Here is a 60,948-nt window from a genome sequence, read left to right as displayed (position 1 = left end):
ATAAGTCTATTTGAGACTTGACCGTGAAAGGAACAAGATAAAATGAACCAGGTTTTCTTTACTAAGGGACAAGAAAGAGACATATAGTTACTGAAAGCCATGGACAGTTTATACGCACCCCACTTACCATTCAGCCAAAAAGTAAACTTTCATCATTAACCCTTTGCATGCTGGGACATTTGTCGTCTGCATAAATGTCGTCTGCTGAATTTCTAAATTAGCATTTTCTTCGATTTTTTTCAAAGAATACAATCAGAATAGCAAACAGTTTGTATCCTGATGAGACGCCACATTATGTGGCGTCTCATCTGGATCCAAACTGTTTGGAAAGGCCTTCAAAATTCGGTTCCAGCACTGAAAGAGTTAAAAAAGATGAAAATATGATATGGAAAAAAGGAGGTTATTACACACGCTTTTTTCCCATCGTTGTAAAGCAGCCAATGACTGGTTCTATTCAGGAAACAGACTCAAGAGCATGTAATTTTACACGAGAACTGGCAATATAAAAAATAAGATGCGCTCTGGAAAAACAGGGCTTAATGCATGTACGAAGTGTTATCCCAGTTAGCCTTTGCAGTCCCCAGTAGGGACAACACTTGACGTGTTTTCATAGAATTTCTTGTTTCAAGGTAGTCACTGGTTTTAGCATATTACTAAGGCAATAAAGAGCAGAAGTGGTTTGTACCATAAATAAATACTCAAAACACACTTTTATAGGTGGTTAGAAATAGTCAGGTTCACTCACAACTGTTGACACATTGGAAGTCATTATCCACCTCATTTAACCAACAAAATAACTCACAAAGTCACAAATATTTTCTGATTTTTATTTTCTCAACTATTCTTACATAACATAACATCACTTTATTAAACTCAAGTTACAATTGCAACACATACAAACATGACATGTTTAGGTAAGATCTACCTAGAACAAGATATGTCTTCATCCGAAGACATATGCCCTCAAAAAATGCTTTTTCGAAACCTAAACGCACATTTTGACACCTAAACGCGGACCCTAAGTTCAAAGTCAAGGTCAAAGGAGTCAAAATGTGTGTGTGTATGAAAAGACCTTGTCCATATACACATGCATGCCAAATATGAAAGTTACATCTGAAGCGACATAGAAGTTATGAGCATTTTTCGAAACCTAAACGCAGAAGTGTGATGGACAGACAGACCGACAGACGGACAGACAGTGCAACTCCTATATGCCACCCTACCGAGAGCATAAAAATAACTAACATACATTTTCTTAGGTAATAATTATTTAGGGATTTGAAAAGGGGGATGGGTGTCCAGTTGATTATTTGACCTAGTTATTAGACTTTTACCTGGGCCTAGTACATTTTAAATGAATAGTAACCTCAAATATTGAAACAGAGTATAGGTTATTAGCAAGCGCGTGGGAAAGTGATTGACGGGTGAAGTAGACATGGTCACGTGATTTAATAAGGTCAGTGTAACAGACGTGAAAGTTTTGTTGACCTGTACGATTCGTGCTCATTTAACTTTGGTCAATTTTGGAGTTTTTTTTTTTTAAAGCATGTTGAATAATCTAGTGATTTTCACCGGATATATCTGTGAACATTCGTAAAGGATTAACCAGAGGCACCACGTTTGGACCTGTACATGGGGTGAGTATAGTAGTCTCATGTATTGGATAATTTGTCAACTCAATAAATAGATCCCTTACATATTAAATAAAAAAATCGTTTCTATAAAAGATGGCCCATGCCTTAAGTTTAACTGAACAGTCAGCAATTTTCATGCGAACAACTTTAACACTTAAGTTCGTTGAAAGCTACAGCCAGATTTACTAAGTAATAAAACATAAACAAGAGGGCCGAGATTGCCCTATATCGCTCACATGACAATCATCGTTGAGTTACCGGATATAAACAATGGGCAATTTTTTTAAACGTCAAGCAACATCATGCAAAATTGACATATTTATGATCAAACAGTTATCTAGTCAACACAATTAACAGATTCCTAACATATCAAGCAAAAATTGTGTCTTTAAAAGATGGCCCATGCACTGAGACTCAATGCAAAGTCAGCAATTTTCATTCAAGCGAATTTAACACTTAAGTTCGTTTTAAACAACAGACTTACTTATCAATATAACATTTCCAAGAGGGCCAAGATTGTCATAGGTCGCTCACATGACAATCACTGTTCACTCAGTATATATTTATTGAACCAGTGACCTTGTTTTTTGCCCCAGATGACCCATGTTAAAACTTGTCCTACATATCATTCAGACAAACATTCTGACAAGGTTTGGTGAGGATACAATCACAATTGACAACTTCAGTAGGTTTGATGAAGATACAATCAAAATTTGACAACTACAGTGTAAATAAGGTTTTACTAAGATACCAATATTAATCTAGATTTTCTTCTGACCCAGCTTTGCTTAAACAGAGCTAAACATTTGGCCTCTTGTGTTTACAGCATAAAGTTTGACGACGCACCACGAAGACTGATCCTAGGAACTCATTGAAAATAATGTGATACGCGATGCTCAGTTTGGTTTCAAATCACAAATAGTATTAATTAGAACAGATAAGATTTTTGTATTAAACACTCATGATTGAAAACTCGCAAAATTATACCGCTGTTTTTATTTGCTTTCAATGTGTGTAATAAGAACATTTATTGAATTTCAACTTTCTAGAAAACAACACACAAAGCCAGTAACAGGATTCCAACCCAAGACATCCAGATCTGCAGGCGAGTACTCTACCACTGCATCATGGAGGACTAGTTGCTAAACACAATTAAGATAACAAAATACTACTCACAAAACATACACAAAATGTAAACAAACATGACACTAAAGTTGACAGCTTATTATCAACAATGTTAATTTTCTCTTTTTTTTAAGCACCTTGAGGTTCTCGTTTTGGCTCTATACATATTTAAGTATGTGCAAAGCATTGCCAAATCATTAATTTAAATAACACAAATTACTCTTCTTTGAGGTGTATGGCTTCTTTCTGTACATTTATTACTTGGATACTGGATTTCCTTATTTCAACATGTTCTTTGTCTCCATCTCCTTGTATGACATTTTAACTTTCCTCAATGTATATGGTTACAGTGTCTTGTTCTGGATATACTGTGCTTTCACAATCACTGTCACTTTCCTCTGATGGTATGTAATCGGCATCATCGTCAATCTTCTACAAGGTCGTCGTTTTCTATTTGTTGCTCTTCAGTATCCCTTCAAAATATAAACAATGAACTTGTAATGTTTAGGATAGAAAATCTACCAATATTCTGACAAAAGCCTTTATATCAGTATTAGATAAGTGCCACTATAATGACACCTGTCTGCTTTTTTTAATTTACATACCTATGTGCATGTGTGTGTGAATTTCTTAATAACTTATCTTTTGAGGACTTCAGCAATGTATCTCTATCTACACACTGAAACCGATGTGAGGACTTGAACTATTAATCTTTTTTTACACATGTCAAGAACATTCAACCTAATTGAGGAACAATGTATGTTCATAAAACACAGTTAACAGGTTGAATATGTTACATGGAACCTACACATAGTTTGATGATTGTAGGTGGCAGCGTTAAGTGTTTTGTGCAAAAGCCAATATGATCTGCATTTATGAAACTTTCAAACATTTGCAGAACCATAGTAAAATTGAAACAAGAGATGTGTTTGTCAGAAACACAATGCCCCCTAATGCGCCGCTTTGAATTATTTTTTTACCATGAAAGATGACCTTGACCTTCCACTACTCAAAATGTGCAGCTCTATGAGATACACATTCATGCCAAATATCAAGTTGCTATCATCAATATTGCAAAAGTTATGACCAAGGTTAAAGTTTTGGGACACACACACTGATTGACTGACTGACTGACATGACTGACTGACTGACACAGTGACAGACAGACAGGCCAAAAACAATCAACCCCCGATCTTTCGATCCGAGGGCATATAAAAACAATGTACATACTATTTGTTGTGAGCATCCTCGCCTACGGTCTTTAGGGTACTAATAGTGGTCATGGAAAGAGAAGACAGGCTCTCAGTGTAATTGGCAGGACACAGTTTGTGTATGTTTGATCTATGAATACTTATTGTAACCTTAACATTTAATATAGGGCATAGCTATTGCACGCAACACATCATCTGATGTGAGGTTATATGTATGTACAGTTATTCCAGATTTGGATACTAAACCTTGAAGTTATGGCATGGACAATTATTGATTTCATAACCCTGATTGTGACTTAGACCTTAAATACCCGGGTCGGCATTTCGTCTGATGTTGGGTTATATGTTTGTCTGGTTATTTTAGATTTGGATCATTAACTTTGAAGTTATGGTATGGACTCAATTTGTGTATGTTTGACCTGTAACATAGCGACATGGCTTTTGGACGCAACACATCTTCAGATGTTGGATAAATACATGTGTCAACTTATAGTTATTTAAGATTTGGATTATCAACTTCAAATTATAAAGCTGACACGATTTGTTACATACCTCATGACAGATTGAAGGCACACAAAAAAATATGTCCCTCACCCCACTTTGGTGGGAAGGGCGGGACATAATGAACACCTTACCCATATTTTTTTTTTAATTCTCTTTCAACGAAATGCTGTAGATTAAGGGGGGGGGATCTTTACTACAAAACAGACACAAAATACTCACTACATTCATTCAGTTCTACATAAAAATTGACAACCCAACAAAGAATCAGTGTCAGCCAACAAAGATCTATGACTTTCAATGTGTAGGTTATTACTGACTAAAGTAATCCTACCTCTGAACTCTAGCTGACTCTTTCAGCTGTTTGACTGCTTGCACTTTGTTCCTTCCAGTCTTCATCATAAAACTCTTGTAATCTTTTTGTTGGAACCTGGTAAAAAAGACGTTTTTAGCTTTGTTAAACAGAATTATCCTATTGAAATGCAGGAGAGTTACAAGTGTTTATGTTTGGAAAGTAAGACGCTAGACCATTATGAAGGCTAAATGAGTGGCATGTTTAAACTAATTTACATGTTAATGCTATGTTCATGAAATTTTAGTTTCTCATTAATCCTGTATGAATACAGTGATTTTATCACTTACTGCACTGCTCATAATTTTATGTGACTGAAGATTAGATTTGAAACAAGCCATGAACAAGGATGCCGTTCAGACCCGGGTCCCCTTTGTCAGAACTAGAGGTTTGTCACAGGAGTGACGAAAAATCCACGACACCAGGACACAGGATTGTATGAATCATCAGAGAGAAAAGTGACTTTTTGGGCAAAGAAACTAATAATTAATAAAACAGTTTTTAAATAATTTAAGAAAATCATATGAGACTGTCTGTCATGAGAAATTTATCTATGACTTTAACCTTGAGCTGGCATAACTAAAGCATGGGTTCTGCGCATAGCATTGCTGATGTCAATATTTGTTTTACGTTTTAAGAAAATCGTTCACAAATACTTTGATATTAGATGATTTATAAAATTGCCTAAGTTTTAAGAAAATCATTTAAGGGATATAAGATTTATTAAGGGTCACAGTGGATACGGACTGACAGAAATCTGTCATTTGACCTTTAACAATGACCTTGACCTTTAGCTGGCAAAACTACTGTATGGGCACTGCAAATAGCCTTGCTGATATATAGATTTATGTAAAGTTTTAAGAAAGTCATTAAAGGGTAATAGAAGTTATAGAGCAGACACGAAATATTGTTGTCTAACCAACACAATGGTGGCATACAGTTTGCACATCACCATGTTGAGACGGACATTTGGGCAAATTTTGATGAAAATCCTTCAAGGGGACTAGCAAAAAGGATTCGAGTATTATATACAAAAGCCCTCTCCCACAGGGTAGCTAGGTAGGGGTATATTAATACTGCAATTATGTAAGAGCTGGTCACAAAAGATTTCAGGACATTAATTCATGACAAACAAGAGCAACGCTACATGTATTCCACTATTCCTACCTTTACTTTTTCCAAAGTAACCTTTTATCTTTATTTTCAAATGAAGGCAACATCACACTGCAAATATAAATATTAAAAAAATGTAAATGTAAAACAGCATTGTGAGAAAAATTAATAGGGGTCATCTGCCAGTATGATCAATGTACCTATGAAGTTTCATGATCCTTGCCGTAAGCATTCTTGAGTTATCCGGAAACCATTTTACTATTTCGAGTCACTGTGACCTTGACCTTTGACCTAGTGACCTGAATATCAATAGGGGTCATCTGCCAGTCATTATCAATAAAACTATGTAGTTTCATGATCCTAGGCGTAAGCATTCTTGAGTTATCATCTGGAAACCATTTTACTGTTTCGAGTCACTGTTACCTTGACCTTTGACCTAGTGACCTGAAAATCAATAGGGGTCATTTGCCAGTCATGGTCAATGTACCTATGAAGTTTCATGATCCTAGGCATAAGCATTCTTGAGTTATCATCCGAAAACAATTTTACTCTTTCGAGTCACTGTGACCTTGACCTTTGACCTAGTGACCTGAAAATAGGGGTCATCTGCCGGTAATGATCAATGTACCTAGGGCTAAGCGTTCTTGAGTTATCATCCGGAAACCATCTGGTGGACGGACCGACCGACGGACAGACGGACCGACCGACCGACATATGCAAAACAATATACCCCTCTTCTTCGAAGGGGGGCATAAAAATTAATGTCTTCTGGTGCATCTGGGGCATCACCAGCCTTTGTCACAACTTCCATGTCCGCTATGAAGTTGAACAAGAGCACCGCATAACGGGCGCCAACGCTCGGCTGCGGGTGCATTTTTGAATACATGAAAGCTTGTCAGAATTTTATTTTAGAGGTCGCAGTGACCTTGACCTTTGACCTAGTGACCCAAAAATGGATTTAACGTGTAGAACTCATCAAGGTGCAGCTACATATGACGTTTCAAAGTTGTTGGTGGCAGCACTTTGATTTTAGAGCCAATGTTCAAAAGGTTAACAAAATGCTTAAGTTTTAGCACCAAGCGGCCAGCGGACGACACGACATGACGACGGACACGACGAGCTGGCTATGACAATACCTCGGGTTTACTCCGAAAACAGCCGAGCTAACAAGAATGATTGCATATGAGAACCAGAGATTTTGTCTCAGCAAATACCTTACCCGGTAGTATGTTTTGTTGTTTGTGAGCATGTCAGAATGTTGCTAGAACTCTAGTTGAGCAGAGTTCTGGGCCACCGTTACCGTCATGTCTTCTAATGGTGAATCATTGGCATCATCTCCTGCATGACAGAATCGAAAGCCATGTTAAATCACAACATCAATCTACATAACTATCCATCTTATTATTGTAATTAGGAAATGATAAATACGACATGCTTGCCAAGAATTGTATGTCAAGTCTGGACTAAATGTATTTTAATAAAATAAGTTTTGAGTTTGATTGATAAGAGTTTTCTGGGGTTATTTATTATTTTCAAAAAACATAATTGTAGGGCAAGTCATCATTTTGATAAAATATATTGTGCATTGAGTCCTCATTTTTATGATTAAGCAATTGTATGTCAAGTCCTCACTTTGATTATAAAATAAGTTTTGTGCTAAGTCCTCATTTTGATTGCTTCGATTTCTTATTGAAAACGTTCTTATTTTGAAAAAATTAATTGCAGGGAAAGTCATCGTTTTGATAAAATGAAGTGTGCATCAAGTCGTTACTTTTATGATAAATCAAATGTATGTCAAGTCCTCACTTTTATAACAAGAGCACTGCATAACGGGTGCCAACGCTCCTCTGTGGGTGCATTTTTGAATAAATGAAAGATTGTCAGAATTTTTTTTTTTAAGAGGTGAAAGTGACCTTGACCTAGTGACCCAAATATGGGTGTGGCGTGTAGAACTCATCAAGGTGCAGCTACATATGAAGTTGTAGGTGGCAGCTGTTTGATTTTAGAGCCAATGTTCAAAACCTTGACAGAATATTAAGGTTTTAGCATGACGCGGACGACACGACACGAAAAGCTGGCTATGACAATACCTCGGGTTTTCTCCGAAAACAGCCAAGCTTAAAATCTCAAATTGACATCTTGATATCATAAAGAAAATTGCATTTAGTTTTATTGTTGAATGTTTGCAAGTGCATACAGAAGATTTTCAGACCAGTTTATGTGTGCGACCATACTTACAGAATTGATGAAACAAAAATACCAAACTTTATTACGAGTTTTTTTGGTATACAAATTTGTAACTTACCCTAGGCTCATAAAAAACAAGTCTATAAGTCCGTCTCTGGGAAAACCTGGCTTAATGCATGCGTCCCAGATCAGTCTATGCAGTCTGCACAGGCTAATTTGGGATGATAACTTGTCTCTTTTCAACAAAAATCCAGTCTAGGCAGAAAATGTTGTCCCTGATAAGCCTATGAGGACTGCTTATTTAAAAATAAATGAAAAATTTAACCTAATGAACTCCCAGGAAGACAGACAGCCCAAATTATTTCAGTACTGTAATTCTTAAATGGAGTGGGGTTTAATAAGCATTTCCAAATGTCTCTCACTCTGGAAAAATGGGGCTTAATGCATGTGTGTTGAATGTTGCCCCCAGATTAGCCTATACAGTCTGCATAGATTAATCCAAACCTACAATTTCTGCCTGAACTGGATTTTTGTTAAGAAAATACCTCATTTAAACTCAAAATTCAATAAAAGTGAAAAACGTTATTGCCGATTAGCCTGTGCTTAGGCTAATATGGGACGACACTTTACACACCTGCATCATGGCCACACGTACCCCGAGTATCTGAGGGTTTGGACAGACAGTTGAGCGGTCGAGCCAGTCAGAGGCAGGGCAGAAAGTCTGCAGGGAGCATGTGGGGCTTGCACCCACACACCAGCTACACTCTTATTCCGGGTCCATACTAAGGCACTGACCGCAGTTGGTTACCATGGTACCACACTTGTAGATTCGGACTAGAAATGGAATAAAAAGTTTAATACCACATTTTAGATAAGGTAACAGTATGTTTTGTTTTGTTACTTTTTTCAAGGCCATCATATCATATAGAGAGAGTAATATCCAGATGTAGAATTGAAATAACCTGTAATAAAAGTTGTTATTCCTAAAGGCTTGCATAATTAGCATTAAATTAATTTCATCTGATCATATCGAGGCCGTGAGACAAGGTTATCGCAGAATAATAACAATAACCCTTGATTGTAGTAAAACAAAAACAAATAAGCTGTCATTAAAATATTAAATGGTGTTATACCCAGTCACATGTCTCTGTTTTATAAATTCGAAAAGGTATCAAACCTCAAGGCTACTTCACCTTTGATATTTTTTGGATTATCCAATGGAACGCTGTTCTTCCCACTCGTCACGGTGAACTGAGCGGTTACTATGGGCAACGTGACGTCAGAGAACTCAAACTGGAGAGCCTCAAACTCGAGGTTGGAGGACGTGATTTTCCATGTGGAGTACTTCACTTCCAAACTGTACGTGAACAGGCAGAGGACATTGTCCATCTGGTCTGGCTGCAAGAAAGCAGGTGAGATTGCACACCAAAATATGGCAAAGAATCTGAAATGAGACTCAAGAATGTTGCTCAAAGTGTGAAATGAGTCTGAACTTTGAAATGTGGATCAAAGTATGAAATGAGACTGGAAAATGTGGTTTAAAGTGTGAAATGAGAGTGTAAAATGTGGCTCAAAGTGTGAAATGAGACTCCAAAAAGTGGCAATCTGTGAAATGAGGCTTTAAAATGTGGCACAAATTTGAAATGCAACTTTTGCATGAGGCACAAAGTAAGAAATGGGACTTTAAAATGTGGCACAAAGAGTGAAATGAGGTTTGAAAATGTGGCAAAAAACAAGTCAAATGAGACTAACATGTGGCTTAAAGTGTGAAATGAGACTTTAAAATTTTGCTATTTTTTAAAAGAAACTTTCAAATGAAGAACAAAGTTTCGACATATTTTAGACATTGTTCCATAAAACAAGGTATTGCACATAATCTTTGCTATATCTTTGTTTGTATTGGAATGTTTGCTCGTTTTTTTTATTGATTTAGTTATATGATGCCTGTCAGTACATCTACTAAAATTTCCTGTGAAGTATTAGCCAACATCAGCAATAAACCAGTAAAATGCATGATTACTAGTCTTGAACAAACAAATATTTATTTCAATCCATGAAGATTTTACATACCTGAATGTCCGCCACACGTACACTGATGCTCTTATTCTGGCCGGAATGTACAACCCCGTCAGTGTTATAGGAGGTAGTCTCCAATTGTGGACACTTGACAGGGGATCGAACTGCAGCTGTAGTCTATAACAAACACTCACTGGTAAAATGGAATGTCACATGTGCTTAACTAGAGTGCTCTTTGCTGATCGCTTCAACTATGTTCTGTAAGCCAACCATCTAAAAGGTTAATAACCTTTTTCGCTTTATTTTAATTGTATTCAACTACACTCCTAAAATCAGGCGTTCCATCACTCATTCATCACACGCACAATCTTCTTTCTGTTTATTGCTCATTCATTGAAAGCCATAAGTATCCCAATGCTGTGGCTATGTGATTAACAAAACTATAATACAATATGATTTCATGCAGCTCCTGTCAGATTATATAAATTTCTACTGCTTTGCATGCCATAAGATTATTTGTTTGATCTACTTTGATCAACATTTCTTTTGGCAACTTACCAGTACATACTGGGCGTAATGTTCTGCATTAAATATGACAGACAAAATATCTTGTTTCACACCCTATCAATCTATTTTTCTACAAATTTATAATTCAGATAGCCCAACAAAGCCAGGTCCATATGCTCCAATCTTTTAGAGGGAGGCTTTAAAGTATATTTCTGATTTTGACATGAGAGTCTCTCTAAATTACCTGATCCGGGCAGGCTGGTGCTGCATCACTGACACGCAGTCCCCGCAACATGGCACCACTTGCAGCCAAACGTACTCTCTGTGCAGCTCGTGCAACTTTAAGTCCAAAAGAAGATCTCTATGACAAGCAGGAAACCAGAATGTGTCAGATAAGGATTGTATAGAAAATTGTGGGCTAATATTATTAGTTAAGCCTTTCCCCATCAGAAGCAAAGTGAAAATGTGCAAACAGCAAACAGCATAAAACCAGAACAGCCTGCAAGCAACTCGCATTTTGTTCCGGTTTCATGCTGTTTGTTGCTAATCAGTATCTAAGGTTTGGAGTCGAAGCCTTAAAAACTTGAATCTATTAAGAAAGGTCTAAAATTCAAATTAACTTTTTAAGCGACTTCAAATACGTGAAAATACGTATCTAAGTGGTAAAAGGTTAAACAGCTTCTTACTGTCAGACCCTGAACAGCATGACATGGGGTCAGATAATCAACAATGGAAAACAGATGAGCTCAAGCCCATTATGAATTTACATCATTTTGTCTCACAGTGCAGGATGAGTAAGTAGCCATGTGACAAATACTTTCTTGAGTATCATTCTTTTTACAGTATCAGCTTAATAGAAGGAGAACAAGAGCACCGCATAATGGGTTCCAACCCTCGGCTGCGAAAGCTTGTCAGAATTTTGTTTGGCTTTTTTAGAGGTCAAAGTAACCTTGACCTTTGACCTAGTGACCCAAAATTGGGTGTGGCGTGTAGAGCTCATCAAGGTGCATCTACATATGAAGTTTCAAAGTTGTAGGTGGAAGCACTTTGATTTTAGAGATGTTAAGGTTTTAGCACGACGCCTACGGCGGACGGCGGACAACTTGACGAGCTGGGAATGACAATACCTCGGGTTATCTCCGAAAACAGCCGAGCTAATAAAATGAGTAGTCTTATTTTGATCAAACAAATTGTGTATCAAGTCCTCACTTTTATGGTAATTCAATTGTATGTCAAGTCCTCAATATGGTAATAAGATAAGCTTTGTGTAATTAAGTCCTCATTTTGGTTGATAAGGTTTTTGAGAAAATTCTTATTTAAAAAAAAAGTTATATTGCAGGACAAGTCTTCATTTTCCCCACTGTCATGCATAGACAGTGCTCATTTTGATTGCTAAGAATTTTTTTGATAAAGTTCTTATTTTGAAAATAGTAATAGTATGGAAAGTCATATTTGATCAAATCAATTGTGTATCAAGTCCTCAATTTTATGGTACATCAATTGTATGTCAAGTCCTCACTTTTATAATACATGTAAAATAAGCTTTTGAGTTGTTGAGAAAACTCTTATTAAAAAGAAATGCAGGACAAATCTTCATTTTCATCAAATTCATGCATGGCACTTTACTAAACACTATGTCTCCCCCATATATTTGACCTTTGACCTTGAAGGATGACCTTGACCTTTCACCACTCAAAATATGCAACTCCTTTAGATACACATGCATGCCAAATATCAAGTTGCTATCTTCAATATTGCAAAAATTATTGCAAAACTTAAACCTTGGTTAAAGTTTTGGGACACACACATACAATGACTGACACAATGCCACAATGACAGGCACTGCAGACAGGCCTAAAACAATATACCGCAGATCTTTCGATCCGGGTTGCATAAAAAATTAGGAATGTGAAACAGCATTGTGAGGACTTCAGCAAAACAAATAAACCCTGTACAACGGTCATGTGTGAGAACTTATTGCTCTCTTGCACGACTTGTTTTTATTCTAATTTTATGAGATCCATCTTCACAGGTGTGATTAAACTAAGACTGTAAAATAACCAATCTCTTGACACAGTGTTCGGTTGACCTTTAATAAAATTATTATACATAGTTTAGGTGCCTTCTTATTAAAACAGTTTTGTGTATAACAAGATATGTCAACTAAGGTGAAATATACCCCAAAGCAGTTTAGAACACAACACCATATGTGCGTGTTTTGGGATCTAACTATGCGTCACGATAATCCAAAACCAATTTGGGTTCAAAGATATTGACCTTAAAACACAATGTGTTTGTGTATGAGTACTGTGAGTAGCAGTCAACTTGAGGACAATGCATATTTTTGTTAAAATGATGTAAGATTAGGCAATGCTTCTCACAAGCCATTTAATGGTCCCTCGCCGAGGCGCTTGAATTTGGAAATCAGAGTCTGCAGTGCGCTTGAAATTTACCGATTAGTGTACTAGTTTTTTTCAGTAATTGAATCTAGCCATTTTTCAGATCAAAGCGAAATTTGTGAATATTTTGAGAGCCAATTTACGATCATCTGTCAATTACTTGAATTTTTTTACGCAACTTAAGCCCACCTAAAGGTGGATCGTTGTTGTATTGGAAAATCAATATTAACCGATGACAGCTCACGCTTTCCAAGAGCAACAGCACTTGTAGGCATTCAATACATCCTCGTGGAAATAGTGCATTTCATGCATAATGTTGTCAAATCATTTATTGGACTCATAAAGCCTCTTAACAAATTATTGTTGAATTATACACAACTACATCATATAAATGTTTTGTTGAATTCTCAAATTAGAATAGTTAAATTTGTAATCCGAAACTCGCTTCCCAATTTTAATGTTAATGCGACATGAATTACTTCTAGCTTCAAATGAACAGTGCTTCATGTATTTCGTATTGTTTCTTTGTCTCAATAAAAAACACGCAAAAACTCTGCAAACCAAATAACGTCATAAGTTAATGTAAAACAATTAGCGTATGCAGGAAATTGCCCTCCCTATCCCACCCCTTATGGCCCCGGGGCGTCTGAAAAATATCCTGTGCAAAGCACTGCTTGGTCAACAAAACATTTTGAGGACTAGAGTCCTCGCACTGACAGTAAGTCCTCACACCATTGGTGTGCACTAAAGTGTGAGTCCTCCACAACTTATGATGGTGGAAGTTCCATCAAAGTTGTTACAAATAATGAATTATGGTATTTTCTTATTTTCTTCACACATAATTAACATCAACACAAAAAATTTCAAATACACACCTTCATCATAAGCCAGGAAATGATACAGGAACTGGTTTTGTCAAGTTCTTTCCCTAATGACTTAACTACACCTCAGCATCATCTGCAAAGTACAAAACAGCTTTCATCAGTCATTTTACACAACACAATAAGCAAATAAACACAGATTTCGAAACCTAAACGCTGACCCTTAGTTCAAGGTCAAGGTCAAAAGAGGTCAAAATTTGTGTACGTAATGAAAGGCCTTGTCCATATACACATGCGTACCAAATATGAAGGTTACATCTGAAGAGACATAGAAGTTATGAGCATTTTTTAAAACCTAAACACAGATTTCGAAACCTAAATGCGGACCCTAAGTTCAAGGTCAAAGAGTCAAAATTTGTGTGCGTATGGAAAGGCCTTGTCCATATACACATGCATACCAAATATGAAGGTTACATCTGAAGCGACATAGAAGTTATGAGCATTTTCAAAACCTAAACGCATATTTTACAAACCTAAACCCGGACCCTAAGTTCAAGGTCAATGTCAAAGGGGTCAAAATTTGTGTGCATATGGAAAGGCCTTGTCAATATACACATGCATACCAAATATGGAGGTTACATCTGAAGCCACATAGAAGTTATGAGCATTAAAAAAAAGAGCTGTCTAGGAACGGCGCGCTCGACTATTCGAGTGCTTGACAGTTTAAAGTATTAAAGTAAGCCATCATGGAGAGGGGGTATAATGTGGGTGTGTGGTCATTTAATAGATAATCTTTTAAAAAATAAGAAAGAAAAAAAAATTGGGGGGGGGGATTATGGGTTGGGGTGTGTGGGATGGTTTGGGTCGAGTCCATTGTGGTATGTCAGGTAAGTGTTGTTTTGTCAAAGTATGAATCAAATGTGAAAATAAATAAAAAAGTTATGGCAATTTAAGCAAAATGTATTAATTTGACCTTGAGAGTCAAGGTCATTTAAAGGTCAAGGTCAAATTCAACTTGCCAGGTACAGTTCCATCATGATAGTAAGAAAGTATTTGAAGTTTGAAAGCAATAGCCTTGATACTTTAAAATTAAAAAGGATCTAAACACAAAATTTAACAAAATATTCAAAGTTACCATATATATATGACCAAGGTTTAAGTTTTGGGGCAGACACAGACACACACATACAATGAGAGTCAGACCAAAAACAATATACCCCCGATCATTCTATCCGGGGGCATAAAAACCTAATTGTAGGGCAAATCATCGTTTTGATAAAATATATCTTGTATAAAGTCCTCACTTTTTTGATAAATCAATTGTATGTCAAGTCCTCACTTTAATAATAAAATAAGTTTTGTGCAAAGTCCTCATTTTGATTGCTAAGATGTTTTTTTGAAAAAGTTCTTATTTTGAAAAAACTCATTGTAGGGAAAGTCATCGTTTTGATCAAATAAAGTGTGCATCAAGTCCTCACTTTTATGATAAATCAAATGTTTGTCGAGTCCTCACTTTTATAATAAAATAAGTTTTGTGTTGAGGCCATATTTTGATTTCCAAGATTTTTTTTGCGAAATTCTTATTTTGATCAAACAAATTGTGTTTCAAGTCCTCACTTTTATGTTAATTCAAGTGCATGTCAAGTCCTTACTTTTATAATAAAATAAGCTTTGTGTAAAGACCCATAAACTTTGAAAATTGGATTAGCACAATTTAAAGTTATGGTAGCACGAACTTTTTGATTTCATTTCATAAACATAAATTAGTTCTATGCTTTTATGCACTATTTTATTACACAAAATATATATATAATAATATCACATGTAGGCCTACATGGACTAGAACATTATGAATGATAAACACTTTATTTAAATATGTATGTTTTTAATATGTGTTATTTTTACAAATTATAAGCAAAATATATTCAGAATAAAAGCTCCATAAAATTCAATTTTCAACTAATTTTGTAGAGGCTCACGCACTGTCGGGAAAATTGTACTGTCTGGTATTTTCGTACAATCTTTTTATACTGTTTTCCTACTCAATTAAATAAGCTGTACAAAAAATCCAGTCCTTGCTAATGTCATTTGTCATAGGAAGCATCTGCTATATCTGGTAAGAACTCAGTTTTCTCTAAAAATAGATTTTTACAAATTGCAAATGAGTAGCTTGACATTCCGCAAGCAGAAAATGATGGTTAAGGTAATGAAACAAAAACCGGAATATTGTCAATCAAATAAAAATTATGAATAATTAAAATGTGTTATTTTGTATGCAAGTGTCTACTAAATAAAAACATAATTTATTCTTTCAAGATTTATTGTTCGTAGTTAAACAACAACATTTTTAATGTGTTGAGTAATTTCAAACCGTGTTATCTTTATCCTGACCCTAAAACTCAATGAAAATGTACTTAATATTAAGTCCCATTCAAACGTGAAATAAAACTAATCAGGTTCTTTTTTCTTTTTTTGTGACCCGCCGAAAATCGGCCCTTTCCCCTCCAATTTTTTGTTCTACTCAGCTGGTAAATTTTCCCCTAGATTTCATTTTCCCCTCCAAAAAAAAATAATTTTTTTTTAACCTTTAAATATATAAGTTAGCCTGATCCAGTGTAGAAAATAGAAAAATATTGCATAATTAAATTTTCTGTTTCCTTGAATTTGTTTTAAAACAGTAAAATATACTTAATTGATTATTTAAGACTTTCCTTATTTTCCCCCAAAATCCGGCGTTTCGTGTGATTTTTTCCCCCAAAATCCGGAGTTTCGCGCGATTTTTTCCCCTAAAAAAAGGCCAGGCCCTTTCCCCAAATCAGATTAAAAAACAACCTGCTTATCAATATATTTCTTTAATCTACAGTACTTTATTATAAATGTATAAAAAATATATGGATAAAAATAAGAATGTCATGTTAGCTGCTAAATCAATAAATGTATTCAGATGGCAGTTTATATAGTAGTTATACTTTAAGTATATTTTGATTTTTGCTCTACTTCAAAACAGCATTTCAGTCACATATAAATGATCGGTCAGCAAACCTACTCACGTTTACCTGGGTAGAATGGTTTACTTGTATTATAAATACTGAGTTACAGATAACTGCTCTTGCATAAACCAATTTTGGACAATCATTTACGGGCATGCATTAAAGCGGGTATATACGATTTTTTATATGTGTTTAATTATAATATATTGATAAAATATGTTACAATAACACAAAATAGGCAAGAAAAATTATACATTAAAGCCGAATTTCATAAAATGCAGCAAAGACAATGTAGCGCCCCGAGCCGATAGTGACGTACATATTTTCCTACAATAACCGAAGCATTCGTCTTTGTATTATAAACCGTTAAACTACGAGGGGTGTTCCAGAAGTTCGTGGATTTTCGCTATAACTTATTAGTTTGCTGGTAAAAGTCAATGAAATTTACATATTATACAAACCAATTATCACATACTTTATATATAAGCTAAAAATGCATGAATTCCATAAAGCGCGTTTGAAACGCGTTGCCATAGAGACCTCACGACATGCGGCGCACGCGTGTATTTTATTATAAGTATGAGCGTTACGCGAATTTAAATTTGGTTTAAATGTCGTTTATAAACAGAATTTACTGCAAATTTCACGTTACAGCGCCTAAGTCCTCCTTACAGCCCAGATTTGGCCCCTATGGACTTCCGCGTCTTCTCGGAAGTTAAATCACAGTTGCGCGGTATTCCCTTTGCAAGTAAACAGGAACTTACAGTTGCAGCAAAGCGAATCGTGTTGTCTTTTGACGCTGACTGGTATAGAGACACTTTTGACAAGTGGATTTCCCGACACATAAAGTGCATTCGCGTTGGAGGTGATTATGTGGAAAAGATTTGGCAGTTGTTAACTTCATAACGTCATTGACGTTGAACAGAAACGTTACACGTGCGTCGGTGTGCGCATTGTGCACATGTTTAAATCTCTGATATATATTTATTGTTTTATGTATTTCCATGATTTTTGGAGAGTAGATTTGGAAAGGACGAAATATTCTTAACATGCTATTTGTTTGTCCATTTATGTTACCAAATGAAAGTTATAGCCAAAATCCACGAACTTCTGGAACACTCCTTGTAAGTTTAGATGCACATCGTACATGTATGGTATACATGCTGGCGAATTCGGCTGTACAGCTTTTTTCAATTTCAGAATTAAATATCTGGCTTATTTCGCATTTTTCGACACATGTTCTTCTTAACTTTTATTTTAATTTATATTGAAATATATATATAATAAGTTTTTACACAGTTTATATAAATTCATAAATATTTGACAAAATCGTATATACCCGCTTTAAGCCTGGGTTTGAAAAAAATCACCTCATAATATGTCATTGATACGTTGGTCATGACTATTGATGTTGATAGCATTTATGGCATATATATATGATATATATAATTTCAATGCACAATTAAGTCTAAATACACTGCCGAAATAGTAATTATTAAATCAATCATGTAAAAAATATCAAATTATCATAGATACCTGAATGTTTTGTTTATATTTGAAAGGTTAATTAAATTCTCAACATTTATATTTCATGTTATTCACAATATTGTTTGACATCCCAAAATACCACATGAGTGGTTCAGTCTACCTGACACAGTCTTATTTCACGTCCAAACTTTATACATTCAATGATATGGCAAATAGGAGAAACAGAACACTTACTTATTTTACATATTTCATCAAAAACAAACTAGTAATGAGCAGATCAAAGCGTTATACAAATACAATTAATTTAACTAAAATAGATCAGGTGTTCGAATATACCCGATACCCCTCTTAGCTGTATGTATGTACTCATAAAAGCTCAGAGCCTTAAAGAAGAACTCACAGGCACTCGGCATTAGTTGATACCCCCCCCCCCCCGCTGCTAAATGAATTAAAAAAACTGAGACACTGAGGATGAGGACTATAGTTTAAGTCCTCGCACTGAAGGTAAGTCATCGCACTGTTTGTGTGCACTAAAGTTTGAGTCCCCACAACGAATGCTGTAGTACAGTACCAAGACAATTTTTCTTTTAGTGTTTAAACATGGTACATGTATATGTCACGATCACCAAACACTAATGCCTGCCACCAGCGCTTCTGCTTTTAAAACAGGTAAGCGTCTGCATTTATTGTATTTATTGAAATATAATGACAAAAAGAAAAATCTGAGACAGTCGTTTGACTCTTATTTGAATCATAGTTAAATAAATGGCGTAGAAACTAACAATTTTTAGTTTAAAAAAAAGTAACATTCTTTTTTCTGGTCCATAATCGGTAGCCAAGGAAGCAAAAACTACGACAATACGTGTTTTACAATCGTTCTATATAAAATCAAAACACACAAAGAAGTGCACAAGCTCTGTACATGCAAGCAACAACTGGCATATAAACAAATTTTCAAATGAATAAGTACATCATAACAAAGATATGACAAAAAAATCCCTGGTGGCACGCATGTGGAGCTGGTGGCACACAGAAGCGATAATATGAAAATGGGTATTAGTTAACATTAATTATGATCTAAATTGAAATTTTAAAAGAATAGAAGTCAATCTGACAGACAAACAGAAAAAATGATCTAAAGTAAAAACAGGAGGGTTGTTTCTAAGAAAAATGTTTCATATTAAAGAAATGTATAATAGCATATACGTTATTTTGCCAGAAAAAACTACAAAAAAATCAACTGTTCTAAGGCTTAAAAAGTAGGTTTCACTAATCTGACCAACCATAATTTTTGTGCCGAGTGCAGACCCTTAACTTTTTTCCATTTTAAAGTAAACAATTATTTGCTATATATTTTTTGTCAACATGATCATATTCTCAAAAACATTATGAATTGTCCAACATCTAAATTTTATACAAGAGCACCGCATAACGGGTGCCACGCTCGGCTGCGAAAGCTTGTCAGATTATTTTTTTTAGAGGTCACAGTGACCTTGACTTTTGACCTAGTGACCCAAAAATGGGTGTGGCGTGTATAACTCACCAAGGTGCATCTACATATGAAGTTTCAAAGTTGTAGGTGGCAGCACTTTGATTTTAGAGCCAATGTTAAGGTTTAAGCACGACGCCTACGTCTGACAAGTTGGCTATGACAATAGCTCGGGTTTTCTCCGAAAACAGCCTCGCTAATAAAAATTATGTTAGATAGACATTTGGAAGATCCAGAACTTCTATTGGTTGTGAAGAAGTTGTTTGATTCCAATGTTAACTAATATGACCAAGACTAATGCTCTTTGCAAACCCTAGTGTAAACAGTTTTTGGGGTCATTCCAAGTCAAGTTTACACAAAAAACTGACTTTTTTAAAAATTATTATTTGTTACAGTTGATTATATTTTCAAAATGTGATGTTGTTGTTATGTTGCAGTTTTTTCAACTTAACTTCTCAATTGAAAAAAAGAATGTTTCATGCATTGTAGACTCGACATTTGGAGGTTTTTTTACCCATTAAATACCTTGTTAAGGAGGGAAATAAACTTTATATTGTACACGAGCTGTCAGAGGACAGCGCACTCTACTATATGTTGATTGGGGTCATTTTAGTAAAAAAGTATGCAAAATATGAAAGCAATATGTCCAGAGACATTGAAAATATTTGAGGTGGTACGCAAACTTAAACATTGTCCAACGCCGGGGTGAGTAGGATAGCTCCACTATATGACAAGCTTGTTGAAAATATCAACATGTAATCACATTATATTTGTCAAACGCATATAAGGCCACAACAAATTGAAGATTTGTTCTATTGATTTTAGCCCCCTTTCCCCCCCCCCCCCGAAAAAATTGAGCGAGCGAGCTAAATATAAATAAATAAATTTTCATTCTATTTTAAAACAAGAGATGTGTTTGTCAGAAGCACAATGCCCCCTATTGCACCGCTTTTAAATAAAATTTCAATATATCATTTGGCAGGTTTAGAAATTATCTCCCTTTTTAAGCTTGTTACTTCCCTTGGATTGTATTTTTTGACTTTTGACCTTGAAAGATGATCTTGACCTTTCACCACTCAAAATGTGCAGCTTCATGAGATACACATTCATGCCAAATATCAAATTGCTGTCTTCAATATTCAACAAGGGCTGTTTGTAAAACATGCATGCCCCCCCCCATATGGGCTGTCAGTTGTAGTGGCAGCCATTGTGTGAATACGTTTTTTGACACTGTGACCTTGACCTTTGACCTAGTGACCTGAAAATCAATAGGGGTCATCTGCGAGTCATAATCAATGTACCTATGAAGTTTTATGATCCTAGGCATAAGCGTTCTTGAGTTATCATCCGGAAACGATTTTACTACTTCGGGTCACCGTGACCTTGACCTTTGACCTGAACATCAATAGGGGTCATCTGCAAGTCATGATCAATGTACCTATGAAGTTTCATGATCCTAGGCCTAAGCGTTCTTGAGTTATCATCCGGAAACCATCTGGTGGACGGACATACGGACGGACAGACAGACCGACACTTACAAAGCAATATACCCCCTCTTCTTTGAAGGGGGGCATAAAAAGTTATTGCAAAAGTTTAACCAAGGTTTAAGTTGGTGACTTACACAATGAATGACAGACAGAAGACTGACAGACAGACAGACCCAAAACAATATGCCCCCGATCTTTCGATCCGGGGACATAAAAAATATATGCACAATATCTGCAAAATACCAATGCAAGATCATTTACTGATAATAACTGAGTTTTAGCTCCTATCCAATATATTAGTTTGTAAAAATAAATAAAACAAGGGACAAAATTGTCACAAAACCAGGTTTTCAACTCAAAGTGTGACCTTGACTTTAGAGATATCAACGCAATTCTTTCGCACGACATACCCTCGGCCTCCAATGATGAACAAATGTGCCAATTGATTTTAAAATCTCACCATGAGCGACATAGTTATGGCCCGGACAAGCTCATTTATGACCATTTTTGACCGTTGAACTCAAAGTGTGACCTTGACCTTGGAGATATTGACGTGATTCTTTGGCGTGACACACCGTCAACTGATGGTGAACAAATGTGCCATATGATTTTAAAATCTCACAATGAACAACATAGTTATGGCCAGGACAAGCTTATTACGCACGCTAGCCCGCCGACATTCGCCAATCTAATAACCAGTTTTCTTCGAAACCCTGGTCAAAAATATAAAATAGCTGTTCTGCTTACTCACACCAGGTAGTGACTACTTAAATTAGTTTTCATTATCAAAGTTTTATACATGTAAGAAACTCAGCTTTTCTTCAATGATGGTTATAGTGTAAATAACATGAAACAATTAATAATACATTAAAATTTAACATTAAGCATAAGCAGTGATTTTTCTTCACATTATATTTTACAGCCTGTACCTTTTTGATTCGGAAAAAAGTGCGATAAACCATAGGGAAAATTAAAACATTATTATAACGATTATAAATAACAGTTATCAGTATACCAATTGTTAATAAGTGCATATATTTAACTGCTTTCTAAAATTCCTATTATAAAACTGCTAGGGAATTAAACTTCTGTTTGACCAATTGAATTTATTTAAAAGTTTGGCTTATTATATTGGAAATTTTAGGGATTTTTTTAATACTTTTTGCCAGCCTGTAAGAGGCTGCAATTTTGGAAAAAAACAACACTAATAGGAAATATCTTGCATTTGTATTAGTTCTAAACATAGTAGGTTATGGTATTATACAATACTCGATGCATTACTTTTGTTAGTTTAGCACTGTTAAAATTAGTAATTTAATGAGAAGTTTAAGTTTTGAAAATTAAAAAAGAAACAACGTAACTTGGTAATGAAAGAAAAAAAAGAAATGGGTAGTAAACGTTTTGTATTTCATATAAAAAAAGTCAATCAAATCCAAGTAAAGTTGTTGAGGTCCAGAAAGTTTCTTCACTTTTGCACTTATGTTAAGTTCATGATTTTGGGGCATAATTGTACACCTTGAACTTAGCCATCAACAGTTTGAACTAGTAGATAGGAGGCGTGTACAATTTATATAAGACGCATTCTTTTTTGTCGACTTCAACGGCCACACTCAGTTGCATGTTATCTTGGCTTTTTTAACGTAATCAATACCAACAAGTTTATTGCAGATTTTTACCAAACATATGCATATGACCGGTGACATTTCACATCCTGCGGCGGCACGTTGCATTTCGACGCGATGCTTCGCATCTGTCCGCCAAGGCAAGCCGCTATATGACGCCGAGTCGATGCGCATCCAGAGCTCCAGATAAGGTTTTGTGAAATTCTTAAATTACTACCAGATTTTCAAAAAGAATTCTTAACTCTGAAATTTTATTCTAAACGTTACTACTAAGTTTTGGATAATAATTCTTATTTTTTCTAAATGACCTCAAATAAATAATAATGGTTATGTTCATGCAAAAAAAATCAAAATAAACATACTAGCAACTTTATTTATACGAGTTCAACAGTGTCTTTTCAGTATTATACAATTTTTTTTCCAATACCTTCATATGCCCAAACTGTGCTCAGATTGCATGCCTTAGATGAATTTTTACATATTTCACATTTAAAACGGGTCTCCCCTTCAATCTTTTCAACGATTATCATTAGCCACGGGACTTGTCCCTTCCACTCGTTCAATGTTTTTTTGTGTGTTTAAGTTTGGACCCATCGTGACGCGTTTTTGTTTAGCTTTTCCGACTGTATCGGCAACTGAACATACAACCGCGTATAAGATCTTTTCTATAATGTCTTTCTAAACATTTAACTTCTGCTCACTTTGCGTACAATATGTTAAAAGCGAGTTTTTGGACGCTTTGCAGTCTTTTAGGACGCTCTCTGGGCACCGCCATTGTTTTTTAACAGATAGACTGTATACGCCGCTTTTATTGGAAAAATGCGCTTTTTAAAACAAACCCGATAACCATTCTATATAAGCACCGCAAAGATCTTTAATACGCGAAAATAACTCAATAAAAATCGATACGAACCGATGTAAAAATAATATTCGTAACGTGATTTTGTAATTCTTAATGGTACGACAAAATTTTAAAATAAATACGTAACTGACTTGTTCGTAATTACGAAAATACGACCTTTATCTGGAGCTCTGGCATCATAAAAAAATCTTTAAAAGATTAGTTAGTCACTAAATTGTAAAAGAGCAATTATAATAATATTAAAAATCATAATTAATTTAATGTAATCTATTACTGCATACTTACTATTTTTCCTGTCGCTACTCATTACCCAATTATCCCGTATATTCCAGTATTAAAGCAAATTCTGGTAAATATTTACAAGAAAAGTGCTCCAGAATTTCAAGAAATACAAATATTTGCCTTTTTTATTAAGTATTTAATGAATGTTGGCATTTGTTTCTATTTAAAGATGTGATGAAATAACGTCCAATCAGGGCGTTTTTTTCCCCCAATGAACACGCGTCAACATTCTGAAGTGATGCTCATGTATTTATACAACACAAAATAAACCCACACTTTTCATGCAACATTCTACATGTCTGCATAATTTTCGAGCACTTTCTTTTTAGATAAAGGATAAGCACGGTTTATTTGAAACTAGAATTTAATTGTTAATGTCGAGTTAGCATTAAAACTCGGAAGCATGTTTCGGATTGCAAATTGAATAATGCTAATTTAAGGATCGAACGAAACATTACAGTTATGCTTAATTAATTCAACAATAATTTGTTAAAGCGCATTATTTGTTGAATATATTTTAGGATATGCTATTATAAAACTTGTCTATAAAGCATCATATAAACATCATATCCGCTTATTAAAACATGAAAATAATAACATGAAAGTAGCGTAATTCTAGGTTTCGACGCTACACAAATGCACATGTAGGTGTATATCTTTGAACTCTATCCGCGTACGTATGCAGAGGATTTATGCCGCGAAAGTACGCGAGGTAAATTCAGACTCAGCGTTATTGCACGGATTGATGTTGAGTGCCTGGGCGATACGCCGCGTGAAAACATGACAAGGCCGCCGAGTACTAATGATTCTGGCTGTGGTGTGACCAAGGATTATGTTTGTTCCGCGTTGGCTGTAATGTAAATAAGTTACTTAAATCATCTGCGATGCAATGACTCATTGTCACGGGGAAAAATTAACATTTCCATTTGTGTCTTTGGCCGACGCGATAAGACAGACCAACGCCGCCATTTTTTTACAATAAACCAATCTAGTAACGCATAGCGTTATAACAGTCTATTTTGTAAGGGGGCAGGGGATATATTTTTATAACACTCATATCCATTTCATCAAAACAGAAAGTGACACAGGAAAGTCTTTTTGTGTCAGTGTCATAACATAGGCAACATACATTGAAAATACACCCAGAGAAAAGGCTGGCTTCTTCACATGTGAAACTATGGTCCTTGATATTTCCCCCCACCAACCTAATTTTTAATAAAAATTGAGAAATTTGACCCATTTGGCACAGAACATTCAAACAGAATGCAATCCTAGTTTTGACTACATTACTCATTTATTTCATCCCTGTGCTGTGTTTATTTACCTAGAAAAGTGTCTCCCATACGTTTAGATTGCTCACAATTTACCTTCCAAGCTGTGATATGTTTCTTCAGCGAGAAATATTGACTTCCGCCAAAAGTGAAATTCAAAATGTACTTGCTAGGGAGCTGTCAACTAGTTTCAATGTTTTTTTTCCAAAATGTTGAGACATTTTTTCTTTAACCTAACACAAGAAATAAATCTTATAAATTCCTAGTTGATTTTTAAAGACCATAAGTTATCCCTACCCTAAAGATATGTAATGTTCACCCCCTTTCACTGACATATCCCCTGCCACCTAAATTAGATATAGGCTACATTAAACTAAATCATTAAATGAATAGGTGCAATGCAAAATTGTTGCTGCTTAAAGGGCGCAAAATAAAAATATTTTTATTTCGTTTTAAAATTTATAGGTGCAGCAAATCTGACTAACATTTAATCAATTTGTTGTGGCCTAAAGCCAGATCAATTTTTGTATTACATTCTCTCATGCGTGGCGCCAGCTCCTCATGCGTGCCACGCATGATTTTGTTATTCATTTGCTATTAGATATTGTCAAACAATTGCAATTTGGTGCATACACGAGGTCAGAACTTTGCAGATCTTATTTGTTAGCATAAGGTTATTGGTTCTGTCCAAAAAAGAATGCAAAACCTGATTTCATAAGCTACCAATCATGAGTAAAAAAAAGTATGTACCTTTTTTAACCGAAAATGTATGGTCTCTACGTTGTATTTTATATGAAAAGGGTCAAACGACTGTCTAAGATCTTTCATCACATGTCATTGAATTATAAATTACATGCGAAATTCAGATACGAACCTGTTTTTAAAACGAAAGCGCGTGATAATTATTCGAGCCACCTGCTGCTAGAACACTATATAGCGTTTTGTGGCGGTTTATGTATTGTTCTTGTGAAACATTTGAAAATATTGTCACAAAGTTCAGAAAATAAGCATAATGAGTCACTGAACAAACGAGATCACATGTTGAGATGATGATGTAAATCAGTTGGTGGAGTACAGATTGTTCCCGGTATTTTCACACGTAAAAAGGTTAGGGGTTCTACTTTCACCAACAATGACGAATAAAAGCAACTTTGAGCAATCCATGTTTAGTATAAAACAGATTATTTCACCATTAACAATTTTTCGAATGCAAACAAAAACATGACATTAAACATCGTGTATCAAAAATATAGCTTGACAATAATAAATGTAAAAAGAAAACTTACAGTATATTCACAACAATCGCTTTAAACTGGCTCACTACGACGAATTTTGGCGACTTTTTTGATATCACTAAAATTGAATAAATATCTTCGACGTATGTTGATTTGCGTTGTTAATGTTTTGCATTAAAATTAGCAACAAACAAAAAACAAAGCGTTGTATATCATACCTTGTTGAAAGATACCCATATTCCACTAGTTAATGGAGCATATTTATTTTCTGCAACACCCACATTGTAATCCATGAAAACAGTTGTTTTAACGACACGTTTTCAGTCTCCGCCATTTTGACTAGAGTGTCCTCGCACTGAAGTTAAGGTCGCGACCTCTGACGTCATGCATATATTACACACTGGACAACTACAAACAAGACGAGGACCATCATTTGCATATATCACATGAAGCGGGGTACCAAACTATAGCGAATGGCCATACAGGCGGGAAAACACGGATACCAGTCGATTTTACACTTTTCAAGGTCACGTGACAGTAGTAAATTGTGCGTAGTATGTGTATGAGTACCATGGATAGCCGATAACTTGAGGACTATGTAGTTTTATGTTTCAAAGATGTAGGACAACAAAACTAACGGAAATAAATGAAAAATTTCTGAGGACTATAGTGCAAGTCCTCGCACTGTCCGCCAGTCCTCACGACTTTGGTGTGCAGTCAAGTTTGAGTCCCCACGTTGATAGCTATACAAACACACACACACACACACACACACACACACACACACACACACACACACACACACACACACACACACACACACACACACACACACACACACACACACACACACACACACACACACACACACACACACACACACACACACACACACACACACACACACACACACACACACACACGCACGCACGCACGCACGAACGCACGCACGCACGCACGCACGCACAAACGCACAAACGCACCCACGCACGCACGCACGCACGCACGCACACACACACACACACACACATTTAAATCTGTCTACAGAAGTAACATTTGTCTATTTTGGCCAGATATGTGTACACATAAAATTCGCTTCATGTTATCACTCAGTAAAAAGCCAAATACAAACAATAATGTACACATGTTTAGAAAAATCATGTTTTACTACAAAAACAATTAAATTAAGCCATGGTAAACATAAACAAACATCAATTGTCTTTTTTCCACAGAAATCAGAAATTAGGAAAATCATGTTAAACCACAATAAACATAATAAGTTAGATCCACAGTTCAGAATACACAAACATGTACACATAGCTCATTTACAGATTATATACCTTTATGATAAGTTAATAAAAATAAATTTCCCCACATAAACAAATGTATATGCAGGGAAATCGTGTTTTATAGCAATAGTTATTTTATGGGAAAAATTCAGAAAGTACGAGACGATTTGAAAGATTTCGAAAAGCATAAACAAAACGTTAGAAATGTGCCCGAGTTTGAAAAATTTAGAGAACTATTTGAAGATGAAGTTAGAAAACTCATAAATAAAATGCAAACAAAGTCCTGTGAAATTGATGTTTTACCGACAAAATTGTTGAAATCATTTTTCGAAGATCTTATCCCTATCATTACCAGACTAGTGAATCTTTCATTGACACAGGGAGTTTTCCCAAAGCAATGGAAACAAGCAATTGTTAGACCTCTGTTGAAAAAAGCCGGCCTGGATTTAGTATTTTCCAACTACAAGCCAGTGAATAACTTACCGTTCCTGTCCAAACTGATAGAACAGGCAGCTTTGTTCATATTGAATGAACATGTAAATGAAACGATCATCTGCCGAAAAACCAATCGGCCTATAGACAAGATCATTCGTGTGAATCGGCTCTCCTAAGACTTGTCAATGATTTATTGGATGCTATGGAACATCAGGAAATGACTGCATTGCTAGCATTAGACCTCAGTGCAGCTTTTGACACAGTGGACCACGACATCCTTTTGGACGTTCATAAGTGTCAATACGGGATCGGTGGAGTTGCATTAGATTTGTTGGACTCATACTTTCGGCCACGGAGCTGCCGTGTAAGTGTGAACCAGACGATGTCTTCGGTGCGTGAACTAGCATGTAGTGTCCCTCAGGGAAGCTGTTTAGGGCCTTGGCTCTTTCTCACGTACGCTGGAACCATATTTGACATTGTCCCCCCTTCCATTTCTGTATACGGCTTTGCCGACGATCACACAGCAAGCAAACGTTTTATACCCAAGCCATAAAGCCATAACTTTAGGCTCAAACCATTCCAGAACTAGAGGAATTCGCTTCGGAGTGTAACGATTTGATGAAGGGTAACAAACTCTAAATGAATTCTTCAAAGACTGAACATATAGTATTTGGAAGTGCCCTACAGCTGAACATGTTAATCATCCAGGAGATTGACATTTGTGGTGACAAAATTGAGAAAGAGAGTACCATCAGATACTTAGGGGCATATTTGGATAATACTTTTAGTTTTAAAAATCACATAAAGATCAAGTGTAGAAACGCAATGTTGAACTTTTTTAAGATCAAAAGTATTCGCAAATACCTGACACAAGATTGCAACCGAAACCCACGTTCTCTCATTAGTGATTTTGCACCTGGACTATTGTAACGACGTTTTGTATGGGATTTCTGACTGTGCTTAAGCAAAACTACAACGAATTCAAAACATGCGTGCTAAGTTAGTTTTGAATCGTAGAAGAGTTGATAGTTCGAAGCAGGCACTCTATGATTTACATTGGCTGCCGATCAAAGCAAGAATTAATTTTAAGATTCTCACGTACATGTTCAATGGTAATACTGAAAATGCGCCAACGTATTTGATTGAACTGTTAACACCAAAAGTACAACGACGTTCCACCAGATCTTCAGAGTCCTGCATCGAGTGTTACACCGTTCCATTCAATAAACGCAAAATATTTAGCGACCGAAGTTTTAGCACAATTTGACCCAAACTGTGGAATAATCTACCATTGAATCTGAAACAAATCTCCTAGATTGACTGTTTTAAAAGAAATTTAAAAACGCACTTCTTTAAATACTATTTCTCATTGTTTTAGCAAAACAATGAACTTTAAAAATAGTGACATCTGTGACATTAAACTAGAAGATTAATATTTATCTGTATTTATATTATTATTCTTTATCTTAATTAGTTTTAAGATGTGATATGAAATTTTTGGTTTTATATAATTCTTATATTTTAATTTGATGAATTTTATTATGTATTTTTTTCATTTTTATATTTTTATTTATAAAGATTATGTACAACGACATTGAATATGTTTAAATGTTGAAATAGGCGTTTCAGCAAATAAACCAGTTTCAGTTTCAGTTTTTCAGTTAATTAAACGAAACGATAAAATATTACCCAATACATTTTGAATTAGAGTTAGCATCTATTACCTTTCATAACGTTTGTAACCGTGACTCATCTGAGCCAAAAGAGCTTAAGTTCTGAATGATGCATAACCATTTGTTCAGGAATCCACAGGATGAAATACTCTGTATTAAATTGCCTTTGTATTTTTTTAATGAACTTTAATTTTCTGGCGCGCTGTTACAAACCACTTATACAGTTTGCTATAACTGTGCAACTGATTTCTTACTTAAAGACGCGTATCGACTTGATTGTTCTATAGCGTGCACTCGTATAAAATCCATGCATAATCATAATGGAACCAAACATTTGTATCAAACAAACAGTAGTTTATGGATAAATAAAAAAAAAGTATACCAAACACATTTAATTTCGATTCACGTATACCGTGCATATCAAACTCACTCAAAAAAAAAAACGCGCATTTCAATGAGAATTTCACAATAGCACAATACCCCAGTAATCAAAAGTGCTCACGCGTACAGCATTAAGTTAGAAATAAAAAAATCTGAAAAATTCCGAGAAATTGTACAATGAAATGCACGTGCTAAAATACGCTTAATAAAAAAAGTTAAATGAAACATTACCGTTCACTTTATTGTAACAAAGCATGTGTAATTATTGTAACACGACACTTAAATGTAATTAAACTTGTTTACTGAAGTTTTGTTTTTAGGCATGTTTAATTAACTGCAGTCCCGATGAAATGACGTCTGATTGAATTGATCGTTGCTTCGTTTCAATGAATCTTGTGCCATTTTTCTAAAATTGACGCCATAGTTTGTTCTAATAAGATGTTGTCATTGATGCGCGTGGATAAATGCACGTTGTAGAAATTTAGCGAGATAAAGATTAAAAAGTTATCTTGCATTAGTTAAAAAAAACTAATGACCGTTTGAGTATAGACTGAATTAGTTTGTTTTTTAATTATACGTTATTTTAGAACAACCAACGTTCAACAGTTAAAGGGATCTTTTCACGCTTTGGTAAATTGACAAAATTGAAAAAAGTTGTTTCAGATTCGCAAATTTTCGTTCTAGTTATGATATTTGTGAGGAAACAGTAATACTGAACATTTACCATGGTCTAATATAGCCATTATATGCATCTTTTGACGATTTTAAAACCTAAAAATTATAAAGCGTTGCAACGCGAAACGATTGAATAATTTGGAGAGTTCTGTTTTTGTCGTTAAATTTTGTGAAACTACGAAGATTGCTTATATAAGGTATAAAATACGTCAAGTATGTGTACTTGGCGGAATAGCTCAGTAGGCTAGAGCGTTTTTACTTCAGGACTCTGGCAGGACTCCAGGGGTCACTGGTTCGAAACCTGATCCGGGCAATGTTCTTTTCCTTTTTTAAATTTTATTCTTGATTTTTTACTGCAGCTTTTACGATCCAATGTTTACATTTATCGATATAAAGCATTTAATGAATAAGTTAAAAAAAATGCCAAAATCTGTGAAAAGGCCCCTTTAATATAAGCATGTTATCTGACAGTTTTTCGATTAACAACGTAATGCACAATTCGCCGTCATGAGTTGAATCGTATAAACTGAGTGGAATGCAGTTAATTACGTGGCGAATGTGGCAAGTTGGGCCCATTCTCCATTTGTCTATTCATCCGTATTATAGCATGGGATGAAGTATACAACAACAAGTCATAGATGAATTCAAGTCTAATTTAATATCCGTTTAAATTTCTGTATGTATAGTTCATTTCTCCAAATACACGGCCGTTAATCACGCCCGGATGTTTCGAAATTTAACGGATAATTTTACATGGTGATTGGGTTTTATATGTTTTTATAACATACTTCGCATTATTATAAACAAATCGGCCAATGTAGAGCGATTCAGCGATTATAAATGCGCCCAAAGATGTACAGAAACATACAATCACAACCCATTTGAAAACGTGAGGACCTTTATAAGTTGTGGCATGGTAGAATTCGTAAAAGCAAATCTATGTCTTTTGCCTGTGTGACGAGCGAAATCCCAGCCAATTATATCGGTCTTTACATAACAACGATTGATTTTAACTTGTACAAGTTAATGCGTGAACAAAAACATCGACTTCTAGCCGATCTAATAGATAAATTTGCATTTATCAAAAAGAGATGGTACCAATGCAAAGGAGGTGGCGCCAATGCATACTTATAGCTATTTTAAAGTGAAATATTTTATGTAATGGTTTCTATTATGTTTGCAGGACTTACATTTTTTTTATTTGATCACTTCAGAACATTTGAGTCGCGTGCATTTTTTATTAGAAAAATGAGTGGTCTAATAATGTCTTGAAATATTTAAACGTTCGTCTTTGTAAGATAAGAACATATAACGTTTATTTTATAACAGTTAACGGAAAACGACCGAGCTTTCTTCATTTTTTGGAGTTGATAGTGGGACAAACAACACATTTGAGCCTAATTAAGATTCGTTGACGTTGGCCTTTTAGTAGATTAAGTATTTGAATTAAGGGACACAAATCATCGTTTCAAGAAGAAGTATTATCTGATATTTATTTTGTGAATTATAGTACTGTATATAAATATTGCTGTCGATGAACTATTTTGATAATATTGAACATTAAGCTATTGATTGTAATGAGTATTACAAATTTTGTATTTCGTAATATATCGTACAACATGTTATACATGTTGGTGACTTCTTATTTGAGATGATCTCATATATATATATATATATATATATATATATATATATATATATATATATATATATATATATATATATATATATATATATATATATATATATATATATATACAAAAACCACGACTTATTTATTATAGAATGTGTTCATGTTCTGTAAAATTTTGGCCTTAGATTGTACGTTGAAAAAATAAGTAAATATAACGAATAACATATCTATCAAATGCACGACATGTTATAATGCCATTGCGATACGACTGTTAATTGATACATCTCTGCATTGGCACCACCACCTATCATTAAAGCCATCTCCTTAGCATTGGCTCCATCTCTTTTGGGAAAATGTAAATTATTTACTACGTCGGCAAGAAGCCAATTATTTTGTGCATGCAGCATCTAATGTATATGTACGCAATCGTTTGATGCCGTTAGCGATTTAATTAGTTGTAAATTTGCTCTTCACCCAGGAAAACCCCATCGAAATGCTTTTTAAAATTCATCCATGCCACAACTTATAAAGGTTCACATGTTTTTAAATGGGTTAATAATGAATATTTCTGTACATTTTTTAATTAACTTATTTTCGCTGAATCGCACTGCATTGCCCAATTTAAAAAAAAACAAAGCGAAATATGTTGAAAAAACAACATATAACATCGAATCACCCTGTAAAATTATCCATGAAATTTCAAAACATCCTAGCCTTACTGCCACCTCGGAAGTTGCATTGACTCATTTATTAATGCATCTCAAAACAGAAGTGGCGCGTGTGATTAACGGCCGTGAAATATATACAGTTCTACATTCACAAATTCATCCGTGATTAAGTAAGATAAATACAGTCTCATGACTACATGATTGGACCTTTCCCCAAGATCTCCGATCAAGTCTTAATCTAAGCGGAGAGTTTCCTATATTACGACAAGACAAGCAAAATTAAGTTGAAAGGTTAATTTGCATACAACAAAAACAGCTCTTATTCAATTTTGATTGGTCAATATTATACGTCTCCGCACGTGCTAGTTGTTGATTGGCTAAATCGCAATTTTACCGATTCAATCACTGTTGGAAATTATGGCAAGCGAAGTGCACATTATTGTCTAAAACCACGGTTTAACTACTCACTATATATTTAGGAATATTTGAACCCGGGTTCAAAGTGCCGTTTGCATATTAATTCCTTAAACCCGGGTTCAAGACTTTGAACCGAGGTTCAAAGTCTCTTAACTCTCTAATTAAGAAACGACCAATGAAATCATGACATTTGCCTTTTACTGGTGGTTTAAGCTCAGCTGATTGGTTGTGTCTGAATTATGTAGATAAGAGATTTATGTCTATTTTAAGACACACAATTAAGTCGCGGCATTAACATTCTTATTGTGGTTTAAGCTCCGCTGATTGGTTGTCTCAGATAACAGATTTGTATCAATTTTTAGATACACTTTGAACCGTGGTTCAAAGTCTTGAACCCGGGTTTAAGGAATTAATGTACAAAGTTGCTTAACTACATAGTTTACTGTTAAACCGTGGTTTAAGACATTAATGTGCACTTCGCTTGCCATAGGAAATAGCCTTAATTGCTTTATCCGTTTGACTCTTGCTGACATGATGTTTTGATATTAAATTAAGAGTAATATACCTGAGGCAAGGCAGACGGTAGTTTCGTAACTAATCATGGTGACATCTTTTATGTATATGCCTTTAGGTAAGTCACGTTCTTGATTTGAAAAGCGATTACCTAGCTGCATTTTGATGTAAACATATTTGAATAATTTTTCTTTCTTATGTTTAAGGAAATTTATTAATCAATATAATTGTTTTTTTATATCGCAAGCCATTCAAATTTATAAAGAGTGTGTCTTAAAACACAGGTAGAGATATGTTGTTGTTTTTCAAATCATTGATACAGCTAATCAGTGTGCACAGGCTAATCTTATTTAATATGCATTTAGCCCCGTTTTCCCTGAAAGCAGCCAATATGTACAGATTTCAATGATTAACACTAGACTGGTTAACGAGCTAACGCTCACAAATAAAAACGAACTTGTTTTGACAAACAATAATTAATATTGCTAAAATGCTAACTTTACCACATTCTGTTATATGTTCGTCCATTGACCAATTATGCATTAGCTCACTTCGTAATTATTGTTGTCTTGTGGAATGTACCCTGCGTTACATATATATGGTTGAGAACAATACATTAGAAACAAGATAAGTATTGATGCAAAGCATCAAAGGGCGTCGGGACTTTCAGTGTAAAAGGCACTCAATGAAGTTACATGGAACGATTTTTGTTCTACTGTAAATATATTGGCCGATTATTTTGAACACAATAGAAAAAGATACTGTTATAACCATTATCTATGATTTTGTGTTATAACCCCCAAATAACCATTATTTATGATGTTGTGTTATAACCCCCAAATAACCATTATCTATGATTTTGTGTTGTAACCCCCAAATATTTCATAGTTCATTTTGTTTACATTAGTTTCCTTTTATTACTGGCATCCGTGTGCAGTTTTCATTAATGGAATAGAACTGCGTAGGTTTTAAAAAATCTGCTTCATCTTGTAAGCGTAATTTCATATTTTTCTCAACATCAAGGGGAGATGATTCTGAACTTATTCTTACGGTGCTCATTTACGATAGGGGTTGAGTACTCATTGATATGAAAACACTGTAAAAGTTTGAAAAAAAATGAATGAAAACTGTAAATTGCATAAAGAAATTGCATTTCACAATACTTTGAAATTCAGTAAAAGATCATAATAGATTTATTGCTCCGATATTCATCATTTTCAATAGGGTTCGAGTAATACTGATATAAAACACTTAACAAGTTTGGAAAGATTCAGACGAAAGTTGTGAAATCTTTTTAACAAGTGAAAATTGTTTATTTTGTCAAATTTAATAGAAACAAATTCTGGACTTATTGTCCCGATGTTTCTCATTTTAAATGAGGTAAAAATGCTCATTGATATGAAGACACTGTAAGTTTGGAAAGAATCTGATGAAAAATGTTGATATAATCACCTAACCAAGCAGTTTTTCACTTTTATTTTTAAATTCAAAGAGACATAATTCTGGACTTATGGTCCGATATTGCTCATATAGAGTTTTGGTTGGGTCCTCATTGATAAAAAACTGTGCAAGTTTGGGAACAATCGGATGAAAATTTTGGACTTCGAACAAGGATTTCACAATTTCTCAATTTCTAAGGAAGATAACTATGGACGTAATGGTCGGAAAATTCTTAAGGGCCCGTACCACCTGGATAGTATCGTGTCGCGCTTCGCGCTCTATATGTGGTTCTTAAAAAAAACTCCGAGGAATGCTTGACTCTAGGGAAACGGGTTGCTGGGACACAGCTCCTCCTTGATAAGTGGCTGCTTCCTTTATCGCAACTCAGTGTTACAATCAATAATACGTGTCGCGCTTCGCGCTCTATATGTGGTAGGGATAGTACTTAGGGCCTATGATAGACAACCATAAAAATACATGGATAATAGATGTGCTGTTTGCATTTATTTGTTAATATTAAAACACGTGTATTTTATATAAGATATTTAAGTGATGTAGGAAATGTTAATTAACGTTGTCACCACGTTGCATCCATTAATTTAAATAAAAATGTCCAATTGTAGTAAATTGGATTTTAAAATGTCTACATAAAATAAAGCTCTATTATATTTATTAACCTGACTGAAAAAATTGTCAGCCGCCGAACTGTTCCGTTCGTGCCGGAACCCGGGATTGAACCGGGGGCCTTTAGATGACTGTTGCGTAAACAACTTCAGTCTAACGCTCTCCCAACTGAGCTATTCCGGCTGACATTCACTTATGTACTGCTATTTGGTGAAGTTGTTATAGCGATCGCTATTATATGTCTATTAATAAACTAATACATTGTACTTTTCGTACCACTACGCCTTCCAATAAACTTGTTTGCTTTGACGATAGGTCGTCAGTCAAATATCGTGCTACATTGATTCTCCACTAAATAAGCAAATTAGAAAAACCACAAAATAAATCTATTTTGATTATGTTTTGTTTTTATACAAAACATCATTTGTTTTAATACAAAAACAGAAAGTTTCGCGTATTTGCCCAGTCCCTGTGATCTTTCCCCTGTGATCAATTGTGGATCAGTTATTAATTATAACAATTAGCTTTGCATTATTGTCAATAAATGTTGCAATAAATGTAATAGGCACAAATGCAGTACTTATTTACACTAATTTACACACAAAAATCACCACTATGCAAAATATTCTTAAAACAAAAATATATACATTGATCCGTAAAATAACTTTTCCTCCCATAAGCGAAAAAAAATGCATTACATACTACTCGCCGCACTCCAGTGCGACGCCAATAAGTATACATATGAAAAAGAAATTGTTCATACATTGTAAACTTTAGGTAGCTTATATCCTAGCGCGTTCGACTGTATAAAATAACTTAAACATAATTTTGAAAACTGAGTTGTGTCTAAGATTATACAACAGCGAACAAATTCGGTGCCTTCAGACCGTAAATGTTTACATTTAAGCCTGCGCTTCTGAGCATCCTGGCGCGTGTTTCCGAAAATCGTTTCCTAAGCCTTATCATTGAATGGTGTAAAAACTGCCACAAATATGACGTATGTTTATGCATAAACAAAATGAGGAAATTCATTTAGAGAATGTTCGATCGAAATGCATACTGTCGATACATTCGCCGATTCGTGTGATGTACTCCACAGGTGGTTAGCGTGTGGCTATGATATTAATTAGTGAAAACATCATTTTGAATGATAAATAATCATATTTTAACGAAAAATCAACTTTTCTGGGAAAAACATTTTACTATCAAATATATATATAACAAGGTATTCAACTCGAAATCGCCCGAAAACGGGGTGCATCGCTTTGAACAGCCATTACTTCATCAATTGAACAGCGATTTTCATGAACCCGGTCTTATTCAACGCAGAAATGAATTTCCTTTTTTGGAAATGTATATATCTTGTTATATTTATACACATGATTGGTTAAATTTCAAGAAATAAAACGATACACAATTCGCTTGACCTACTTGATACCGATCAGACAGAATTCATGAATGAAATCCCCAGCTGTAAAGACACACCTTCGCGTTGGACCAATTAAAACACTCGTGTGTTTGAAATGTCAGTTAGTTGAAATGTATGTGAACAAAGTTTCAAACGGCGCTGGACAGTTAGTTTTTATGCATAATGCAACGGCAAGCACGGTAAGAATGGTTTTTCATACGTTTTATTGAATTATGGTATCGAGGGCCGTGAACTTTGCAGGGAAAATGCCTTTTACTCCGTGAAGATTTCAGTCTTAGATACTGTCTGATCGATGTTTAGTGGGTCATCCGAGTTGTGTATCGTGTTATTCCTTAAAACTTGACCGAGTATTTGTAAAAATATTGCAAGACATGTACATTTCCAGAAAGGAAATTCATTTCTGCGTTGAATAAGACCCAGCTCGTAAAATCGCTTCAAATTGATGAAGTAATGGCTGTTCAAAGCGATGCACCCTGTTTTCGGATGATTTCGAATTGAATACCTTGTTATATATATATATATATATATATATATATATATATATATATATATATATATATATATATATATATATATATATATATATATATATATATATATGTTTGATAGTATTTTTTTTCACAAAAGTTGATTTTTCGTTATAATAAGATTATTTATCATTCAAAATGATGGTTTCACTGGTTAATATCATAGCCACACGCTAACCACCTGGGATGTACTCACTTTTTACAATAAAAGTTACTATTATAGCGTATTACTGTCATTTCATTTAAAACTTATAGCTTTTGGAGAAATAAATAAATAAATTTGAAAACAACTATTTTGAATTAAGCGGTGCTCATCGAATACATGTGCACGCTATTAAATTCAAAAGCTCCGCCAGCTATCGCGTATGAAAACTTTTCTAAGAGAGGTTACAAAAACAGCTCAACGTTTTTGATTATTATTCGTTTTTGTATATTGAGCGTTTTTGATGTCAATATGACATTATTATTGCGAACTTTTGTATTTCATCTTAATTTTGGACTTTTTTTTTTACCAAATATGGTTTTTTAGACAATACAAACATTAACCATATGTAAATAACTTGTTAAGTTATTAATATGTACCATTTATAAGACACTTTTCAGAACGTCGTTAAGTCACATATTTGCAGCGGCTTTGTAGAATAATTTAGACAAGTGTCATTCTTTGTCCTATGTAAACAGAAGGGCACACGTTTGCATTAAACTGCACTTTCAGAATCGAACAACTCAACCCAGTTGGAATTAAACAAAATTCATACGTTATAGATAGATAGGTTTATTCGGCACATACATGTCACCTAGAAACATTTACAATTTACACTGATGCTTAAAACAAATTAACTGAAAACAAACACATATAATGAACACAAACATATCACAGATTTAATTGACTTCATGAGGTTTTAATTTGAGATACATTTACATACATTAATAACATTTACTATTTTCACAAAGGCTTAAAACAATTTAACGTAAAAAACAAGCATTTACATACATTACTAATATTTACACGTTTCACAGAGGCTTAGAACAAATTAACTTAAAAACAAACACATACATTGAGAACAAATTATCACAGATTGCATTGACTTCATGAGCTATATATTTGAGATACATTTACATTAAACTGATAACAATTAGTTTATTGTAGTCAGATATAAGGACATGTACTGCCAGGAAAGCTCTTGAAAGTCTTACGACTTATATCCAAAGATGTCCTTTACATTACTGCTTCTGATAGCAAACAACACTATAATTGCATATTGCTACAAACATATTATTTTAAAGGGTTATAAAATTATCTTATAATAATGTTAGCAAATCTAAAAATCGTGAAATGTATATGCGATTAACAACTTCAGCGAGCACTGGATTATATAAACTCGTCAAAAACCACAAACAGAGGATATCAAAACACTTAGAAAAATAAAAAAACATGACAGTCGGCCACGCTCAACCCTAGAGGTTCTTGTTAAGAAATTCTGGAAGGGCATTCCAAGTTAAAAAACACCATTATAATAAAAAGTTGGAGCTGTTGCTGATTTTATGACAGGAACATAGAAATTACACTTCCTCTATCTTGTGCAGTAGCTATGAACATATGATTTCTTAATAAAGTTTTATTCATGTACACAGGACATTTGTCATAATGTACATTATTTAGACTAAGTTGTTTGACATCATTTAGTTTTAACATTCCTAGTTTGTGAAAATCTGAGCAGGTCCGTGTGGTTCTTGTTGGAATATTTAAAATGAATCGCACAACTTTGTGTTGAGTAATTTGTAATTTAGACTTAAGAGTTTTCCGCAAGTTAGTAAACCAGGCAGAACATGCATAGTCAAATAAGCACTGACATAATGAATTTATTTAATTTAATGATGTAATTAATAACAAAGTTTCAAACGTTTATAAAACTTTATTTACAAATTTTACCAATAAATAAACCTTAGTAATCGGTAATACAATCTACTGTGTTTAAAGCTATGCTTATACCCAAACTGAATTCAAGATTAAAGATTTGTCCAGTTATTGCTGCACTATGACTTAAAAACGGAACACTGAAACGTGTGTCTGGAAAAGCTTTTACGTGGTTATTATATACTTACATATGACAGTGCGGATGTTTAAAGATTACCAACATTTATTTTCGTGTTAGTTTTTTTTATTTTACATCTGAAATAGCTAAATTACATTTACAAACGTGTTAATGATCTAAAAAGTGTATGTTCAATGCAGTTCAAACGTTCATTGTCATTACTCGGTTCGGGTCAATTGGTAAAACAATTTTTAACCACTAGCTTTTAATATACGCTAACATGTGGACGTTAGAAATGCATGTTTGTAGGATAAACATTAATTACAATAAAGGTACATGCTTATTAATAAAATGTATTGCCATTGAGCTGAACGATTGTCTTAGAATAACCTATAAATAAAGCAAATTGTAAAACTAATTTTAAAACGATACATACGAATTCATTTTTAAAAAGAATGCAATCTTATCACCTCGTATAAACGGAAAACAATTCCTCCTCATAGAAAAATCCGTTATTGCGTAACAAATCGAGAAATTGTTCATAATACAAATTATCTGAACCGTTAAAGCCTTTGCTGTAGAAAAAATACGTATCAAGTAGTCAATCTGTTCTAAAACATCATGAATAACTATATAAGAAACCGAAATATCACCATTTGAAAAACAGATAATGTAACACTGCAAAATGTTGTGTGCTTTATGTCTTTGTCGCCGCTGTCTAATAGCCGACCACGCCTATATGCGACATGCATATTCAAACTCAACTATCATAGATCTCCCGAACCGGTCTTTTCATAAAATAAGCGTTGTAATAGACTTTCACATTTTGGCAAAATGAAATAAGCAAACTTAATTTAAACGAAGAAAGTTTTAATTACATTCAAAGGAATAAAATAGTTCCGCTGACTAATGCAGTAAATGCTATTTAAATGAAAGTCATCAACATAGATCGTAAAAATGATTACGCATTAGAAACGCTATTCTCCCATGACTGACATTCAAAGGAATAAAATAGTTCCGCTGACTAATGCAGTAAATGCTATTTAAATGAAAGTCATCAACATAGATCGTAAAAATGATTACGCATTAGAAACGCTATTCTCCCATGACTGAGAAAAAACGCTTAAAGTCGACTTCTCGCTTTAAGAATCCAAATCTAAAATCCTTTGCTGTGTAGTTTAAGAGCTTAAACAGTTTGTTTTTCCTAAATGTCCTAGTCTCACAGCTCTGGATATTTGAACATTATATTATACATGTATATAATTTTCTTTGTTACCATATGTATGTAAAACTTTTCCAAATAGTTCAGTTGTTTACGTAAATTAATGTTACAAGTAAAACAAAACACACGAAGGGTGCACACAGCAGGAGGACTGAACCCTATACAATTGAGCAAACTAGGCCCGTAAAATTATCTATCCATGTTTAACGATTGTATTACTACCTTGGATACAAAATCTTAACGTTTGATCCACATTATACTCGTGGCTTGCTCTCACCGTTAATGCATTATGTTGCTCCTAAAGAAATGAAGTCGAAACAAAGTTTACAAAAACCATACCTGGTAACCGGAAACTTGGCACCATGGTCGCACCGCGGATGCGTTCAAGCTATTCGATAACCACATTTTGACCATAATGACGCTTGGTGTATTGTCCATTAACGGAGATTCATACCTCGAAGATTATTCCTAGTTCCATAGCGAGACACATACACACATGAAAAGCGTTCTTAGAAGCATCGTCATTATGTTGCATGTGCTAATTAAAGTTTTACATTCTTGAAATATGTAAGTTCTGCTGGATGCAATCACATTGTGCTGTCGAAGGTAAGCGTCCACATTGTTTACAGTTGTTTCTCACTCATTAACTATTTAATAAATGTGTGTAGAGTTTTACAATGGGAAGGCAAAGCGACAAATTGCGATTGAATTGCCGGGTAAATGTTTTACTGAGTCTCGAACCTCAAGAATGTTTTAAGATCGTTTCTTTGAAAAATAAAACATAAGTTCCAAAAACAAACCATCTTTTTCATGCATACAGAAACAAAGGCCCCACATGAACTACTTCGATGCATAAACCAGATGCATGCAATATCGACAATATGCTGAGCCATATTTCTTCTTAGTACACCCATTCTCAATTTCCGTGAGAGAATCGTTGTCCAAAATGTTTAGTAATAATGGCAAGGCAATAGGTCAGTAAAGTAGTTGACGCGTACGCGTGAGGCTTCTTAATTACAACCCTTATGAAGTATACCGAACTCGACATACAGTTGTATTTAAGCAAGTTTCAATATTAGGAAAATAATATTTATACATAAAACCTTACATTAAGTGGAAAACATTGCTTTATATGTCTTAACGAAAAATTAAAGCTACACAATGTTCTTTTAAAGACATTAATTTTTAAAAGTTGAAAAAATTGCCATAAAATGTCGTAAATCTCAAAAAGGTGAACGTGTAAGGTGTCCTCGTATTTTATATATGAGCATATTTATATTAATATAAACAATATATCTGTGAAACAATGTATTCACTTGTTCTTTTGCATAACCTTTTATTAAACGAAACACAAGTATTATTCACATACAGCAAACAAATGATTTGTTTAGCGTCTCACAGTCACTGTTTATCGTTAAAAGCATTTTTGTTGTAATTAATGTTGATAAAGTATTCATGTTGTTTTGGTAACGGAGCGATTTCATGTGAATACATGTTCATTCCCTGGTGAGTAAAACAATACTTTTTTATATGCGCACATATATCTTTCAAAAGAAATGTTCAGCTTGTGAAGAAATCAACGTCAGCAGCTGAAAAACGACGAAGTGTACCTGTAGATATATTGTAACTATATCTCGTTATATATTCGCTTTACAAAAGCAGAGTATAACATTGAGCTGCTGAGTATTGGATAATGCTAGCTTGTTGAACACGTTGTAATAACATTCAGTAGCAGACACATACAACTTATGAATTTTAAAAGTACTCAATATACTGTACTCTTTAATTATAAAAATGGTAAAGTTGCAACTCGTATTGTTAACAACATGTAAGTGACATCGTCATGAAGCGTGTTCAGCAGCGCCAATGTCTTTAAAAGGTAAGAAAGCGAAAGAGTAATTGAACAGCTGGGTTATTATTTCTTGTCTGCCAACTATATACGTGCATAGTCATTAAGCTTGGAGCAGCATCACTAAATGAATGAATACTGCATCTCAAGCAACGATATCAGGAGATAAGTAATTGAAGTTAGTTTTATTTAAGGCATAATTAATAAAATGCTGGGCAATTAATTCAACACAACTTTAATAATATGGGCCGTGCTCTGTGAAAAAGGGGTTAAATGAATGTGCGTAAAGTGTCGTCCAGATTAGCCTGTGCAGTCTACAAGGGATAATCAGCTACAACACCTTCCGCCTAAACTAGATTTTTGCCAAGAAGATTTTTCTTGAAACGACAAATATCATAAAAGCGGAAAATGTCGTCCTTGATTAGCCTGTGTGGGCTGCTTAGGATAATCTTTGATGACACTTTACGCACATACATTAGACCCCTTCTCACAGAGCAAGGCCCATATAATAAAAAATTGCATTCGAATCATATCCTTGAAATGGTTATTGAAATGCACTGGGGGCTTTAAATCTGTTGAAAGGTCAAAACTGGTTTAAAAAACCCATATTACATATGAATAAATATATCTAACACTTGGTAAAGTGCTGTAGCGTTGGTTAACAGATAATAATTGAAAAAAATGTCATTTATACTTGAATTTTCTTTCCGGAACAAATATCCTTTCTCAAATATTTTGAGTCTTATTAGAACACTGTTAAGAAGAAACTCTTTGATAACGACTTATTATGAATATTTTAACTTATTCCGTAAGGAATAAAAAAAAAAAATAATATATAAAAACAAGCACATCGTTTATACAAAAGTCTTAACTAATTCATACTGAAACACAAATATCGTAACATTTGCAGCTCAAATGAGCATAACTTTGACAGATATATGTATATGCAATTGCTCAACCAATGTATGGATATCGCTATGAATATTGAGTTCATTCTACAATTAAATTATTTAACAAAGGGGACTGCAAGTGGCGGGTGAATCTGTTTGTCTGTCTGTCTGTCTGGTCTGGTCTGGTCTGGTCTGGTCTGGTCTGGTCTGGTCTGGTCTGGTCTGGTCTGGTCTGGTCTGGTCTGGTCTGGTCTGTCTGTCTGTCTGTCTGTCTGTCTCTCGGTCTGTCTGTCTCTCGGTCGGTCGGTCGGTCGGTCGGTCTGTCGGTCGGTCTGTCGGTCGGTCGGTCTGTCTTTTTTATCGGTCTGTTTTTTTTAAATAAAATTGATTTCTTATATGAAAATAAAGTTAGTTTACAACAACTAGTTGGACTGTAACCTTCTATGAACTAAAGTATTTCGAAATATCATGGCACAACTGTAAACCTATATGAGACAATATGAAACACACACAAACTAAGTAACCACCTTCCGAGTCAATGGCAGGTGTACGGAGGTGTATGGTAAGATTTTATCAGAATTCGTTCAGATAAAAGCTTATGTAATAACTAAATGATTATGTGTTGTTGACAGCATTGACCTTCTAACAAATGGTTTAAAGGTAAATTTCTCACGTGTGAAAATCGGAAAACGCACTGAACCCTCCTTTGATTTATACTTACATCTCTCGATTTCTCTCGTTCAAAAAGCGGAGGCGGCACCGTTAAGTGTAACAAGTGCGCGACTTCTTTTGATGAATACCATTTCATACAAGGTGACTCGATAATATCATTGTAATACGAAGAGTCATAACTTTGAGATAATAACGTAATCAATCTATGATTATTCTCGAATAATGAGATATCCTTGATCTAATTCAATTGTTTAAAAGTTATTTGAAAATATAAAAAAAAACATATGCAATTTATGAAAATGCACGGCCGAACACAATCATTTATAACAAAAACAATTTTTCAGATATTTTTTTCATACATAATATTTAAGATTAAATGGCGATCTGGTAAGAAAAAAAAACTACATTTCGTCCTATTTCATTACATTTATTTGTCACCGGGTAACACACGTATACGATATATTTATAATTAACATATTATACCAATCGATAAAACAAAATCATAATACAACTTATATTCGAGCCGTTTGTTTGGATAAATTCGGCGAGGAAAATGTCTTTTGACGGTAAATACGTAGACATTTTAAATAAACAGTCGTATAAGTTTGTTATGCACCGAAAAAAAAGAAAACATCATAGTGAAGCATATATAATACAAGTCGATAAAATACATACCTGAAGAGTCAAAAAATTCTCGAGATAATTTTAATAAAGTAAAAAACTCTTTTACCTCAATAATTAAATATAAACACCTTCATACACAGGTATTAAACTAAAATGAGTTTGACAATTTGAAATTGAAAGTCACATCCATAATACTTGACTTATTATATCATCAATGCGTATTATTTTGATGTATTGTATGATAATTTTCTAATTGATTTTATTTTAATCATCAATTTGCTTATTGTTTTTTAGATTACATCATGCAATAAAAAAGGAACACAAAATAAAAAATATTAGGATACGGCATATATAATTACAAATCAAATTGTGCTTATGAATCGTATGTGCGTATAAGAGATCTGTTTTCAATGTGGGTAGACACCAAAGTTAGAGATTTGACATTTTACAACACCAATCGATTGCTTGCTCATTAAAGCAAATAAGCTATTCACATATATGGTAGTTTCTTGTTGAGTCATGGCTTCTTGAAGAGTCGTGGCTATAAAGATCGTGTGAAAGTACGTGATAAAACGTTTCCACATTATGCAGTCGTTACAGAAAACGGATTTTGACCCGGTCATCATTGTTTTGCTGATCAAAAAGGCAACAAAAAATGTCAATAGTGTTATTCATTAGAGCTCTTATCAAATATTTCATATTTTATAAATTGTTCATTTATTTTTCCTAAGTAACACACCATCGTTCATTTATGAGCATTTCCATACTACATCATCTTTTGACATTTTTCACAAGAAATTAACCTCCTCTTCCATGTCAGGTTAAGGCTATTTATAGGTATGCACATCTTGAATTATTCTGCAAATCAGAATACACGTCTCAACAAGTAAACATTTTTAAGATGGCAGTTCGACACTATCTGACAATCGATTATTTATTATTATAACTGACGATACACATTAAAAAAGCAACACATTTACAGACCAAATGTTAATTATTATGTTTATAATGATTCATAGTCATATATTTATCAAATATTTGTGATGTAACCACTTTATGAAAATTATCCACGACTCAACAAGCATATAGCATAACAAACTGCTACTAGCACAATATATTGAAATCCTGCAAATCTAATATACAAAGCCACATTACAAACATTATTCAAGTACATGTATAAGTGTGTATGAATTATTTACATCGAGTGAAATAACTTTGATATACGACTGAAGGGCAATTTGTATAAAGTTCGTCTACACAATTAAAATATTCTTTGATTTTAAAAGTAGTTATAAATGCATTCATTTTTAAATAAACTTTTATAATACGATTTACTATGGTATCTTAAACATTAGCAAAGTATGTCCTTATCTCAAAAATCAATATTTTTTATTACGAGGGCAACCCACAATGAAAACACGATTATCTTCGATTTCATATAGGTTACTCAATGTTCTGAAATTGTCCCAAATTAGTCTTCTTTGATAGACTGTACATTCACTATCTAAGACCAAAGTTTATACTTTAGTGGTTAGAGCTTCACGTTGGAATTTTAGTCCTCGTCGACCTTTGTCAGAATCTCCGCCAACTTTGTGTGCAGCTGCAAGGACCTCGTGATCTTGTTCGATGACAAGTCGTCCATTATCTGAAGTTCGTTTAACATCAATTTAGAGATGTTACGGTATTTACGCTTTTGTTCTACAATTAATTAACAAGTGTCCTATTGCTGGATTCAAATTAACAGATATTCAATAAATTATATCGAGGATGTACATTTGCGAGAAAGGTTCGTTATTTTTATTCCCATACGTTAATACTTAAATAACATGTATACTTAAGATCACAATCAGCAAGTGTCAGATGGAGTGAGCTTCTGTAACATCAGTGTCAATTTGAATAAACAGACATTTAAGAGAAGGAGAATAATGTGAATTTTTTTTTATATGAGCCGTACTCTGTGGAAAGCGGTTTAATGCATGTGGGTTAAGTGTCGTCGCATATTAGCCTGTTCAGTCCGCACAGGCTAATCAGGAACGACACTTTCCGCTTTTATGATATTTGTCGTTTACAGAAAGTCTCTTCTAATCAAAAATCCAGTTGAAGCGAAAGGTGTCGTCCCTGATAAGCCTGTGCTGCACAGGCTAATCTGGGCAGACACTTTATGCACATACATTAAACCCCCTTTTCTCTGAGAGCGGCTCATGTGTACATAATTACCTCTCCCGAGTAAGGCTTTATCTGCATGAATAATCTGTAGAGAGCTGCATTCTTGTCAAAAGTAGTCTTTTCTTGAATCTGATAAATGACAAACTGGCATGTTAACACATAAACTATACGACAACGACCGGAATATTACAAAGGAGGTATGCTCATTCGATTAATACGTATTCACTTAAGTGTTTAATGTATACATGTTTTAATTTACAGTTGCATAATATTAAATATATATATTAAATTAAAAAATGTTATATGTTGTGCATGAGGCCTTTATTATTGTTTTCTATACATTCGAAATGACTGTTAAAATACCTATGAACTAACAAAAATAGCTGGTGGTCACATCAGATTATATGTCTATATTATTGCGACCATAATAAAAAGTTAATAAACGCCTACTAACCTCGTTCACTTCATTCATGTATTTTATAAGTGCTAAGTTGTCAAACTCTGTTCCGCGGATATTTGCATAGAACTCCTTGACTTTCTCCCGGTAATCTCGCACTTCGTTGAAGAACACCAGTTTGTGTGAGGCGGAGTTCTGGGGTGAATAGGAACAGTTTCATTAACAGTTTTGGAGCATCGTTTTGATAATGTGGGCTTACCCCATTTATGCCTAGTGGGCTCTCCCATCCTTCTTAATTGGATCAATTTATTTCCAAAATTAGGGATGTCTAGTATATTTATTTCTATATTTAGAATATTTCTTACAGAAATTCCTTGAAGCAAGCAGCGCAGACCCTGATGAGACGCCGCATCATGCGGCGTCTCATCTGGGTCTACGCTGTTTGCCAAGGCCTTTTTTGTAGACGCTAGGCATTAATGGGTTAATGCATGTGCGCAAAGTGGCGTTCCAGAGTAGCCTGTGTAGTCCACTAAGTCTAATCAGGGACAACCCCTTTCCTCATACACATGATTTTCGTATGGAATAGACCTCCTTTAAACGGAAAAGTCGATGAGAGCGGAAAGTGTCGCCCCTGATAAGCCTGTGTGGCCTGCACAGGCTAATCTGTGACAACACTTAACACACATGCACTACACCCAGTTATAAGGGAGAGCTGCTCATTCTAAACTCTACGGGAATGAATGATTTGTTATTTAGCAAAAGTCAATAGGATCCAAGATTCACAATTTCAGGAAAATATTATTTTGTGATTGCAATAAATTCCAAACAGGTAATATATTATTTGTATAATCATTACAATCATTAACGTACTCAGTGTGTCAATTCGTCTAGCCCACATGCCATATGATCACATTTGAATCCATATTCATTCGACTAATTAAATATGAATATCAGCTAAGTTGCATAGTTTTTACATAATACACGTAATATGCCATATCTTAACTTAAATTTGTATTGCCCTTTGTGATATCGTTACAATATTATATCCATCTGTAATACCTTGCGTTAAGTTTTTATTCCTCTGAAAATACGTTGACATCGAACAGCAAGTACACTCATTTTCAACTGTTTAGCAAAGAACACTTCAACAAACACAATATTTAATAGATTGGTCTTTCTATAACAAATTATATATTCCTATAAAACCGGTGAATTGATATGTTTAATAGCGCGATCAACCGATATTAGATCGAACGGATGAACATGTTTATAAGCAGTAAAAGTATACAGAAAATGACACCGGATTTAAAAATCGTTTGTTTTATTGAGCAGGATTTTGTATAATATAGACATAGATTTATTATTATTATTACAGGCTAATTAGGGAAGACACTTTCCGCCTAAACTGGATTCGTGCAAAGAAGATGCTTTCTGTAAACGAAAAATATCATAAAAGCTGAAAGTGTCGTCCCTGATTAGCCTGTGCAGACTGCACATGCTAATCTGGGACGACACTTTACGCACATTCAATTTACCCCCTTTTCACAGAACACGGCCCATATAATAGTTTAGTCGTCACTAACCGCAGTGAACTTGTGCTCGGCGAGCTCAAAACTGTCGATGAAGACCTGGCTGATGACGTCAAGGTTGTCACTCACATAGCTCGGCTTGGTGACGTCAAACAACATTTCCGGGGACTGAATCAGGTGCGCTAGTACTCGGATGGCATAGCTAAACAATGTTGATAATATTTAATTTACACATGTTTACATGATGGGCTTACATTCCAGGCGTTTGAGAACGTATATTGGAGAAAATACATGTGTGGTAATTATTTCATAATTTGCATTCATATGAAAAATGTCCTTTACACGACTTGTTCTACCACTCAATGTTCATTTCATTTTTGAGTTGTATATTCAAGCTTTCGCAAAGGAATTAATAAATTTCCAGGTACAAACATTAAATAGTTATATTTTATTTAAACCTGTGACTCTTCCATGCGTGTACGATGTTTGGATCGGCATTCATTCGATCCCCAATATTATCCAGAAAGCGAAACAGGAACATTGCTGGTGGCGGACAATTGTTTCTGTCAAGAACGTCTCCAAACACGTTGCCAACGTACTGCATGAGGGATTGCTGAAGTTAAAACAAGCCTGCATGGTGATATTGCACTTAGTTACTTGAAACAAACGTTATTTTATCACATGCCATACCCTGTTTCCCATGTAATATAACCATTACGAATATTTTTTATTGTTTGCTTTCCGGTGGTTTAAAAAGAAATATCAGAGAAATAAAACTGGTATTTCTCTGTTTTAAACGGTGAAAAACAACCTTAAAAAAACCGATATTTTTGTACTGTATTACTGTGAAATGACGTCATTTTTCGACAAAATTACGTCATAAATCCAGCAAAATTATCCAGGTAAAATCTTTAACAATGCAAATTAACGGTGAAACAACATAAAGTAAAAAGAAAATGTGTTGGATTCGATGGAATATCGATTTTAATTCACTCGTGATCATAAAATACATATTTTCACTCGTAGCGCCACTCGTGAAAATATTATTTTATACGATCACTCGTGAAATAAAATCGATATTCCATCGAATCCAACAAATATCTTCTATATCTTACGCATGTGTAATATACTTTTTAAGCGTTTTCATTGGCTTAGTTTTCGTTCGATTGACCAATCGCATTTTGTTATTTTGCCGAAATGACGTTGCATCGTCACATGACGTCACGAAATAAGAACAACATTCGGGATTTATCATCATTTTGCGATAAAATCTATTTAATTTGCTCATTTAAAAGCATGTGATAAAAAAGATCTGACACTAGTTGTCATATCATACAATATTTTATTAAACTCGTCCAGGAAATTCGTTAGTAAGCTCGCCAAAGGCTCGCCTACTAACAAAATTTCTGAACTCTTTTAATAAAATATGGTATGATATGACAACTCGTGCCAGATCCTATATATATGAAATGAATGTTATTAGATAGGAGAATAGTAAATGTTTATATGTATTTGAACATATCGTTTTATTTCTTCTTAAAAAAAACATTAACAACAAATCAACGTGTATTTTTGGCACTATATGTTAAGTAATCACTTACCCGCAGTGACACATTTACTTCACATTTAGTGTGGTTTTACTCATATTGAATAAAAAAAATCTACTGTTTTCATTGGAAACTAAATTTTGACAAGAAACATTCGAAACATAATATCTGACTTCGTTTTTTTTATATCCTTTCAAACAACAACAAGTGTCACAAACTCATGTTATAATGACAATCCTCCTTTATATTACAAACGGGGCTGAATGCATGTGCATAAAGTGTCGTCCCAAATTAACCTATGCAGTTCGCGCAGACTTATTAGGAACGACCCTTTCACCTTGTATGGTGGTTTTCGTTTCTCTTTAGCGAAAATCAAATTCACGGGGACAGTGTCGTCCCTGAGTAGCCTGTGCGGACAGCACAACCTTATCTTGGACGACACTTCACACAGAAGCAATAAACCAAGTTTCCTCAGAACGAGGCTCCATTATTCATTGAACATCCCACCTTGGTGGTTAACAGTCTGTTCAAGTAGAGTTCTGCAATGATTGTCCTTCCTTTATTCTTCCCTTCTTCTTCTTTCTTCACCTGCCAACAAATGAATTAAGCAAAATGCTTCAATGCGTTTCTAGATGACACATCAATATAAATTAGAATGTTGAATGTACATACCTTTAAGCGTTTGTGAATTTTTACAAACGTGAAAAGCAAAAACGCAACGAGCAATTATGGTCCATAAATGCTAAAATAAGTTCGTACACTACGAACATTACTTGTCAAAAGCTTGACCTGGTGACATAGTTTTCAGCAATTTGTCATAGATTTGAGTAATAAATGTGGATTCTAGAGTGGTAATATGGTTTTTCTGAAAATTGATGTTGACCTAAGTCTTCACACTCGTGACCAAAATTCAAACTCGGCCTGTGTGATGGCAAGATAAACATTCTAACCAAGTCATTTTATCAAGATTGAGTCACAAATGTAACGCCAAAGTATTAATATTTTTTCAGATTTGACCTAATGACTAATTTTTTCGACGCAAGTGACCCATATCCTAACTCGACGCTAAAATTTTCACGATTTACATTCTTGGCGCGGGTATTATTTTGATACGCATTCTGACACGTTCCAATAATAGTTAATGAATAATCTGGCTTCAGAGGCTTATATGAGCATACAGTCGACAGCACAAGACGCAACACTGACTGACCACAGACTGACCACAGACTGACCACAGAAGCTCACCTTGAGCTATTCATGCGAATGTGAGATAAAATAAATTGTATTTCTTATCCGATGAATTTAACAGTTGACCCGTGATGTTCATGATCAATGAAATGTATAAAGCATCACACCTTCTTCCTATTGCTTTGAAAATGACCAGCCTATACAAGTATACACACCAAGTGCCAAGGCTTTAGTTCCACTTGACTTGGGTCGACCTCTGTTTCTAGCTCATTGCCCGTATCTCCAACACATAATGGAATATCCATTGCAGAGCCTGTGTCCATCAACCGAGCGAGATTTACTTAAACAAAAAATTAAAGACTTAGCAACTGCTATAATTTATGGTAAATGGCCAATGTTTTTTAACATAGGGACACGATAAAGTGCAGGGTATAAGCTTAATTCAATAAATAAGAAGGAGGCTGCAGCCTTGAAACGATCATTTCAAAGTATTCGGTACACGTCGTAAATTTCTTTATAGATGTCCGTTGGTGTCTGTATTGCAATGTCTTGAATTGAAACAATCTAATAATTAATTTAGCAGAATAAGCTTGCATGTTTCAACAGATGAATACCATAGTCTTCCTGCTGTTCCACCATGTGATCCAACGGGTCCAGCAGAACCATGTTGCTCTGGTCCGGCACGTTATAGTGAGCCAGTGTGTTGAGTTTGACCCATTCGCCCTCCTTGATGGAAGTGTTGTCCGAGTCACTGAGAACCATCCGTCCGCCAAACCCAGAGTGCCATTCTGAAAAATTAAAATACTTTACATACTATACAGCGTTAAATGATTATTGCAACTAACTCAGTTAATATGACTCTCGCTGTGGGAAAACGGGACTCAATACATGTGCGTAAAGTGCTGTTTCATATCAGCATGTGAAGTTCGCAAAGGCTAATCAGGAACGACACTTGCCGCTTTTATGGTACGTTTCGTTTAAAGTATCTTTTTAACGCGCAGGCAAATTTCGGCCGACACTTTACTCACATGCATTAAACCCCATTATCCCAGAGTGAGGCTCAAATATATTACACGCTTTTAATACTAAAGATGATTATCTGCAGTATGTAAACTAATGAATTGAATTGGATTTAAAAACTGTTTTCTAAGATTAGTTTATAGTCATTTAAAAACGTGTGCATCATTTCCAATCAATATTTCATATAATGTATTCGTAACCCGCTTAGCCTGCCCCCTATACAGGCTAATCTTGGACGACGATTTACGGACATGCATTAAGACTCGTTTTATCAGAACGAGGCTCTGTTAATGATTCTGCTCCATATTAACCCATTTATGCCTAGTGGACTCTCCAATCCTTCTAAATTGGATCAATTTATTTCCAAAATTGGGGATGTATAGTATATTCATTTCTATATTTAGAATATTTCTTACAGAAATTCCTTTAAAGGGGCCTTTTCACAGATTTTGGCATTTTTTAACTTATTCATTGAATGCTTTATATCGATAAATGTAAACATTGGATCGTAAAAGCTCCAGTAAAAAATCAAGAATAACATTTAAAAAAGGAAAAGAACATTGCCCGGACCAGGTTTCGAACCAGTGACCCCTGGAGTCCTGCCAGAGTCCTGAAGTAAAAACGCTTTAGCCTACTGAGCTATTCCGCCGAGTACACATTCGGGGCGTATTTTATACGTTATATAAGCAATCTTCGTAGTTTCACAAAATTTAACGACAAAAACAGAACTCTCCAAATTATTCAATCGTTTCGCGTTGCAACGCTTTATAACTTTTAGGTTTTAAAATCGTCAAAAGATGCATATAATGGCTATATTAGACCATGGTAAATGTTCAGTATTACTGTTTGCTCACAAATATCATAACTAAAACGAAAATTTGCGAATCTGAAACAACTTTTTTCAATTTTGTCAATTTACCAAAGCGTGAAAAGATCCCTTTAAGAAAACAGCGCAGACCCTGATGAGACGTCGCATCATGCGGCGTCTCATCAGGGTCTACGCTGTTTGTCAAGGCCTTTTTTCTAGACGCTAGGCATAAATGGGTTAACTATACGTGGTAGATGCCTGTTCCTACCCAGAATTAAGTCCCTTGGATTCACTTGCATCTGAGAGGCGGGATAGTTCACGTAGATCTGTTCCAGGCACTTGACCTTCACCTGCGTGATGGTGTCACAGTCCAGGGCATTGCACGGGAATATCTCCTCGCTGTTGCCAACAACTACATTGAGGGTCTGCAGTATTAGATATAAATAAGTATTTATATAAGAATGAATCGTTATTGTTTTATACAAAGTTTTGTTAATCAACATTGAACATGCAATCGCGCGGAGGTAAAGGCAATATACACTGAAATAGATTAATGCTTGACATTTATAAGAACGGACTTCATATTTCAAAACAAGTATACAATATTGCTGATACAGCTACACAAATAAAACTTACAAACCAAACCATTAAGGATAAAACGTATGCCTATTCTTTATTTCATTGCGGTACATTGATATATATATATAAATAGCTCGACTTATATCAAATGCTAGTCACGTCAGCTATTCAAAACGCAACTCTCATTTAAATCATAAACACATACTCTGGAGAAGCATAACATGATCTGCAATATTAGTTATTAATTTTCCTACTAGCGTTTCGGCATGGAAGCGAACATCTTGACTTCCATGAGCAGCCTCGCATCCCTCGAATTTCGTCAGGAGTTTTTCTTCCGTGAGCGTGTACTTGGAGTCGTTGGTCAGATCGTCAATGGGTCCGGACTCGATAGTTTTACGCGTTGCCATGTACAGCAAGTACAGTTGACACCCAATATTACCCTGTGGTAAACGACGTTGGAAATATCTTTCTATTAAACCAATCAAGGTTATTTTAAATGCCCCTGTTTTACTATAATTCTAAATAAAACATCCTATCTTTTCTTTATTCTCTTAATATATTTTAAACAATTAATGCTGACGCCGACTATGTGTCTATTAAATCCATCAAATACATGTACATTGATAATCATAAGAGAACAAGTTAGACGAAACTCGCATAAGCCACTCGTTGTATCTTTTTTGTGCTATCTGCAATATACCTTTAGACTCAAAATAGGTTAACGATGTATTATTTCGGTCAGCAGAGCATCTAGTAACTTTGTGTAAGAAGTTCAAATCATTTAAGTTTTATTCTGCGAAAACAGGACTTAATGCATGTGCGAAGAGTATTGCCCGGGATTTATCTATGCAGTACGCACGGGCTAATCAGGGACGTCACTTTAGACCTAAACTGAATTTTCGAGACTTCTTTTTCACGAAACATTTTATTAAAGAGAAAAGTGTTTTTATGAAGGCGAAAACAGATAAGCCTTTACTAATCAGGGACGACACTTAACGCATATGCATTAAGCTCCGTTTTCCAAGGACGGGGCTCATATCTACGTATGGGAAGTTCAGAGTTCGGACAGGTATAACTGAAGACGGAAGGACCGATCTACATACTAACAGATACATGAGGCGGTGGTCGAGGAAAAAAATGATAATGATAATCTGTTATGTTTGAATTAATGTCAGTATCCAAACATACACACTAGGCATATATCTATAATGTAAACTAAATATGTACCGTCAGATGGGGATGTAAGCAAAGCAGTAACCAATTACTGAGCAATTTCTCTGTAATACCGTCACATCTGCAACACAAGAACAGATTGATAACTCCTACTAACACAACAAACAAGTATATTACAAAGACAATTCAATCATGGAGAATGGTATTGTATATGACAGCTGTCTGGGAAACTGGATTTAATGCATCTGCGTAAAACGTCGTCCCAGATTAGCTCGAGCAGTCCGCACTTGCTATTCATGGACGATACTTTTCGACTAAAAAGGAGTATGGTTTAGAATAGACTTCCTTTGAACGAAAAATTCCATTTAAGCGGAAAGTGTCGTCCCTGCATAGCCTGTGCAGACGTCAAAAGTAAATATGGGATGATATATGATCATATATTATGCATTGCAACAAAGACGGAAGCTGTACCGTCGGAACAGTGTTTTCATTGCACGTTTTCCACTTGTTTCCTGCACACGGTTGGTCAATAGGTCCTCGATCACTCTAAACAAAAAGAAAATGCGATTAAATTAGTCAAATGAACAACGCTTATTAAACTGACACATGGTGATAGAATTTCATTTTAACAACGCGTATGTAATGTGTAAAATTGACGTTTATACACATTCAATCAACGCTGTTTTCGCACATCGTTGCTTTGTTTAGTGATTATTATCTGTGATATACGTCACGTTTCCTGCGTATAAAATAATTATCTGAAAAAAGTGTAGTACTGCGTAAGAATGCTTACTGACGTCAAACGACAATAACTTATTTTTAACTAATGTGTTATAAGAGCGAAATGCTATAACAAACATGTATTATACCGTCATCCGATTTACGAAAGATATATGCGCATGATGCTTTGCCACACGCGATAACATAAGAGTTGAGCCGCGGCCTGGGAAAACGGGGTTTAATATATGTGCGCAAAGTGACCAAATTTCAAAGGGCCATAACTCTCTGAAAAATTATCCGACGAGAACCCGCTGATAATATGCACATCTCCTCTTGGTAGTGAAGCTTCCCATAAAGTTTCATTGAATTCCGGTCATTAGTTGCTGAGAAATAGCCCGGACAAGAATTGCACTATATGTACAGTTAATGGAAAATTTCAAAGGGCCATAACTCTGTAAAAAAACATCCGACCAGAACCCGCTGATAATATGCACATCTCCTGTTAGTAGTGAAGCTTCCCATAAAGTTTCATTGAATTCCGGTCATTAGTTGCTGAGAAATAGCCCGGACAAGAATTGCACTATATGTACAGTTAATAGAAAATTTCAAAGGGCCATAACTCTGTGAAAAATCATCCGACCAGAACCCGCTGATAATATGCACATCTCCTCTTTGTAGTGAAGCTTCCCATAAAGTTTCATTGAATTCCGGTGATTAGTTGCTGAGAAATAGCCCGGACAAGAATTGCACTATATGTACAGTTAATGGAAAATTTCAAAGGGCCATTCCTCTGTGAAAAATCATCCGACAAGAACCCGCTGATAAAATGCACATCTCCTCTTTGTAGTGAAACTTCCCATAAAGTTTCATTGAATTCCGGTAATTAGTTGCTGAGAAAAAGCCCGGACAAAAATTGTGCACGGACGGACGGACGCACGGGCGGACGGACAGACGAAGCGGCGACTATATGCTCCCCCCAAAATTTATTTTGGGGGAGCATAATAATCATTTATTTGAGTGTTAACGCATTAAGCATACTAACTCATGTAAGTAGTCCATTCGGCCCATCATTATCAAGCATAGATTGCTGGCAAGGTTTGACCTGCAAAATAACGAGAAATGAATGCTTAGAGTAAATATTAAACGCTAAAAACACATGTTTGATATAATAATAATAATAATAATAATCTCTTTATTTTCCGAAGGTAACTCATTAAGACAACACATTGATACAAAGTCATGAATTATAATAGTTATTGATTTCAGAATTAAGAGACTGGAAAATCTCTAAGTAAACATATACTCTTTACATTATTAAAAAGTCATTACATTTCATACTTATAAAAAAAATCAGAAATTTCGAGATAGAGTAACTGGAAAATCTCTTAATATATGTAAACTTTTTACATAATGATGTTTGATGAATTGTAATAGTTAATTATTGATTTCGGAATAAAGTAAATGGAACATCTCTAAGTAAATGTATACTTTTTACATAGTTATGAAGACATTACATTTCATACGTATATAAACAAAATCATTACTGCAAAAGCTTGCTAAGGCATTTTTGATGCACACATTGTACTCGTACTTTTCTCGTATAAAGAAGCTTCTCTGTTTCTCCATGGTTCCGATAAGAGATGCCAGGAACAATTTGTTCCCAAGAAGCACTTCAAATGATTGCAGGGGTCCAGTCCATTGAACATCGTCAGGAATCTGTGTATATAATTCAGTAACTATAATTGAAGCTCCTCGGAAAACGGTACATAATGCCTATGCGTAAGTGTCGTCCCAGTTTGGCATGTGCAGTCCGCACCGTACACGGGAGCGAGAACGTCCGCATTTTTGGAATTTTGAGTTGATATGAAGTGTCTTTTAAACAAAATTCAGTTGCGGACTGCACAGGCGCGGACTGCACAGGCTAATCTGGGATGATACTTGACGCACATGAAATAAGCCCAGTTTTATCAGAACAAGACTCTATTGAGTCGTGTTCTGAGAAAACTGGGCATAATGCATGTGCGTAAAGTGTCCGCACAGGCTAATCAGGGACGACACTTTCCGCTTTTATGACATTTTTCGTTTAAATGATGTCTCTTGTTAAAAAATCCAATTTAGGCGGAAAGTATCGTCCCTGATTATTCTTTGCGGACTGCACAGGCTAATCTGGGACGACACTTTACGCACATTCCGCACAGGCTAATCAGGGTCGACACTTTAAGCACATTCCGCACAGGCTAATCAGGGACGACACTTTACGCACATTCCGCACAGGCTAATCAGGGACGACACTTTACACACATTCCGCACAGGCTAATCAGGGACGACACTTTACGCACATTCCGCACAGGCTAATCAGGGACGACACTTAACGCACATTCCGCACAGGCTAATCAGGGACGACACTTTACGCACATGCATTAAGCACAGTTTTATCAGAACAAGGCTCAATTAATCGACGTGTTGAACAAATGGCAGATGTATGCAATGTATTTACACAAACCGTTATTTATGCAATAACACAGCAGCATCTGGTATTAACAAGAGCAGTTGATTTGCGTTTTAAAAATTGACAATATTTCGTTCTTCAAATGATTAAATGCCAATATGTCAGTAGACGAGAAAGATTGTGCTGCTATTATTTCTGTTTTTCAAATGCTGTTGTCTAGGATTGACAGATGATCAATTGCAAAATGTTATTATTTGATTATATTTTAAACCAATCAATACAAATCACAATTGGTGAACTCACTACTAAATTGATATATGCCATGTCATTTGAGGCCAGCTAGGCATGTCTGCATGTCGCCTCTTACATTATTGTGAGATAATTTGTCCAGAACAATTACCAAGTTTGACTGTTTTGTTTATAAAAAATCAAACTGTAAGCACGTCAATCAAATGATCAGGTCATTATATGGTAACGCATAAAACACAATACTTTTGGAATACTTACATTTGTGTCAGGGGGCAAATGTTCTATTCCAAACAACGCGGTGCAAGCAAAGCTCTGGTAGGGCTTGAATGGGAATCCCTTCTCGATAAGCTGTCGATTAACTAACGACATCGAGGTTTGCATATCTAAAAATTCTGAAATGCATATTCGCATTATACAGTGTGCTTTCATTTATCAATACGAGCATGTAACATGTTTTCGCTATAAAACAACGTTCTGTTGACCTCGAGATATATACATGTATGTCAATGTAACTTCATTTGACACAATTTGAACTAAAAAGTAATAAAAGTACAACTCAGTAAGCAAAACAGTGCAATGCAGTATAAGTTATCGTTTTTTTAAAGAGGTTTTCCAGCAGCTGGAGTTTCACTTCTTTATATATTAATTTCTCATAATGTGTGAAGTTGAATTAAGTAAAAATCCTATTCGACTATTTTAAAATATTGAATATAAATGTTAAAGAACCGGACAGTGATCTACTAAACAGTACCTTGTCTAGCTACGGTCTTTATTTCCAATTCAAGATTGTTGAGATCTCGTTTCAGCTTCTTCGCTTTTGATCCAACCTGTCTGACTTTACGGCATATGATCAGCATCGCTGTGTTTATCACGTTAAAAAAAGTTATCTAAATGTCTGCAACTGTGAATATTTACCCATTTATGCCTGGACTCTCCCATCCATCTAAATTGGATCAATTTATTTCCAAAATTAGGGGTGTCTAGTATATTTATTTCTATATTTAGAATATTTCTTACAGAAATTCCTTTAAGCAAACAGCGCAGACCCTGATGAGACGCCGCATCATGTGGCGTCTCATCTGGGTCTACGCTGTTTGCCAAGGCCTTTTTTCTACGCGCTAGGCACAAATGGGTTAACTTTCAATGTTTTTTTTTAAGCAAAACTGGTCAAGAGGGTTCGTCCCTCTAATCATAATATTATATACCCGTGATTAAATGCGTATAAGTGTTGTTCATCTTTTTTTCAGTATTTATAACTATTATGAATGCGGTTCATAACTTATGTCGTGATATATTGTTTATATGATCTTTGTTACGATTTTAGATCTACATTTTCACAGATTGTTTGCCAAAACATAGAGGCTATGTTTTGTTTTCCTTGTTTTTATGGCATTGGTTGTTATTGTGAGAATTACCTTTACTAAAGGGGCATATCTTTTCTGTATTGTTTTGTTATTGTAACACGACATACTTTGTGGTGTTCGATAGCAACTTCACAACGAGACCAATTATGTTTGCTATTTTAAATTTAAAC

The 60,948-nt window shown here is 34.9% G+C and overlaps 2 protein-coding genes and 1 non-coding gene across 7 annotated transcripts in view; all 3 read right to left on the bottom strand.

Moving 5' to 3' along the window:
• Positions 1-2,095: 2,095 nt before the first annotated feature.
• LOC127868760 (plexin-A2-like) lies at positions 2,096-27,012 on the bottom strand. 5 transcript variants are annotated; one of them, XM_052410818.1, is made up of 10 exons: positions 26,811-27,012; positions 13,921-14,002; positions 10,891-11,007; positions 10,194-10,316; positions 9,317-9,521; positions 8,758-8,957; positions 7,156-7,274; positions 5,991-6,047; positions 4,806-4,901; positions 2,096-3,232 (listed from the first exon to the last, which is right to left on the bottom strand). In XM_052410818.1, exons 2-6 carry the CDS (start codon positions 13,927-13,929, stop codon positions 8,890-8,892), a joined length of 522 nt encoding a protein of 173 aa, XP_052266778.1. In that variant the 5' UTR covers positions 13,930-14,002; positions 26,811-27,012; the 3' UTR covers positions 2,096-3,232; positions 4,806-4,901; positions 5,991-6,047; positions 7,156-7,274; positions 8,758-8,889. The 5 variants fall into 5 exon arrangements, with proteins under 5 accessions (XP_052266778.1, XP_052266769.1, XP_052266787.1 ...); XM_052410809.1 differs by lacking the exon at positions 26,811-27,012 and adding an exon at positions 25,454-25,532; XM_052410827.1 differs by lacking the exon at positions 26,811-27,012 and adding an exon at positions 25,454-25,532 and having other exon boundaries at positions 8,779-8,957.
• Positions 27,013-36,433: 9,421 nt separating this feature from the next.
• Trnaf-gaa (transfer RNA phenylalanine (anticodon GAA)) lies at positions 36,434-36,523 on the bottom strand. The gene is given in 2 exon segments: positions 36,434-36,469; positions 36,487-36,523. It is a non-coding gene; the product is annotated as a tRNA-Phe (tRNA).
• An 8,848-nt stretch (positions 36,524-45,371) lies between these two features.
• The window catches only part of LOC127864896 (plexin-B1-like), a 58,761-nt gene continuing 43,184 nt past the window's right edge, over positions 45,372-60,948 (bottom strand). The window contains exons 5-20 of the mRNA XM_052404786.1: positions 60,166-60,273; positions 59,673-59,806; positions 58,308-58,432; positions 57,759-57,818; positions 56,468-56,542; positions 56,051-56,117; positions 55,078-55,263; positions 54,513-54,669; positions 53,031-53,204; positions 52,632-52,756; positions 51,736-51,816; positions 50,140-50,294; positions 49,736-49,883; positions 48,210-48,347; positions 47,807-47,884; positions 45,372-47,234 (exon numbers count right to left, since the gene is read on the bottom strand). Of these exons, the coding sequence (XP_052260746.1) occupies positions 47,142-47,234; positions 47,807-47,884; positions 48,210-48,347; positions 49,736-49,883; positions 50,140-50,294; positions 51,736-51,816; positions 52,632-52,756; positions 53,031-53,204; positions 54,513-54,669; positions 55,078-55,263; positions 56,051-56,117; positions 56,468-56,542; positions 57,759-57,818; positions 58,308-58,432; positions 59,673-59,806; positions 60,166-60,273 (1,904 nt within the window). The 3' untranslated portion in view covers positions 45,372-47,141. The remainder of the gene's footprint in view (positions 47,235-47,806; positions 47,885-48,209; positions 48,348-49,735; positions 49,884-50,139; positions 50,295-51,735; positions 51,817-52,631; positions 52,757-53,030; positions 53,205-54,512; positions 54,670-55,077; positions 55,264-56,050; positions 56,118-56,467; positions 56,543-57,758; positions 57,819-58,307; positions 58,433-59,672; positions 59,807-60,165; positions 60,274-60,948) is intronic.

This window comes from Dreissena polymorpha, chromosome 1, assembly GCF_020536995.1.
Source record: "Dreissena polymorpha isolate Duluth1 chromosome 1, UMN_Dpol_1.0, whole genome shotgun sequence".
NCBI lineage: Eukaryota > Metazoa > Mollusca > Bivalvia > Myida > Dreissenidae > Dreissena > Dreissena polymorpha.
This window is presented reverse-complemented; position numbering and strand designations above follow the sequence as displayed.

Bases quoted from the DNA above. Each gene is read 5' to 3' on its own strand.
- LOC127868760 (XM_052410818.1), bottom strand. The intron at 10,317-10,890 runs GTAATTTAGAGA...TGTTTGTTATAG, and splicing joins CACCAGCCTGCCCGGATCAG to ACTACAGCTGCAGTTCGATC. The intron at 8,958-9,316 runs GTGAAGTAGCCT...TTCCATTTCTAG, and splicing joins TAATCCAAAAAATATCAAAG to TCCGAATCTACAAGTGTGGT.